General features: G+C 39.6%; 1 protein-coding gene across 1 annotated transcript; it reads left to right on the top strand.

The window, feature by feature from the left end:
• The first annotated feature begins 38,067 nt into the window (after positions 1-38,067).
• Positions 38,068-38,676, top strand: LOC110893529. Its single transcript, XM_022140635.1, has one exon. The coding sequence runs from the start codon at positions 38,068-38,070 to the stop codon at positions 38,674-38,676; it is 609 nt and encodes a 202-aa protein (XP_021996327.1).
• The last annotated feature ends 33,413 nt before the right edge of the window (positions 38,677-72,089 follow it).

Below are 72,089 nucleotides of genomic sequence, written 5' to 3'. Positions count from 1 at the left end.
TAGGAAAATGACCAAAATGCCCTTTTCATGCATGATTTGAATTTAAGCATATGTAACTTAAATTTTGCCACTTAAACTGATTATACAACATATTTAAACATGTTAGGGCATATAATACTTGTTATAGGACTAGTTAGGCGTCTCGAATGCGCATTCACGCGAACGACGCGTTAAAGTAGCGTAAGCTACCTTAATGGGTCATAAGCACTTAGGATAGCTTTCGATTTAGAATGTAGGCTTTGTTAAACCATATCACATGAGTTCCAATACTCATTTGGTTTACAAGACCTCATTCTACCCGATCTTCCGATTTAGGTGTCGATTTATTAACTAGCGATCCGATTACTAGGTACCACTTGATTTCCTTGATTTTGCCCGAGCTTTGTTAGTTCATTAGATCAAGGATACTTTGCAATTCAATGTGAGTACATAGTTCCCCTATTTTACTGTTTTCAATTGTTTTGGGGTGATTCATATGTGTTAAACGATTTCGATGCTTTTAACGATGATTTCTAAAACGAATACTTTGGTTTATATTAAACAAAACGATTTCGAAAATGTGAACAAACTTATTGGACGTATTTACATAACGAATGACATTCATTAGCTTTGGCTGAGCCGACCAGTATTAGGTTATGGTACCATAGGATCTGATAAATCCCGTTATCGGACTGCCACCATGGTTATGTGTGGGGGTTATGTGGATAACGACTGAACCTGTTAATTGTTAACTTACCCTTGGTGGTTTGTTAATACGAGTTGAACGACGGACAAGTAACGAAGGTTTGAATGTATTCCGCGAGACGACCAAAAGTACTTTTTCACAATTAAAACGAGAACGATTTGAACGATTTTGAACGACTGAACGATTTTGAACGATGGAACGATTAAACGATTGAAAACGATTGAACGATTTGAACGACTAGAACGATTTGAACAAGTTAAACGAATTGAACAAATGATTGGTTTTTGGTTTGTGATTAGATAACGGGACGGGTTTAATATGATAAAAGCATGGTAGATACGCCGCTGGTACTTCTTATATATAAGTGCTTTTATCAGATTACATTCTGTAGCGTTATTTAGTTCACTTGGACGAACGATTTTCAAACAATACACGCAACGATGTTTACTAAATGATATAAACCATACGAGTTTTATTACGAGAACGATTTACAATTTGGTTTACTTAAACAAATGTTTTGGGGTTAGGATTCATGGCATCGAGGTTTCATAAACTATAACCAACGTGTTTGATTTGGTTAATCATATTACAATACAAACACTTTTCAAAACAAGGTTTCCTAATATCGATTAACGAAGTTGTACGAGTTATTTTAACATGTAAACGAGCCATGAATTTGACACTCACACAAAACCTATGTGCTCGCCGACATTTTTATGCTGACTTTATTTTCACGTATGTTTCAGGTGGTGTTGAATGATGCTGATTGCGACTAGTGTAACATTTGTGCTTGTAATCATTGTGAATAGTTCAGTTATCAATAAAACAATGTTATTTTATCCCAATGTTTGTTTGGTTGTGTTTTACATTTATCATGTTTTGACTTTTGATCAATTTCAAACTCTACATCGCTTTCTGGAGAGTTATACGCTAACTGGTACTTAAACGTACTCAGTTTAATGCGACAAATACTCTGGAACATCAACATATACTCAACATACCTTAAATAACCTTTACATAACTTAGAAATAAGTTTTGAAGGCTTTGGTATAGCAAAAACAAGTTAATTCGCTTACAGGGACTAAAATTGACAAACTGCGAAAGTATGCCAATTCGAACTGTAACGAACATTCCGGAACATGTCCATAAGTTAAACATACCATAAATATCCTTTACATAGCTTAGAAATAGGCTTTGAGGGGTTTGGTATGCTAAAACAAACTTTTTGGATCATTCAGGGGCTAAAAGTGTCAAAAAGTGCACAAGTTTGCACTTTCGCGCATAACCTACGTTCTGAATACATCCGGACATCCAAAAATTTATGTAAGCATTATAATATTATGCCTTAGTGTTTGGCATGAGAAAAATCCATTCGTCGCGTCATTTGGATCGTCTTTCGCGCTTATGCGCATTCCGTCGTAATTAAGCGAACATCGCGATCATACGGCCAAACGAACCGACATCCGGAATATTTTTGAGCATATTTCAAGTACCCTACACTTTAACTTCATCTTAGAGCCTTGAAATGAGGTTAACGGGGCTTAAACGTGCCAAAAATGGGCCAAATTACGCGTTTCTGAAGTGCAGGGACCAAAAATTGAAAATTCTGATCTTGGAACTTCAGGCGGGGCGCGTAAGGATTTACCAAATCCTTACGCGGGGCGCATGAGGGCGTCTGACAGAAAATATTCTGCATTTAATGCAGTTTGGCCTTTCGTTCGATCAAGGGGCGATGCCCTTTCACCCTATTAAGAGCCAAGAGCCAATATCTGACTTACCACAAGAATTTGACAAGTGTACGCTCGAGATCGCGGCACGATATTCGATAAACGATCCTAACGGTTCCACTTTTCCTATAAATACCCCCCCCTTTTGTGTGAAAACCCACAAGAATCAGATCTAAAGCTCTAAGTTGGAACCATTGTTTCATACCTGAGCTATTTGATCTAGATTAGCACTCGGGGACCCTCCGTAAGTCTTCTTTCGCTCTTTTATTCGCTTTTCGAGTCCGAAAGTCAACGTTTTGTTGACTTTCTGCATTGACCAGCTTATGGTCGATGCGAAGTTCATGGAACTTCATAACGTGAGCGTGATCACGATGGTTATGGTCCATAGTGACCATACCTACTGATTACCCCGTTATCTAGGCTCAGTGACGAGTCGTAGTTTCGGCCAAAATGCGCATTCTTGCGTATTTTGTAACCAAACTACTCGTGAGCATCAAAGCCGTTTGTTTTGATGCCAAACCTGTTTTCTAAACTTAGTTAAGCATGTTCTAACATACTTAGCTCGTCACGTTTAGTATAGTGCTTATATAGGGTCGTAAGGTAAGCGATCTAAACCATCGCTTATACTTTCGAACCCGACCCATTTGGTCGATCTTTAGGATCCGACCAAACACATTAGGTGACCATAGCTATAACCTTCCGAGGTTATACCTTGTGGTCACGATGTAGGCGTTCCGAACGCGTTCTACGCGAACGACGCGTTAGGGTGGCATAAGCTACCTCAACGGGTCGTGATGGACCGTAAGCACTTAGGTTAAGTTTCATTTTAGTATGTCGGCTTTGTTAAACCATATTACACGAGTCTCCATACTCGTTTGGTTTTCGAACCCGCGTACCATCCGATCCTTCCGATTTGGTCCGGTATATTAACATAAGCTACCTATTAGGTGCCGTTGATATTCCGTGATCTTTAGCATTATCTGGTTATTATACAAGGAACTCAAAGCAATCTCAGGTGGGTACATTGAACCCCTCTTTTACTGTTTTCCAAACTGTTTTGGGGGTGAAACACATGTGCCTATCTGTTACATTCATGCTTTCCATGTTTTCACATCATATGCCTGCTATGTTGTTAGTACATTATAGTACCCGATTTCATTACATTTTATGCCATGTATGCCCATTGTGTGCGTACTTAGTACATTGATTTACATTACATTTCTGTTGCATATGTTTACTCAGCATATGGACACATTGATTTACATGAACATTTCTGCTGCATATGTTTACTCAGCATATGGGCACATTGATTTACATGAACATTTCTGCTGCATATGTTTACTCAGCATATGGGCACATTGATTTACATGAACATTTCTGCTGCATATGTTTACTCAGCATATGGGCACATTGATTTACATGAACATTTCTGCTTCGTATGTTTACTTAGCATACTTAGTACAATTGCTTACATCACATGCCTTCATTTTGTTATGACATTTGGTTTGTTTAACATGGGACAATACATTCATTAACATTGATCACGCCGTTCGTTAGTAGGTAGTGGTACCATAGGAATTGACAACTCCCATTCCTGAAGTCCTGGGTTTGATAGGACTGGAAGGAGTGACCGAATTCGATATACATAACTTAGATAAACCTTTAATTTGTTTAAGGGTTTATCGCCGCAGTCTCAAGGCTTGGATGTATGCATAGTTTACAATACCGCATAAATGTTAAATATCAAAGAGCATGCATTTTCCGCAGAACATAACGTTGATTTAAACCACGTTTTACTTCAACGACTTGTTTTGTGCATATGGTTTAAGTTGATACATTTCGCTTACCATACATGATACATTTTGGGATTACACATTACATGATTTACATTGAACATAAACACGTTGACATTGACATACACATTTGGTGGTTTACATTGAACATAAACATAAACATTTGACATGGTTTACACAATAACACTTGACATTTGGTTTATACATGAACAATTTACATGATGGATTGGTTTGGGTAAATGGTTCGGGTAACGTGGAGTATATAATATGATGCAAACATGGTGGATACGCCGCTGGTACTTCCTATATATAAATGTTTGTATAATATTACATATCTTAGCGTTATCTAAATCATTTCAGTTTAGACATATAACATTTTACACGAATAACACACTTTTCATAAAACATTGTCTTACAAAACAACTTATTATATTCAACTCATTTTAATTGGTTACTCGTTTAACCTTGCACTTATCTATACATATCATTTGATGTTATCGTTTTTCAAATGGTTTACAAAGCAAGACAAATTACAAGGTTCATGACTGACTGTTATTAAACATTCTTTAAAACTCAAGTCATGAATCCCATTTTCACAAAACCTATGTATCTCACAGGCATTTTTATGCTGACGTACCTACTTTCACATGTGTTTTCAGGAGCTATTCCATAGGACGATGATCATGATTCTAGGGCGGACCTGTGCCTTAGAGCCTAAAAATGAAGTTAGAACTAGCATGATTATGTTTTGATTTCCGTACTCTCTTTCTAAGACAATGTAACACCCTTGTTTATAAATAAAATGTAACTTTAATTTCCATGGTTGTATAACAATTAATTCTGTCCACAACACTCCCCGACGTTTTCCGCCGCGGTTGCATGTTATACGCGGTCGGGGTGTGACAGAAGAGTTGGTATCAGAGCCATTGGTTATAGGGAATTAGGTTATTAGTAATGCTTTGACCTAGACTATAACTTTTTAGGACCCTAACACAAGTTATCTTGTGTTTAGAGTTTAAAACATGCACATCACCTATCCTTAGGTGATAACCACAACGGGAACTTCGGTTCCGAATCCGCTTTGAAAATTAATCATCTGTTCTAGGATGATTGATTACTAGGTTTTGAACCCTCTGTTATAAGGTTTTGAACCCTCTGTTATATGGTTTTGAACCTCTTTGGATTTCAAAAATCCCGTCAAAGTTTTGGGTTAATAGTGTGAACACGTGCGAACTGGAAGAGTGAATGCCTGTACCCTGGGTTTTCTGTCTAAGGCTAGAGTGTTCGTACAAATCCACATAATCGGACCAGTCACTCTTACCTGGGAACTCTTGGGGTGAGTGTTCACTTATAGGCGAGCATGTCTTCGCGATACACTAATCCTGACCCATTTACTTTGACTAGACATTTCATGTCGCTTATTTGCTTTGCGATGCATAACCGCCATCTTTGCTTTTGATTGATTTTGCTTCATCTCATTCTCTTCATCCAATCATCTCACTCGTTTCATTTCATGTTTTTCTCTTCTAGAATGCCTCCTCGACGCGACAACCAGATAGCTACTGCCGAGCTGGCGGAGATTATTGCGCAGCAGATGGCTGCTCAATTTCCGAATCTCTTTGCTCAATGGAACCAGGCCAATAACAACAACAATGGTACATGCAAATACAAGGATTTTAGCTCGGCTAAGCCACTCAAGTTTAGTGGTTCTGAGGGAGCAACTGGGCTTCTTCAGTGGTTCGAAAGCATCGAGAACACTTTTCGTCATGTGCAATGTCCGGATAATCGCAAGGTCGAGTTTTCTTCGAGCGTGTTTCAGAAGAGGGCTCTTACATGGTGGAATGGGGTTATGAGAGATCAAGGTGCAGAAGTTGCTCTAGCTCAAACATGGGCTGAACTGAGAGCTCTTATGATGAGGGAGTTTTGTCCTCGTCATGAGCAACGAGCGTTGGAGAAAGAGTTTGATGTTTTGAAGCAAGATAGTGGCGAGCACAGGGCTTATACGGATAGGTTTGAGGAGTTGAGTCTTCTTTGCCCAACTATGGTTACCCCACTCGATAAGGCCATCGAAAGGTACATCGACGGCCTACCTGACTCAGTACAAGACATTCTCACTGGTAGCAACCCTACCACACTCCGTCAGGCAATCGAGTTATCAGCGACACTGACTGAGTCGCAGATTCGGAAGAATAAGCTACACAGGAAGGGTGACAAGGGCAAGAAACAGTCGGCTGACAAGGAAGATAGCAAGAAAGGTCAAAACAAGAAGGGGAAGGATTCTGGTTCCTCAAAGGGGTCAAGGAAGCGTAAGGCTTCCCAAAATTTTGCTGTGACTGCCCAAGCTAACCAGGCAGCTCCCAACCAAGCCGCACAACCTCTAGCCAAGAAACCCTATTCAGGAAGTGCACCTTTGTGCAATCGATGCAACAGTCACCACCAGCCACAATATCAGTGCCGTTTCTGTACTAACTGTGGGAAGTCGGGTCATCTTGCCGATGTTTGTCGGTTTGCTCAGAATCACGCAGTCCAGAACCCTGCTCAACAGGTTGCTCAGCAACAGGGTCAGGCTGCACGACCAAACTACCCACCAGGTGCATGTTATAATTGTGGGGATCTGACCCACTACAGAAATCGGTGTCCAAGACTAGTCAACCAGAACCAGAATGCAAACCAGAATCCGGCACCGGCTCGAGGTCGAGTCTTCAACATGAATGCACAAGAAGCACAAGCAGACAACGAGGTGGTGAACGGTACGTTCTTTATTAATAATCAGCCAGCATCTGTTCTTTTTGATTCGGGTGCCGACAAGAGCTTTGTGTCATTGTCTTTTGAGACAATGCTTCACGTGTCTAGAACAAAACTAGGTAAACCTTTGACGGTAGAGGTTGCCAGTGGTGAACCCATTGTTCTTAATTCTGTTCTACGCAACTGCCAGTTGAACCTTAACGACCATATTTTTCCTATTGACCTCACACCAATGCAACTTGGAAGCTTCGACGTTATTGTGGGAATGGATTGGTTATCCAAGCATCGCGCAGAGATAGTTTGTTCTGAGAAGATTGTTCGTGTACCGCTATCGACAGGTGAGATCCTACAGGTCCATGGTGAGAAGCCTGCCGGTGGTCTCAAACTCATGTCCTGTTTTAAAGCACGGAAGTATCTGCGAAAGCACTATGTAGCCTTTTTAGCACATGTTACAGCAGAACAGGGCAAGGGTAAGTCTATTTCAGATATTCCTGTCGTTCGGGATTATTCCGAAGTATTCCCTGAAGACTTACCTGGTCTACCTCCAGCACGCCAAGTCGAGTTCCGTATTGATCTCGTACCTGGTGCAAATCCCGTTGCCAGAGCTCCATACCGTCTTGCACCGTCAGAGATGCAGGAATTATCTAAACAGCTTCAGGAGCTCTCCGACAAAGGTTTTATCCGTCCTAGCTTTTCACCTTGGGGTGCTCCCGTTCTTTTTGTAAAGAAGAAAGATGGATCTTTTAGGATGTGTATCGATTATCGTGAGCTTAACAAGCTCACCATCAAGAATCGATATCCCCTACCTCGCATTGATGATCTCTTTGATCAATTACAAGGCGCTTCTTATTTTTCAAAGATTGATCTACGATCTGGATATCATCAGCTTCGTGTACATGAAGAAGACATTCCCAAGACAGCGTTCCGTACTCGTTATGGACATTACGAGTTCACAGTCATGCCATTCGGTTTGACTAATGCTCCTGCTGTTTTCATGGACTTAATGAATAGGGTCTGCAAGCCTTATTTAGATAAGTTCATCATCGTTTTCATTGACGACATTTTGATATATTCTAAGACGCGAGCTGATCATGAGCAACATCTCCGTCTTACTTTGGAACTCCTAAAGAAAGAACAACTTTTCGCCAAATTCTCCAAGTGTGAATTCTGGCTTAAAGAGGTTCAATTCTTAGGACATATTGTCAACGAACAAGGTATTCATGTAGATCCCTCCAAGATCAGTGCGATTAGGGATTGGGATACACCTACTACTCCTACTGAAGTTCGTTCTTTTCTTGGTCTAGCGGGTTATTACCGCCGCTTCATAGAAAATTTCTCAAAGATTGCAGTTCCTCTAACTGCTCTAACTCAGAAGAACAAGCCCTTTGATTGGGGAGTCAAGCAAGAGGAAGCGTTTCTGACTTTGAAACAAAAGCTTTGCGACACGCCTGTCCTAACATTGCCTGAGGGCAATGATGATTTCGTCGTTTATTACGACGCATCTAAATTAGGTCTTGGCTGCGTCCTCATGCAAAGAAACAAAGTCATAGCATACGCATCAAGACAGTTGAAGATTCATGAGAAGAACTACACCACTCATGATCTTGAGTTGGGTGCAGTTGTCTTCGCTCTTAAGATTTGGAGACACTACTTGTATGGTACAAAATGTGTGGTTTTCACTGACCACAAGAGTCTTCAACACATCTTCAATCAGAAAGAACTCAACATGAGGCAAAGACGTTGGGTTGAACTTCTAAACGACTACGACTGCGAGATCCGCTACCATCCTGGTAAGGCGAATGTCGTAGCCGATGCATTGAGTCGCAAGGGACGTACTAAGCTTCATTGTGTACATGTCCAATCTGTTATTCAAACTGATATCCAAGCCCGTATTTCTCAGGCTCAACAAGCTTGTGTTTCACAAGGTTTGATGGATAAGGAATTTCCTTATCACATAACTCCTGCCCTAGAACTGAAGGACAATGGATCATATTACTTCATGGACCGTTTGTGGGTCCCGAGCCAAGATAATCTTCGTACCTTACTTATGGATGAAGCCCATAAGTCTCGTTATTCTATTCATCCTGGCTCAGATAAGATGTATAAGGATCTTCGTATTCAGTATTGGTGGCCTGGTATGAAGAAAGACATTGCCTTATACGTATCCAAATGCCTTACTTGTCTTAAGGTTAAGGCTGAACATCAGCGTCCTTCCGGGTTATTGGAACAACCAGAGATCCCAGTTTGGAAATGGGAAAACATTACCATGGATCTCATTACTAAACTTCCGCGCACAAAGAAGGGTCACGATGCCATCTGGGTAGTCGTGGATCGTCTTACCAAGTCAGCGCATTTCTTGCCAATCCGTGAGGATTTTTCGGCTGACAAACTTGCTCAAATATATGTAGATGAAATTGTAGCTCGACATGGTGTTCCTTTGAACATCATTTCTGACAGAGATGCACGTTTCACTTCTCATTTTTGGAGAACCATGCAATCTGCTATGGGATCTCAACTTAATCTGAGCGCAGCTTATCATCCACAAACGGATGGTCAATCTGAAAGAACAATCCAGACACTGGAGGATATGCTTAGAGCTTGTGTGATCGATTTTGGTGGTAGTTGGGATTCACATCTTCCATTGATTGAATTCTCCTACAACAACAGTTATCACTCCAGCATCAACATGGCTCCTTTCGAGGCTCTCTATGGTCGAAAATGTCGTTCACCAGTCTGCTGGAATGAGATTGGCGAGGCTCAGCTTACTGGACCTGCCCTCATTTTAGAGACAACAGAAAAGGTAAAGAAAGTTCGTGATAACCTTCAGACAGCTAGAAACCGACAAAAGAGTTACACGGACCTAAAACGCAAACCCTTGGATTTTCAAGTCGGTGATCGTGTATTACTTAAGGTCTCACCTTGGAAAGGTGTGATCAGATTTGGAAAGAAAGGAAAACTTGAACCTAGATACGTTGGACCATTCAGGATCGTCGAAAGAATCGGTAAGGTAGCCTACAGACTTGAGTTACCTCCTGAACTTGGAAATGTTCATCCAACTTTTCACGTGTCCAATCTCAAGAGGTGTTTAGCTAATGAGAACCTCCACATACCGCTTGACGAAATTCGTGTTGATAAAACACTGAAATTTGTCGAGAAACCGGTAGAAATCATGGAACGTGAAGTCAAGTGGCTCAAACGCAAGCGTATTCCTTTGGTCAAGGTTCGTTGCGAATCTAAGCGTGGACCCGAGTTTACTTGGGAACGTGAAGATCAAATGAAGGCAAAATATCCGCATCTGTTTCCACGAGTTTCCTCTAAATAAATTCGGGACGAAATTTCCACAAGTAGGGGAGACTGTAACATTTGTGCTTGTAATCATTGTGAATAGTTCAGTTATCAATAAAACAATGTTATTTTATCCCAATGTTTGTTTGGTTGTGTTTTACATTTATCATGTTTTGACTTTTGATCAATTTCAAACTCTACATCGCTTTCTGGAGAGTTATACGCTAACTGGTACTTAAACGTACTCAGTTTAATGCGAAAAATACTCTGGAACATCAACATACACTCAACATACCTTAAATAACCTTTACATAACTTAGAAATAAGTTTTGAAGGCTTTGGTATAGCAAAAACAAGTTAATTCGCTTACAGGGACTAAAATTGACAAACTGCGAAAGTATGCCAATTCGAACTGTAACGAACATTCCGGAACGTGTCCATAAGTTAAACATACCATAAATATCCTTTACATAGCTTAGAAATAGGCTTTGAGGGGTTTGGTATGCTAAAAAAACTTTTTGGATCATTCAGGGGCTAAAAGTGTCAAAAAGTGCACAAGTTTGCACTTTCGCGCATAACCTACGTTCTGAATACATCCGGACATCCAAAAATTTATGTAAGCATTATAATATTATGCCTTAGTGTTTGGCATGAGAAAAATCCATTCGTCGTGTCATTTGGATCGTCTTTCGCGCTTATGCGCATTCCGTCGTAATTAAGCGAACATCGCGATCGTACGGCCAAACGAACCGACATCCGGATTATTTTTGAGCATATTTCAAGTCCCCTACACTTTAACTTCATCTTAGAGCCTTGAAATGAGGTTAACGGGGCTTAAACGTGCCAAAAATGGGCCAAATTACGCGTTTCTGAAGTGCAGGGACCAAAAATTGAAAATTCTGATCTGGGAACTTCAGGCGGGGCGCGTAGGGATTTACCAAATCCTTACGCGGGGCGCGTGAGGGTGTCTGACAGAAAATATTCTGCATTTAATGCAGTTTGGCCTTTCGTTCGATCAAGGGGCGATGCCCTTTCACCCTATTAAGAGCCAAGAGCCAATATCTGACTTACCACAAGAATTTGACAAGTGTACGCTCGAGATCGCGACACGATATTCGATAAACGATCCTAACGGTTCCACTTTTCCTATAAATACCCCCCCCCCTTTTGTGTAAAAACCCACAAGAATCAGATCTAAAGCTCTAAGTTGGAACCATTGTTTCATACCTGAGCTATTTGATCTAGATTAGCACTCGGGGACCCTCCGTAAGTCTTCTTTCGCTCTTTTATTCGCTTTTCGAGTCCGAAAGTCAACGTTTTGTTGACTTTCTGCATTGACCAGCTTATGGTCGATGCGAAGTTCATGGAACTTCATAACGTGAGCGTGATCACGATGGTTATGGTCCATAGTGACCATACCTACTGATTACCCCGTTATCTAGGCTCAGTGACGAGTCGTAGTTTCGGCCAAAATGCGCATTCTTGCGTATTTTGTAACCAAACTACTCGTGAGCATCAAAGCCGTTTGTTTTGATGCCAAACCTGTTTTCTAAACTTAGTTAAGCATGTTCTAACATACTTAGCTCGTCACGTTTAGTATAGTGCTTATATAGGGTCGTAAGGTAAGCGATCTAAACCATCGCTTATACTTTCGAACCCGACCCATTTGGTCGATCTTTAGGATCCGACCAAACACATTAGGTGACCATAGCTATAACCTTCCGAGGTTATACCTTGTGGTCACGATGTAGGCGTTCCGAACACGTTCTACGCGAACGACGCGTTAGGGTGGCATAAGCTACCTCAACGGGTCGTGATGGACCGTAAGCACTTAGGTTAAGTTTCATTTTAGTATGTCGGCTTTGTTAAACCATATTACACGAGTCTCCATACTCGTTTGGTTTTCGAACCCGCGTACTGTCCGATCCTTCCGATTTGGTCCGGTATATTAACATAAGCTACCTATTAGGTGCCATTGATATTCCGTGATCTTTAGCATTATCTGGTTATTATACAAGGAACTCAAAGCAATCTCAGGTGAGTACATTGAACCCCTCTTTTACTGTTTTCCAAACTGTTTTGGGGTGAAACACATGTGCCTATCTGTTACATTCATGCTTTCCATGTTTTCACATCATATGCCTGCTATGTTGTTAGTACATTATAGTACCCGATTTCATTACATTTTATGCCATGTATGCCCATTGTGTGCGTACTTAGTACATTGATTTACATTACATTTCTGTTGCATATGTTTACTCGGCATATGGACACATTGATTTACATGAACATTTCTGCTGCATATGTTTACTCAGCATATGGGCACATTGATTTACATGAACATCTCTGCTGCATATGTTTACTCAGCATATGGGCACATTGATTTACATGAACATTTCTGCTGCATATGTTTACTCAGCATATGGGCACATTGATTTACATGAACATTTCTGCTTCGTATGTTTACTTAGCATACTTAGTACAATTGCTTACATCACATGCCTTCATTTTGTTATGACATTTGGTTTGTTTAACATGGGACAATACATTCATTATCATTGATCACGCCGTTCGTTAGTAGGTAGTGGTACCATAGGAATTGACAACTCCCATTCCTGAAGTCCTGGGTTTGATAGGACTGGAAGGAGTGACCGAATTCGATATACATAACTTAGATAAACCTTTAATTTGTTTAAGGGTTTATCGCCGCAGTCTCAAGGCTTGGATGTATGCATAGTTTACAATACCGCATAAATGTTAAATATCAACAGAGCATGCATTTTCCGCAGAACATAACGTTGATTTAAACCACGTTTTACTTCAACGACTTGTTTTGTGCATATGGTTTAAGTTGATACATTTCGCTTATCATACATGATACATTTTGGGATTACACATTACATGATTTACATTGAACATAAACACGTTGACATTGACATACACATTTGGTGGTTTACATTGAACATAAACATTTGACATGGTTTACACAATAACACTTGACATTTGGTTTATACATGAACAATTTACATGATGGATTGGTTTGGGTAAATGGTTCGGGTAACGTGGAGTATATAATATGATGCAAACATGGTGGATATGCCGCTGGTACTTCCTATATATAAATGTTTGTATAATATTACATATCTTAGCGTTATCTAAATCATTTCAGTTTAGACATATAACATTTTACACGAATAACACACTTTTCATAAAACATTGTCTTACAAAACAACTTATTATATTCAACTCATTTTAATTGGTTACTCGTTTAACCTTGCACTTATCTATACATATCATTTGATGTTATCGTTTTTCAAATGGTTTACAAAGCAAGACAAATTACAAGGTTCATGACTGACTGTTATTAAACATTCTCAAGTCATGAATCCCATTTTCACAAAACCTATGTATCTCACAGGCATTTTTATGCTGACGTACCTACTTTAACATGTGTTTTCAGGAGCTATTCCATAGGACGATGATCATGATTCTAGGGCGGACCTGTGCCTTAGAGCCTAAAAATGAAGTTAGAACTAGCATGATTATGTTTTGATTTCCGTACTCTCTTTCTATGACAATGTAACACCCTTGTTTATAAATAAAATGTAACTTTAATTTCCATGGTTGTATAACAATTAATTCTGTCCACAACACTCCCCGACGTTTTCCGCCACGGTTGCATGTTATACGCGGTCGGGGAGTGACAACTAGGATGCATGCTCACTTAGGACTGGACGAGGCCTTGGTGACTAAATAACAAATGTTAGACGATGTGGTTGTGTTTTAACTTAATGTCAAGACAATGTTCAATGTTAATATTTTAATAAAACGAAACTTTTGAATCCATGGTTGTGAAACCATAATTATGTCGCTCCACTCCCCGACGTTTCCGCCGCGGTTTCGTTGTTTTACGCGGTCGGGGTGTGACACGACTATTGTGTTTTATGAGATCTCGACTCCTTAATGAGGTCTCGAGTCGCAACCACGGTCTCGAGTTGTGAAGGTTTAATTAAGCCCTTAGTCGAAACCTCAGTGGTCTCGAGTCGAAACCTTATGGTCTCGAGTCGAGATCTTGGTCTCGACTCGTTAAGGATGATGTCGAACCTTCTGTAAAGTGTAACACCCGTCTAATTTTCTAAATTTTTATAATAGATTATGCCAATTTTAATAAAATACTTCATAAGTAACACAACTTTCATTAAAGAAGGTCATAAGTAGTACCAACCTTAGTCAACTACGACTAAGTTAAAATGTTTCAAAAGCTGTTTAGAAATTGTTTACAACCCATACACAAAGTCTATTAGAGTTTTAAAACATTGCGGAAGCTTCAAAATGTAGTGTTCGGTTCTTCATCATTCGCTCGACCGCCATCCGTAAGATCCACTTCGTCACCTATGGTCAAAACCGTTAAAACATTAGTTTTGACATTATTATATAGTATATAAACACGAGATCCAACATCTGATTATGAATAATAAATTACAAGTTTTTCTGGTTCCACCGTAACTTACGGTGTCACCGTAACTTACAGTGTCACCGTAAGTTACGGTAGGTCCTGGAAACTTTTGGTCTACCGTAAGACAGGGGCAAACCACCATAAACATCTGACCTCTACCGTAAGTTACGGTACTACCGTAACTTACGGTAGTCCCTGGAAATCCATATCTCGTTTAATTTGTTCGTTACACTCAACCCCAAATCCTGGATTTCGCTTTTCTAGCATACTATTATTTTAAATTCTCGTATTTCTAATATGTTATCAATCAACCAATATCAAAGATAAATCCATCATATTCCGAAGCATCAACCATGCCTTATTTTGATTATTCGACCCGTTTGGCTCGTCTAAGGAATCCTCCTTTTGTGACGACTACCAACGAGTTCTAACCAACTATGACCTATTATTCAATGTAGCGACATCTCCGCTTTAATTCAAACAACTCTTATTCTAAAAATTCAATTACGCATTATATGATTATCAAAATCTACTTAATGTAACGGGTCAAGTTACATACCTTAGTGCACGCCCTTCAACCGCAAATCACCACCGGCTTGTCCACTTGACGTTCCGGTATCCTTCCCTATAGAGTTCATTTATGACATGTTTACAACTCTCTTTTAAATCATAATTCGCATAATACACCGAATTACTCTAATTATGCGTTTAAACTTGGAATTTCAGTTTTAAGCCTTCTTAGAGGCATTTCAACAAACACTTCAAGGGCAGATTTTTACATGATTGAACATCAAATCCCTAGTTTATCACTTAGCCCAAATTACACATTAATCAACCATTTTACATGATTGTTAGCTTCTAAATTTCTGAAATCACTTCAAAATTGTCAAATTACACTAGAACAACACCCAATATCCTAGTGTTCATCAATTTACACATAACCCGTTAATCCCCTACAATGGTGTTCATAATCTTCACTAAAATTTAACATAATTTCAACTTGTATTTGTCTGGAGCTTGTCCCTAGACACTATAGTTGTTCCTAGATCATCATAAGACACACATGCAACTAACAATTCAGATTTTCCAAATTACATGAGAAATTCAAGTTGAGGGTTTTCATGAAATTTTACATACCTTGTAATCCTCTTGTGATGAGGATCAGTAATCTATGCTTTAATTTCGATTTCAACTTGGATTAAGCCTTCAATTTGCAAGTTTAATGAAGTTTGAGGGTTTTGGAAGAGTGGGGATCGCCCCTGGTGTGCTTGTTCGACCAGACACCTTCTTTTGGGGGTGTTTGGTTTGTTTTATTTACTTAATTAAAATTAAATCTCAATTTTTTACAACTTATGCCCCTCCACTATCAGTTATTTCTAAACTTGTAACTAACTAGATTAAAATTTCTAGTTAGTAAATTCTTGTTTATTTATACTTTATAACTCTAATATAAAGTTTTATATTTTCGGGGTGTTACAAGTCCACCCCCCCTTAAAAGGGTTTCGTCCCCAAAACCGAAGTACGTACCAAATAATGTTGGGTGGAGACGTCGCATCTCCTCTTCGGACTCCCACGTAGTGTCCGAACCTTTCCTGTGCTCCCATTTGACCTTGACTTGATTAATCACCTTGTTCCTCAAACTTTTCTCTTTACGATCTAAAATCGCAATTGGTTTTACTGCATAGTTGAGGCTGTTATCCACCTCGATATCATCGTAGTGGATATGAGCAGTTTCGTCGGCCAAACATTTTCGGAGATGTGACACGTGGAATGTGCTATGAATCCCACTCAACTCCTCAGGTAATTCGAGACGATAAGCTACTTTGCCAACCCGTTCAGTGATCCTGAATGGCCCAATAAATCTCGGGCTTAGTTTCCCCCTTTTTCTGAATCTAATAATGCCCTTCCATGGGGAAACTTTTAGCATAACCATGTCGCCAACTCGAAATTCAATTGGCCTATTCCTTTTATCCGCATATGCCTTTTGCCTGTCTTGAGCCGCTTTCAAGTGTGCCCGAACCATGTCGATTTTCTCATTCGTAGTTCGGATTATATCGGTAGGTGCTAGCCCTCGTGGACCTATTTCTCCCCAACATACCGGAGTTCGACATTTTCTGCCATATAACAGTTCATACGGGGCCATCTTAATGCTCGCGTGATAGCTATTGTTATATGCAAATTCGACCAAGGGTAGATGGACATCCCAACTACCTCCGAAGTCAATAATGCAAGCCCGCAGCATATCTCCCAACGTTTGTATTATTCTTTCACTATGCCCATCCGTTTGTGGATGGTAAGCAGTGCTAATGAACAATTTAGTCCCCATTTGTTCTTGGAATTCCCGCCAAAATTTCGAAATAAACCGAGTATCTCTGTCTGACACAATGGATATCGGTACCCCATGCCGTGCTATGATTTCATTGGTGTACACTTCCGACATCTTCTCGGATGTATAGGTCTCACGAAATGGAATGAAGTGAGCGCTTTTCGTCAATCTATCTACAACTACCCATATAGCATCAAACCCGCGGTTAGTTTTGGGCAATTTGGTCAACAAATCCATGGTGATTTGTTCCCATTTCCAAACCGGAATTTCCAACGGTTGAAGTTTACCGTATGGTTTTTGGTGCTCCGCCTTGACTTGTAAACATGTCAAGCATTTCTCTACGTTCTTCACCACATCTCTTTTCATCCCGGGCCACCAATAGTTTTGCTTTAAATCATTGTACATTTTGGTCGCTCCCGGATGAATTGAATATCGGGATTTATGAGCTTCCTCAAGTAAAAGCGTCTTCACCCCACAAGTATTTGGAACCCATATTCTCCCGAATCGAGTCTTCAACCCGTTATTCCCATCCGTCAAATCTTTCAACTGCCCGATTATTCTTTCCTTATTCCAATTCTCCTCTTTTACTGCTTCTAATTGTGCCTCTCGAATACGTTCAAGTATACCCGAGGTCACCACGAGTTGTATCGACCTTACCCGTATTGGGACGTAATCCGCTTTTTTGCTCAGAGCATCCGCTACCACATTTGCCTTTCCGGGGTGGTAGTGTATTTCACAGTCAAAATCCTTCACCGTTTCTAGCCATCGTCTTTGTCGCATATTTAACTCCTTTTGATCGAAGAAGTATTTCAAGCTCTTGTGGTCGGTGAATATGGTGCACTTTACCCCATATAGGTAGTGCCTCCATATTTTTAAGGCAAATACCACCGCAGCCAACTCAAGACCGTGCGTGGGATATTTCTTCTCATGTATTTTCAATTGCCTCGAGGCATAAGCTATAACTTTGCCTCGTTGCATCAAAATGCATCCGAGCCCCGATAGTGAAGCATCCGAATAAACCACCATATCTTCGACTCCGTCCGGCAATGTCAGTACCGGAGCTTGAGTTAACTTTTCTTTTAGCGTTTGAAACGCTTTTTCTTGATCGACACCCCAAATAAACTTTTCTTTCTTTTGGGTTAGCTTTGTTAGCGGTGACGCAATCTTGGAGAAATCTTGAATGAATCTCCTATAGTATCCCGCAAGCCCCAAAAAGCTTCTAATTTCCGAAGGGTTCTTCGGGGAACTCCATTTGGACACGGCCTCGATCTTTGACGGATCCACCAATACTCCGTCGGCAATTATGACGTGGCCAAGGAATTGTACCTCTCGTAACCAAAAGGCACACTTAGAGAATTTCGCATACAGCTTTTCTCGTCTAAGTGTCTCTAACACTTCTTGTAAGTGGTGTGCGTGTTCAGCTTCACTTTTCGAATACACCAAAATATCATCGATAAACACAATGACCGACTTATCCAACATTGGCTTGCAAACCCGGTTCATGAGGTCCATGAAAGCCGCGGGTGCATTTGTTAGCCCAAATGATATCACGAGGAATTCGTAATGTCCGTATCTCGTGCGGAAAGCCGTCTTCGGCACATCTTCTTCCTTGACCCTTAGTTGGTGATACTCCGATCTAAGGTCAATTTTTGAAAACCAATTCGCACCTTGTAATTGGTCAAATAAATCATCTATCCTCGGAAGCGGGTATCGGTTCTTTACCATGAGTTTGTTTAACTTCCGGTAATCGATACACATACGCATGCTTCCGTCTTTCTTTCTTACGAACAACACCGGTGCGCCCCAAGGAGACACACTCGGCCTAATGAATCCCTTATCAAGCAGGTCTTGAATTTGGGATATCAGCTCTTGTAATTCCGATGGTGCGAGTCGGTACGGAGCTTTAGCTACGGGTTTTGCGCCCGGAATCAATTCGATCCCGAACTCTACTTCCTGTTCAGGCGGTATCCCCGGTAAATCCTCCGGAAACACATCTCCATAATCTCGTACTACCGGTACATCTTCAATCCTCCGTGATTCTTTCTCGGGTTCATTTGCGTATATCATGAATGCCTTGCATCCTCGCTTCATAAGCTTGTGAGCTTTCAACATTGAGCACACTATGGGGTTACCTCCTTTTTTACCATAAATGGTGACGTGTTTCCCGCTCGGAGATGTTAGTTTTATCTCTTTACGAAAACACACGACTTTTGCATGGTGCTGGGCTAGCCAATCCATCCCAACGACTACTTGAAATTCCCCCATTGACATCGGGATTAGGTCTATCAAGTATTCCTCATCGTCGACGTTTAATTTGCAGTCTCGACAAACATCACAAACTATAAAACTTCTGTTATCCCCTATTTCAACTTCTAAGGGCACAGGTAATTTCGTGAATACAAATGAAGGATGTCGAATAAATCCATGCGAAATGAAGGATTTATTCGCACCCGTATCAAACAATACACGTGCTGGAATTGAGTTAATTGTGAATATACCTGAAACCACATCAGGTTCTGTCTTCGCTTCAGCCGCGGTAAGTTGGAAGGACCTAGCCTTCGCTTTGGGAGCTTCTGTTGGAGATTCTTTAACATCTCTTTTTCCAACTAAGTCCGGACATTCGGACTTTTTGTGGGGTTGATAACAGTTGTAGCAAACAGAGACTTTTCCCGGGCACAGCGAGGTCGTGTGCCCCGTCTTATTACATATGGGGCATGGCTTGTCCTTGAAACGACATTCCCCTTTGTGTCCCTTCCCGCAAACTTTACAACTTGGCGACCCACCTTTAGCATCCACCTTCTTTCCCGATTCTCCCGTTCGGGCTTTCTTTGTAGGGCTTGGATTCACATCATGTGCCCTTCGCTCACCTCTTTCCACTTGTTTCTTTAACTCGATTTCCCGTTCTCGGGCGGTGTTGATAATCTCCGTGAGGGTTTCGTATTTTGACAGAGTCATAAATTCCCGGTACTTAGCACTCAGCATGTTGTAATAGTAATATATCTTTTGTTCTTCAGTGGTGACTAACTCGTCACAAAATCTGAGCTTATCCATGAAGATGCCTGTGATCTTATCGATTGTTTCACCCTTTTGTCTCAGCTGGATGAATTCTTCTTTGATTCTGTTAATAACCGCTTTGGGACTGTGGTGTTTAAGGAATGGTACCTTAAACTCGTCCCAAGTCATAACCCTCACCGCTTCGGCTCCCATTTCCTTCTTTTTGTTATCCCACCAATCCTTGGCTTGATTTCTCAATTGACCCGTTCCGTTAGCAACAAAGTCACCTACGTCACAATGGCTTCGTTCAAACACTCCTTCAACATCACTTATCCATCTTTGGCAAATTATCGGGTCAACCTCCCCGTTATAGATTGGTGGTTTACACGCCATGAATTCTTTATATGAGCACCCTTTACGTTCTCCAGTTTTGTCTTTCATAAGGTTGACAGTATCCTCCAACCTTTTAACTCGTTCTTCTACGAGCGACAACACCGTGCTTTGAATCTTGTCTATAAACCCGGATAGACTGCCTTCAATTGCCTTTCCTACTTCCTCGGCAATTATTTCTTTCATTTGTTCGGTGCTTCTCGGCACCGGATCATTATTATTCCCTTTCGACATCTTGAAACTGAAATGTTTACATCAAACATTAAACATTTCATTCATGACATTGCTTTGTTTGTTTCGGTTTAGCCAAGTTCCTAACTTGCTTTAACCGTTCACATTTAATGCACTTTCCGGGTTTGAGTGTGTTAACTCGCTCTTCCCATGCATAACAATTCATTTCTCATTCCTTACATAAGACATAATCTACTAACATAATAACTTAATTCTTACCGGACGATCGATCAAGCTTGAACCGAACACTTTGTTGACAACCTTAAGCTCTGATTACCAACTTGTAACACCAGTCTAATTTTCTAAATTTTAATAATAGATTATGCCAATTTTAATAAAATACTTCATAAGTAACACAACTTTCATTAAAGAAGGTCATAAGTAGTACCAACCTTAGTCAACTACGACTAAGTTGAAATGTTTCAAAAGCTGTTTAGAAATTGTTTACAACCCATACACAAAGTCTATTAGAGTTTTAAAACATTGCGGAAGCTTCAAAATGTAGTGTTCGGTTCTTCATCATTCGCTCGACCGCCATCCGTAAGATCCACTTCGTCACCTATGGTCAAAACCGTTAAAACATTAGTTTTGACATTATTATATAGTATATAAACACGAGATCCAACATCTGATTATGAATAATAAATTACAAGTTTTTCTGGTTCCACCGTAACTTACGGTGTCACCGTAAGTTACGGTAGGTCCTGGAAACTTTTGGTCTGCCGTAAGACAGGGGCAAACCACCGTAAGCATCTGACCTCTACCGTAAGTTACGGTACTACCGTAACTTACGGTAGTCCCTGGAAATCCATATCTCGTTTAATTTGTTCGTTACACTCAACCCCAAATCCCGGATTTCGCTTTTCTAGCATACTATTATTTTAAATTCTCGTATTTCTAATAGGTTATCAATCAACCAATATCAAAGATCAATCCATCATATTCCGAAGCATCAACCATGCCTTATTTTGATTATTCGACCCGTTTGGCTCGTCTAAGGAATCCTCCTTTTGTGACGACTACCAACGAGTTCTAACCAACTATGACCTATTATTCAATGTAGCGACATCTCCGCTTTAATTCAAACAACTCTTATTCTAAAAATTCAATTATGCATTATATGATTATCAAAATCTACTTAATGTAACGGGTCAAGTTACATACCTTAGTGCACGCCCTTCAACCGCAAATCACCACCGGCTTGTCAACTTGACGTTCCGGTATCCTTCCCTATAGAGTTCATTTATGATATGTTTAGAACTCTCTTTTAAATCATAATTCGCATAATACACCGAATTACTCTAATTATGCGTTTAAACTTGGAATTTCAGTTTTAAGCCTTCTTAGAGGCATTTCAACAAACACTTCAAGGGCATATTTTTACATGATTGAACATCAAATCCCTAGTTTATCACTTAGCCCAAATTACACATTAATCAACCATTTTACATGATTGTTAGCTTCTAAATGTCTGAAATCACTTCAAAATTGTCAAATTACACTACAACAACACCCAATATCCTAGTGTTCATCAATTTACACATAACCCGTTAATCACCTACAATGGTGTTCATAATCTTCACTAAAATTTAACATAATTTCAACTTGTATTTTCCTGGAGCTTGTCCCTAGACACTATAGTTGTTCCTAGATCATCATAAGACACACATGCAACTAACAATTCAGATTTTCCAAATTACATGAGAAATTCAAGTTGAGGGTTTTCATGAAATTTTACATACCTTGTAATCCTCTTGTGATGAGGATCAGTAATCTATGCTTTAATTTCGATTTCAACTTGGATTAAGCCTTCAATTTACAAGTTTAATGAAGTTTGAGGGTTTTGGAAGAGTGGGGATCGCCCCTGGTGTGCTTGTTCGACCTGACACCTCTTTTTGGGGGTGTTTGGTTTGTTTTATTTACTTAATCAAAATTAAGTCTCAATTTTTACAACTTAAGCCCTTCCACTTTAATCAATATTAAATTTAGTTGCATTTAACCCTACTATCAGTTATTTCTAAACTTGTAACTAACTAGATTAAAATTTCTAGTTAGTAAATTCTTGTTTATTTATACTTTATAACTCTAATATAAAGTTTTATATTTTCGGGGTGTTACATAAACAGCTGTTATCGTGAAAACATAACTCAAAATTCGAATTCTTAGGGATTTTGAGATGTAATTTCCTATTTTAGTGCTGATCTAATTTTATCAAAAATTTTGAAAATTATAATCTGATTATCAATAAACAGTTTTCGAAAAAACTTACAAGATAAAATTGGATCAAAACAGGAAAAAAACAAACACCCAATAATCCTAATTACATTCCAAAACATAAAGGAATTTTGAATTTTCCTAAGAACACATGATGAACCCTAAAAAATTAAAAACATGATTCTGGAACCCGAAACCTGAAATTAAGGCTTCTAAAACAGATTTTGGAACATTAAGGTTTCTATTTCAAAGTGGACGTGAATTATTCTGGACGAAAATTATGAGTATCTTTGCATGGATATTAGGTGGGCCATGAAAGTGCAGTAAGTTCTCATGAAATTTGGATTGTGGGCTCTTTAAATCGAATATTATATACAAATTAAACCTAGGAATTAAATATGGGAGGCATACACATCAGACGAAAAAAAGAATCAACATATAATATTCCATTTGTTCACCCATTCATTCACCCACTCTGGTTTCTAGATGAACATTAGACGAAAAGAAAAGGAATACATATATATATATATATATATATATATATATATATATATATATATATTCCATTCATTTACCTTTTCTTTGAATTTTTTATTAAGTTATTAAAATTCTGTTTTCCATATTTCAATCCCAGAATAATGTATACGAAAACAGAACTGATTAATCAACATATGCTCTGATACCACATGTTGATCAGTTCTGTTTTAGACATAATGGAAAACATGAATAACATACCTGATTGCAGCAGTACAGGCCAACAGAGAATCCAGATGGAGACGCAGCAATAGTGTTTGACATGATTGTCAGCTTGGTCTGGTTCCTACTTAGGGTGCAATCTAATGATGGTGATGATGAAAACCGATAAAGGGTAATCAGTTGAGGAGAGGAGGTCGATTGATGTTATGAGAGTAATTAGGTTATGTGTCTAACCTTAGAACCTCTACATAAGTATCCTTATATATGCACCCAAGAGGAAACCCTAATTAGTTAATAAGGGTAATTAGGCCCATAAACAATTACCAACTAATGATTTAATAGGTTATTATATATTTTGATCTATATAATGTAAATGATTATAATGGCTACTAGATTAAATATAACATAAAAATATATTTAATCTTACATCTTATACTGCCCTGAATTTGTCGCACACCTCTTAATGGGGTCCAACTGGTAGTGATCGCACAATCATTCTCAGGTGATGATTTGAATAGAGTTATCCATATGTGCGACTAAAGGAGGGTTATGGCAGAGTGTTAGATGGGCCGAGCCCAGGAAAGGTGGAGCCCAGTTACAACGATCAGATGGGGTGAGCCAATCCTACAAACTGGAGTGTATAAGTGGGTTACCATTTTATTAAAACCTTATTCAAAATTAGTTAAATAATCTTTTATATATTTATATACCTATGCACTAAAGCAACGCATAAAATATTTATAAATTCACTTAATCGCATGGTACAATAAAGTAGTGCGAGAGAACCCGAGGTGTCACATTATCCCCATGTTTCAAGAACTTTCATCCCGAAAGTTAGAGCGCAGTCACTGACAAGCTAGTGTCACAATGTTTTCACAGGGTGTCACATCATCCCACCGTTATTTTGGAATTTCGTCCTGAAATTCAGCTGTAGGCTCAGTGTCGTAGGTGTTGTTTGCGAACAACTGGGGATACTTGCGCATCATCTGGTCTTCCCATTCCCAGGTAAACTCTGGGCCACAGCGGGAGTTCCAACGAACACGTACGATAGGTATTTTGCTGCATTTAAGGGTTTTGACGTCTCGGTCCACTATCTCAACTGGTTCCTCGATGAAGTGTAACAGGTCATCGATTGTGAGTTCCTTAAAAGGAACGATATACGTTTCATCTGAGAGACACTTCTTCAGATTCGATACATGAAAAACGTTGTGCACCGCACTCAGCTCTTCAGGCAGATTCAATCTGTAAGCTACCTTACTGATTCTCTCGCTAATTTCGAAAGGTCCAATGTATCACGGATTAAGCTTGCCCCTTTTGCCAAAACGTACCACACCTTTCCAAGGTGAGACTTTAAGTAGAACCCGGTCCCCGACCTAAAATTCTTAAGGTTTCCTACGCTTATCAGCATAGCTTTTCTGACGATCACGCGCCTCCGCCACCATTCGCTGTCTAATCTGGGCAATCTTTTCCATTGTGTTGACTACGAGTTCCGGGCCGGTAATTTGGCTTTCGCCAACTTCCGCCCAACAAAAAGGAGAACGACATTTTCGACCGTATAATGCCTCGAACTACTGTTAGAGCTCTAAATATGAAGGGATACCGGGAGGTCAATTATGTTGTGGCTGATAATCGTACTGGTGTACAATACGACATGCCATTCATCAGTTATACAACCATTAAGCACATGCGGACACTAAAAGTAGCACATTCGACAGTTTACAAACTCATAAGCATGCATAACTCAATTCACTGAAAATAGGTTGTTTTGGGATGTCTGTTTACCGTACTTATGAGATTTCAAAAATCACGATCCTTTTACGTGACGTGCCCCTCTGAGGGTTTGGACTTGTTTTAAAATTTTAGAGTCTAACTCTTTACCCAAAAAAATAAAAATTCATTTACTAAGCAACAATCAGAATTGTCACTTTTTAACTGCAGCTTACGGAAAAATTCATTTAAAATTCCTCGATTGTTCGATTGACATAATTCTAGTTTGAGGTTCGCACAAACACCTAAGGCTATCTACGATATAAATTTCATGATCTAACTCCAATAATTCACCCAATTATGACTTAAAACATAACGCGTAAAATCTACAGAAACGCAACTTTAATTGCTGAAACGAAATAATTTGTTTAAAATAGCAAACGACTTTCAAAATTCATGATTCTAGGACATTAAAAGCGTATTTCGAAATAGCACGTTATATACTAAGGAAAATCCAGTTTTCATTAAGTTATGACCCGGTTACAGCGGATTAAAGTCTGCTGTAACTGTCACACCCCTTTCAAAGGCGAAAGCATGAGGTGTGATCTGAGTGGTTCTCAGTGCATATGATAAGTAAACATGCTACATGAATTAAAACAAACTCCATCTTGCCATTCAAAGTTAAATTATCCCAAAATACTGAATTTAGTTTAAAGTTTACATCATAAATAAAAGATAACTGTTTCAAAACAACATTTCAAAACAAAGATCAAGGTTTTATTCCTATATCACCATAGAAGGTGGGATATAGTAAACAAATCCACAAAATATGGCAACGGAGGTTAGACACTAAATATCTTGAAAACATGACACTACATCTTGACAAGGAGCCCGCGAGCATTTTCCACTAATTCCCTGAAATACATCGTGTGATTACACGTAGGAGTAAATTAAAGTAATCTTATACTTTATTAATCCATGCAGATTTGGCAGAGACATTGCTCAAGGAATCACCTGATATTGCTAAGGAAAACAAAGAGATGTTGAAGGCAATAGCTACCACCTTCCCAACTGATCTTGGCTTCAGGGAATCTTTAATCTATCTAGATATTTATCCACAACTGTTTTTCTGAAAAATCTATGTTAACCTTGTAGATACATTAATTTATTTCATTGATACTACCATGTCTACGTTGCAGTTTTCCACCATGTCTTTCAAAAAACAGTCGTGAGAGGCTCTTTACTATTTCACCCGGATAAATGTGTCGATAACATCTTACGGGTAGTGAAAATCTCTAATAACATGTGCTGCAACTTGTTGGGGAAAAATTCCATGATATTACTTGGTGAGTGATCAACTATATATATACTTGACCTGATTCAACTTATCTAATATTTTTTGTTATTTATTGTGCAGTCCCCATAGCCACATTTTATCCAATATATCAGTTGATTTGTCTCCTCATTCTGATGCTTCATTTATCCTTGTCTATGTTGTATTTAGTTCTATGGAAGGTTTTAGCAGTTACCGGTAAGCAATTACACAATCTCCGTCTAAAGATGGAAACTTGAATTAATTTCCAATAATTTTTTTAAACAGTAGTGCGTCCAATCAAGAATATAGAGAAGAAGGGAAAAGAGTACCAAAAAGAAAAGAATATATTGAGCTTGATATGTAAATAGATGGGCCCAACAAATAAGGGTTACAATGACTCAATTTTTGAAGTTGTACACCAAGATACAGACGAAGTTGTTGACGAGAATTTATTTAAGTCACCGGCTACAATCAATTGTTAGGATAAAGATGGGTATAATATTATTTAGTTATCCATAATGAACCGTGCAGAAAAAGTAGACAACCTTATATATCACATAACTGAGCACACAAAGTCTCATATGGAAATGATCGATTCTTCTTCAAATAATCTTTGACACTTGGCTGGAAGATTGGCACCTTCATTTGTACTCAGTCATACCACGGGTGCAGCATTGCAACTACAACGTGAGCTTTTAAGGTTTGAGGTATGTGTATGTCACAAATAAGATATATGTCATCATGTTGTGAACTTTGCTCTTTAGTTGTATAAAGTATAATTTGGTTGAATTCTACAGAAAGTGGAAAGGCTCATGTTACCATTACAATGAAGATCAAGAGTTTGTTAAGAACATCCGAAGTGAAGCCGGTTTCGAACCGGTAGTTGTTATTTCGTTTGTTTATAGTTATTGGGTCAAACAATTTAATTGCGTACTACTATGTTGAATTTGGGCCTGAGGCCATGTAGTTAATGGGTCGAACAAGTGTCTATAGTCCAGTAGGGTTGTTTGTATTTTGGGATTGTTTGTTGAAACGATGTGAGTGTATAGGGATATAACTATTTTGCAGTTATGAAGAAATCGACACAACTGTTCTATGATCGACGTATCCTTCAAGTCGCACCCCTTCAACACTTATAAATAGGGTTTCAACAATCAACTTTCTGTACTGGAAGTTTCTGTTAATTCAAGTTCTGTTTAATCAAGATTGTGCATCATTGTTTCGGTTAGTTTATTCGATTTATGTTCTACGATTCAATCATGTATTGGTGCGAAATATGTAGTGAATACGTAGTCGCTCATTATCATGCATCTACTCCGAAATCTTGGACGTGGGAAGCCTATGGTAATGATACCAACTCTTCTGTCACACCCCGACCGCGTTAAAACAACAAACCGCAGCGGAAACGTCGGGGAGTGTCGTAACAGAATCATTGTTTAACAACCATGGAATCAAAAAGTTTCGTTTTATTGATTAATTAGATAATTTACATTTTCTTGAAATTTATAAAACAAATTAAACATAGTCTATCCTCGTTATTAAGTCACTAAGGCCTCGTCCAGTCCTAAGTGAGCATGCATCCTAGCAATCAACATCATTCAACAACACCTGAAACATATGTAAAAACAAAGTCAGCAAAGAAATGCTGGCGAGCACATAGGTTTTATAAGACTGTCGGCTTCATGGCTCGTTTACATGTATTAATACCTCATTAGACTACAAGAGTCAAAAAGTTGAAAACCTTGTTTTGAAAAGTATAGTATTGCATCATAATTAACCAACTCAAATCAAGTTGATTATAATTTATAAAATCTCGTAGCCATGATTCTTAACCCAAAACATTTATTTAAGAAAACCAAATTGTAAATCATCTCGTTAATAAAACTCTTATGGTTTATATCATTTAGAAAACATCGTTATGTGACATCGTTTTAAAATCGTTTTCCCAAGTGAACTAAATAATGCCACGGAATGTAATATGATAAAAACACTTATATATAAGAAGTACCAGTGGCGTATCTACCATGCTATTATCATATCACACCCGTCCCATTATCTAATCACAACCCAAAAACCAATCGTTTATCCAATTCGTTTAACACGTTAAAATCGTTTCAATCGTTTGAAAAATCAGTCTCGTTTTAATTGTGAAAACTACTTTTGGTCGTCTTGCTAATAACATCCAAACCTTCGCTACTCGACTATCGCTAATCTCGCATTAACAAACCACCAAAGGGTAAGTTAACAATCACATATTCAGTCGTTACCCACATAACCCCCACACATAACCATGGGTGCAGTCTGATAACGGGATTTGTCAGATCCTGTGGTACCATAACCTAATACTGGTCGATTCAGCCAAAACTAATGAATATTATTCGTTATGTAACTACAACCAACAAGTTTATTTACATTATCGAAATCGTTATTAGTTTTATATAAACCATAATAATCATTTTTGAAACCATCGTTAAAAACATCGAAAACATTTAACACATATGAATCACCCCAAAACAATCGAAAACAGTAAAATAGGGGAACTATGTACTCACTTGAAGTGCAAAGCTATCCTTGACTAATGAACTAGCAAAGCTCGAGTAAACCAAGGAATTCAAGTGGTACCTAGAGATCGGATCACTAAAATAAATAAAACAACACCTAAATCGGAAGATCGGATAGAATGAGGTACTGTAAACCAAATGAGTATTGGAACTCACATGATATGGTTTAACAAAGCCTACATCCTAAATTGGAACCTATCCTAAGTGCTTTCGACCCGTTACGACCCATTAAGGTAGCTTACACTACTTTAACATGTCGTTCGCGCAAATGCGCGTTCGAGACGTCTAACTAGTCCTATGACAGGTATTTATGCCTAAACATGTTTAAATATGTTGCATAATCAGTTTAAGTGACAAAAGTTATGTTACATATGCTTAAAATTCAATTACACATGAAAAGGGCATTTTGGTCATTTTCCTAAGGCATATAATTTACCTATCATACAACTACTTAACTAAGTGACCATAAGGTATAACCTCGGAAGGTTATTCCCTATACAACTATAGTCACAAACATGCTTGGTCGGATCCTAATGATCGACCAAACGGGTCGAGTTCGAAAGTCGAAGCGGTGGTTTAGACCGCTTGACTTACGACTCTACACAAGCACTAGACTAAAAGTGACGAGCTAAACATGTTAAAACATGTCTAACTAAATTAGAAAACAGGTTTGATATCAAAACAAGGTGTTTTGATACCCGAAAATAGTTTCGATGCAAAATACGCACAAACATGTATTTTGACCGAAACTTTGACTCCTCACTTCGACTAATCAACGTGGTAATCAGTAGGTATAGTCACAAGGGACTATAACCATCGTGATTACGCTCACGTTGCAAAGTTCAAACGAACTTTGTGTTGACCAATTCGTGGTCAAAACAGAAGTCAAACTCGGTTTGACTTTCATGCTTGAAAAGCATAAAAAGCATGAAAGGAACTTACAAAGGGTCCAAGCAATGAAGATCTTGATCCAAAATACCGAGGTATGAAGCAAAGGCTTAAACTTAGAGCATAAATCAGATCAAGTGTGAGCAGCAATGAAAGAAAGGTTAGGTTTATATAGATTTTGAAGAACCGTTAGGATCGTTCCTCGATAATTGAGCTTCAATTTAGGCCTTACACTTGGGCACATGGTTTAGAATACTAGGGGTACTCAAATACCAATCCATATAGTGCAAAACATGGGATTAAAAACCATCGAAACTATTTAAAGAGACCAGATTCAATGTTTCTGCAAACTGCTGAGCTAGTGATAGCTTACGGACCGTAAGGTCCTAAGCATACGGTCCGTAAGGACCCTGCAGACCAGCAACTTTCGCAGTTTGGCAGTTTTAGTCCCTGAGCTTGATTCGTCGCGTTTTGGCACTTCTAACACCCGTCAAACCCATTTTCAAGCTCCAAAAGGATGATAAAGCATAGGGAACATGAAATGTGCTTGAAAATATCTCGGATGTCGGCTCGTTTAGCTATACGGTTGTGTTGTTCGGTTAATTACGACGGAAGTCGTAACGAACGCGTGTACACGAATGAAGTTTTTGCATTCCAATTACTAAAATAAGATATTTTAATGATTACAAAAATTTTTGGATGTCCGGGTATATTCAGAACATAAGATATGCGCGAAAATGCAAACTTATGCACTTTTTGACGCTTTTAGTCCCTGATTGATCAAAAAGTTTATTTCCGCATACTAAACCCCTCAAAGCCTATTTCTAAGCTATGTAAAGGATATTTAGGGTATGTTTAACATATGATCAAGTTCCGAATGTTCGTTATCAAACGAATCAACAGACTTTCGCAGTTTGACGCAAATGGTCCCTGCGATCGAGTAAACTTGATTTCGACACACCAAACCTTCCAAAACTTATTTCTAAGTTATGTAAAGGTTATTTAAGGTATGTTAAGCCTATGTATCTATTTCGGAGCGTTTGTTGTGTTAAACTGATTACGTTTACGCATCAGTTTGCGTATAACTTTCCAGAAAGCAATTTAGAGCTAGAAATCGAACGAGGATTGATATATGCAAATGATACACACATTTATACAAATCCCAAGTATGAAACACAATATTTCATTGATTTGGTATTTGTTTGATGATCGAAGAGGAACAGATGTCACAGTCTCCCCTACTTCAGGAAATTTCGTCCCGAAATTTATTTAGAGGAAACTTGTGAGAGCTCGAAACATGAAGTCGAAAAGATAAAACAACATTGGTTAGGGTTATGAACTTCTAGTAACTTTAAATTACATCATGTTTGCAATGTAAGAGGGACACTTATATACCAGTATATGAAGCGCCATTGGTGCGTCCACCATACCTCCATTACATTGTTCACGTTTTGTTATTGTTGCCACTATCGGTTCTTACACAAGATAAATCTTCTGTGTTTTCGTGCACTGAATTTCATAATTATGTATGCATCCATAATTTCGTAATTCCTTGCATAGTTCACACAGTGCATTTTATAATGTGTAGGGGAAGAAAAACAATGAACGAACCTGTGATGATTGTGACTAGACCACCCTAAGGTCCTTTTAATTAAATCAATAAATGATCTCTTTAAATAGACCACCAAAGAGTCTTTTCAGCTATATCATCACATGCCATTCTTAACCAGATTCTAAATCAATCTTTTTAACTAGACCACCCAAGGGGTCTCTTTTGAATTAAGGAATTGTACTATATAACCCAAGGGTCTTAACTATTACGTAGAAGCCCATTAAGGATTTAAGGTAGTACCTTTGGATATCCTACCACGAATCCCTCATATGAAGATATGGAAGATTCTACGAGGATTTAGACGACGAACAATCAGATTACACAAAAATACAACACATAAAACATAATCACATAATTATTTATCTTGGTTTTCAATTTGTTATCATTTTGTTAATTTGTACACGAGTATTTAAAGCACACCAGGAATCCAATTTTCATTTGGCACTTTAAACATTTTCAAGAATCTAACTTCGAAGATAGGAAGATCTTAATAAGAATTCGGCTTTGTCCTTATTGAATCGTAATGTACGTATTAAGGCATACAAAGAATTCAATTAAGGACTCCGATTTGAGCGATAATCATCCACAAGGATCTAATTGTGAAGATAAGAAGATCCTATATGGATTTTTCGAATTTGAATAGTGGAAGACGTTTTGAAACCTTGCACTAGACGTGCTTGAGTAAAAACATGAGGTAGAATGCTCATGAAGTTAAGGTGCTAGATATGCCAAGGAGACATATGAAGCAGAGTTTGGAGGTTGGGTACTACGTATGTTAAGTCAATCATACGAGCAGAATGTTTTTCGAAAATTATGCATGGGGTTCTTCAAAAAATGTGTTTAATCATTTTGAAACCTTACATAATACTTTTGAAATCATACGGTAGATGTATTAGGTAAATATGTTTATAAATTTTTTTAAAATCATGTGAGATGAATTTTGAAATTATGTATAAGGTTTTTGAAAACATGGACGATGCTTTTGAAATCATGCGCTTGATATATTAAGTAAATATACTGTGTAATTTTTTTTTCAAACTATATGAAATATTTTGAAATCATGAAGGTTGTTTTTGAAAAACATATACTATGTATGTTGCTATAAAAACTAGAATGTAATGATATGGGTACGAGATCCAAGAATACCCTTAGTTATCTAACCAAGGATTTAAATTTACATTTTGAGTAATCGTCTAAAATTGTCACTTATATTCTATACTTCGTTTCTTAGAATGAAACGAGTACTTAGAATCTTCGAGGAAATCATGAGCGATCACATGAATGAGAGAACTACAAATATTGTTCTTTGGTGTAGGTATCGTAGGGGTATGCCATACACACATGCAACTACATTTGTACATCAGAATTGTGAACAACGATTTATTTATAAACTAAACACATTGTTTTAGGGTTCAAGAAAAACAAAAGAAGCAAAAGCATAAGATTTATTCAAAGCAGCAGCATCTTCTAATCAGCCAAATGCTCATCCGTGGGTCAGATTTGCATTGACAATCTTTGGGCATTTGTTCATGAGATAACCCGTCTCGCCATAGATGTAGCAAGTACCAGGAGGAAAACGAGCTTGTGCTGGATCTGCTTGAAATTGAACAGGGTTCTGAATAGCTTGGTTTAGCATAGTGACTGAATGACAGACTCGTGTCGTATGACCAATAAGTCCACAGTTGAAACATTTTCGGCATTTGACACTGGCATGGTGATGGAGGTTACACTGATTGCACAAAGGAGCAGTTCCCTTGTGCGGCTTCTTGACTAGTGGTGTTGCCACCTGGCTAGGTCCTGCTTGATTTGGTGCACCGGCTGGAGGATTCTTTGAAGCTTTACGCTTATTTGATTATCGTGAAGGCTTGGCTTTTCTTTCCTTTGGTGATTCTTGGGTGGTTTCATCCTTGAGACGAGACATGGTGACAGCCAATTCAGCAGTCTTCTGGATTACTACGCCTATTCGTTGGGCAACTTTGGTAGCCTGCTCGTACATTTGAGTGTCGCTGCGATGAAGAGACATCTTGAAGGAAATGGAAGACATAGGAGGAAACAAGTGAAATGTTATCGGATAATCAAAACAGAATGACAACGCATAAAAATTATGATCATTTGTTTGTTACCGAAGGCAAACAAATGAGAATGCGACTAATCAAAGTAAGTGGGTCATTTTAATGTATCGCGAAGACATGCTTTAGCCTATAAGTGGACACTCACCCCAAGAGTTCCCAGGTAAGAGTGACTGGTCCGATTATGTGGATTTGTACGAACACTCTAGCCTTAGACAGAAAACTCAGAGTACCGGCATCCACCCTTCCAGATTGCATGTGTTCACATTATAAGACCCAACTTTGACGAGATTTTGAAAACTTAGAGGGTTCAAAACCTTATAATAAATCATCCTAGAACAAATGATTGGTTTTCAAAGCGGATTTGAAATTTATGTTCTTGTTGTGGTTGTCGCCTAAGGATAGGTGACAGTATTGTTTTAAGATCTAAACACAAGAATCTTGTGTTAGGGTCCTAGAAAGGTTATAGACTAGGTCAAAGCATTACTAATAACCTAATTCCCTATAACCATGAGCTCTGATACCAACTCTTCTGTCACACCCCGACTACGTTAAAACAACAAACCGCGGCGGAAACGTCGGGGAGTGTCGTAACAGAATCATTGTTTCATAACCATGGAATCAAAAAGTTTCATTTTATTGATTCATTGGATAATTTACATTGTCTTGAAATTTAACAAACAAGTTAAACATAGTCTATCATCGTTATTATGTCACTAAGGCCTCGTCCAGTCCTAAGTGAGCATGCATCCTAGCAATCAACATTATTCAACAACACCTGAAACATATGTAAAAACAAAGTCAGCAAAGAAATACTGGCGAGCACATAGGTTTTATAAGAGTGTCGGATTCATGGCTCGTTTACATGTATCAATACCTCATAGACTACAAGAGTCAAAAAGTTGAAAACCTTGTTTTGAAAAGTATAGTATTGCATCATAATTAACCAACTCAAATCAAGTTGATTATAATTTATAAAATCTCGTAGCCATGATTCTTAACCCAAAACATTTATTTAAGAAAACCAAATTGTAAATCATCTCGTTAATAAAACTCTTATGGTTTATATCATTTAGAAAACATCGTTATGTGACATCGTTTTAAAATCGTCTTCCCAAGTGAACTTATAATGCCACGGAATGTAATATGATAAAAACACTTATATATAAGAAGTACAAGCGGCGTATCTACCATGCTTTTATCATATCACACCCGTCCCATTATCTAATCACAACCCAAAAACCAATCGTTTATCCAATTCATTTAACTTGTTAAAATCGTTTCAATCGTTTAAAAAATCATTCTCGTTTTAATTGTGAAAACTACTTTTGGTCATCTTGCTAATAACATCCAAACCTTCGCAACTCGACTATCGCTAATCTCGCATTAACAAACCACCAAAGGGTAAGTTAACAATCACAGATTCAGTCGTTACCCACATAACCCCCACACATAACCATCGGTGTAGTCTGATAACTGGATTTGTCAGATCCTATGGTACCATAACCTAATACTGGTCGGTTCGGCCAAAACTAACGAATGTTATTCGTTATGTAACTACAACCAACAAGTTTATTCACATTATCGAAATCGTTATTAGTTTTATATAAACCATACTAATCATTTTTGAAACCATCGTTAAAAAGATCGAAAACATTTAACACATATGAATCACCCCAAAACAATCAAAAACAGTAAAATAGGGAACTATGTACTCACTTGACGTGCAAAGCTATCCTTGACTAATGAACTAGCGAAGCTCGAGTAAACCAAGGAATTAAAGTAGTACCTAGAGATCGGATCACTAAAATAAATAAAACAACACCTAAATCGGAAGATCGGATAGAACGAGGTCCTGTAAACCAAATGAGTATTGGAGCTCACTTGATATGGTTTAACAAAGCTTACATCCTAAATCGGAACCTATCCTAAGTGCTTTCGACCCGTTACGACCCATTAAGGTAGCTTACACTACTTTAACGTGCCGTTCACCCAAATGCGTGTTCAAGACATCTAACTAGTCCTATGACAGGTATTATATGCCTAAACATGTTTAAATATGTTGCATAATCAGCTTAAGTTACAAAAGTTAGGTTACATATGCTTAAAATTCAATTACGCATCAAAAGGGCATTTTAGTCATTTTCCTAAGGCATATAATTTACCTATCATACAACTACTTAAACTAAGTGACCATAAGGTATAACCTCGGAAGGTTATTCCCTATACAACTATGGTCACAAACATGCTTGGTCGGATCCTAATGATCAACCAAACGGGTCGAGTTCGAAAGTCTAAGCGGTGGTTTAGACCGCTTGACTTACAACTCTACACAAGCACTAAACTAAAAGTGACGAGCTAAACATAAACATGTTAAAACATGTTTAACTAAGTTAGAAAACAGGTTTGATATCAAAACAAGGTGTTTTGATACCCGAAAAATAGTTTCGATGCAAAATACGCATAAACACGTATTTTGACTGAAACTTTGACTCGTCACTTCAACTAATCAACGTGGTAATCAGTAGGTATAGTCACAAGGGACTATAACCATCGTGATTACGCCCACTTTGCAAAGTTCAAACGAACTTTGTGTTGACCAATTCGTGGTCAAAGCAGAAAGTCAAACTCGGTTTGACTTTCATGCTTGAAAAGCATAAAAAGCATGAAATGAACTTACAAAGGGTCCAAGCAATGAAGATCTTGATCCAAAATACTCGGGTATGAAGCAAAGGCTTCAACTTAGAGCATAAATCAGATCAAGTGTGAGCCGAAATGAAAGAAAGCTTGGGTTTATATAGATTTCGAAGAACCGTTAGGATCGTTCCTCGATAATTGAGCTTCAATCTAGGCCTTACACTTGGGCACATGGTTTAGAATACTAGGGGTACTCAAATACCAGTCCATAGAGTGCAAAACCTGGGATTAAGAACCATCAAAACCAGTTCAAGAGACCAGATTTAATGTTTCTACAAACTGCTGAGCTTGTGATAGCTTACGGACCGTAAGGTCCTAAGCATACGGTCCGTAAGGACCCTGCAGACCAGCAACTTTCGCAGTTTGGTAGTTTTAGTCCCTGAGCTTGATTCGTCGCGTTTTGGCACTTCTAACACCCGTCAAACCCATTTTCAAGCTCCACAAGGATGCTAAAGCATAGGGAACATGAAATGTGCTTGAAAATATCTCGGATGTCGGCTCGTTTGGCTGTACAGTTGCATTGTTTGGTTAATTACGACGGAAGTCGTAACGAACGCGTGTACGCCCCAATTTGCGAAACGAATGAAGTTTTTACACTCCAATCACTAAAGTAGGATATTTAATGATTACAAAAATTTTTGGATGTCCGGATATATTCAGACCGTAAGATATGCGCGAAAATGTAAACTTATGCACTTTTTGACGCTTTTAGTCCCTGACTGATCAAAAAGTTTATTTTCGCATACCAAACCCCTCAAAGCCGATTTCTAAGCTATGTAAAGGATATTTAGGGTATGTTTAACTTATAATCAAGTTTTGGAATTTTCGTTATCAAATGAATCGGCAGACTTTCGCAGTTTGACGCAAATGGTCCATGCGATCGAGTAAACTTGATTTCGACACATCAAACCTTCCAAAACTTATTTCTAAGTTATGTAAAGGTTATTTAAGGTATGTTAAGCCTATGTCACTGTTCCAGAGTGTTTGTTGTGTTAAACTGATTACGTTTACGCATCAGTTCGCGTATAACTTTCCAGAATGCGATTTACAGCTCGAAATCGAACGAGGATTGATATGTGCAAATGATACACATATTTATACAAATCCCAAGTATGAAACACAATATTTCATTGATTTGGTATTTGTTTGATGATCGAAGAGGCACAGATGTCACAACATTGGTATCAGAGCATCAGGCTCTAGGCATCGTAGGGAGTTCGCGATCAGGTTTTGTTATTCTAATTTTTCAAATCGCAAGTTTTAGTTTTTTGGTTCAAGCCTATCTAACCAGGGGTTAGAAATCTAGGGTTTTGATTTTGGTGTTTAGTGCGAATTTGATAAGTTACGATTTTTTGGTTATTACGCGTTGTGATTATTCGCGGGTTAAGGATTTAAGAGCTTATTGAATTCAAAGGAATTTAGTTTTACGAGTACAGTGGTTTGTATTGGTGGTAAGGAAATTATAAGAAATAAGATAAGTTGTTTATTTGCAAATTTTGTGAAAGTCAAAATCGTTCGGAAATATGTTTGATACATCGAGCGGTTCGGGCTAAATTGTAATTCACAAGGATGTGGGATCTCTGACTCACTACCAATGTCCAATCTTAAAACCTACAAATTATACCATATGGGCAATACGCATCAAAACCATACTAGAAGCAAATGGACTTTAGGAGATGATAGAACCCACAAACGCTATGCAACAAGATGTGAAAAAAGACAAAGCAGTGATTGCATATTTGTTCCAGGCAATACCGAAAGATATGGTTTTGCAAGTGGCAAATTGCAAAACAGCAAAAGAGATATGGAACACATTGAAGACGAGACATGTTGGTATAGACCGAGTGCAAAAGGCGCGTTTACATACACTCATGTCAGAATTTGAGTTATTACAAATGAAGGAAGATGACACCATAGACGAGTTCACTGCAAAGATCAATAGTATTGTTACACAGGCAAGCGAGTACGGAAGTACATTGAATCAATCCACTCTGGTACGAAAACTTCTAAACGCCGTGCCAAATAGATTTATTCAAATAGTTGCATCGATCGAGCAATACTCCGATCTAGACACAATGACACTAGACGAAGCTATTGGTAGATTAAAAACGTATGAGGAAAGGTTAAAGTTAAAGAAAAAGGAAAGCCCTGTGAACAATCTAGAAGAACTCTTGTATGCGGGTCACGGACAACATGTTGGAAATCGTGGACGAGGGAGATTCAGTTCGTCACGAGGCCGGGGGAGAAGCAATTATCAACATAGGGGTTGTAGGATCGTGTTTTGACCCGAACGAGTCTATCAGAGGAGTTTGATTAGATACAGGTGCGGAAAACAAGTACCTGACGTAGAAACAACTAGATATTCTCTTAATTCTCTTTGTTGATTAATTTGACAGGGTTTACAATCGATTCTCACACCGACAGCACCTCGGTATGGAATTTTATTGGTGGTGCACTTGTGTCTGTACTTTGTCTGTATTTTGTCATGATATAAAACGATGTCTTTTGTTAGTCTTGTTTACGTCTTATGTGTGTTAATATGTGTGTTTGATGTAAGTTTGACCAAGTCAACCATCCTCCTGGTTTGACTTGGCCAAACAGTTAGAACATGGTTGTAATAGGTTTGTGTCGAAGGATGAGTCATCGAAGGATTGTTTAGATCCTTCGATGAGCTCGAAAGATAAGCCTTCGATGGATGTAGATGGACCTCGAAGGATATCATCCTTCGAGGTATATGTAGTCCTTCGATAGGTTTCAGTTCGACAGATGATCTTTCGATCAGTCTATTTGATCCTTCGACCAGACGATCTGTGATGAGTATATATAGTCATGTAATGTGTTCACTTTAGTATGTGAGTGAACTTAGTCTTGTAGAGAGCGTATTTTCAGTTTGGTCAAGGGCTGTAACCGTGTCCACTGAAATACAAGAGAAAACTTTGATATCTCGTGTGTCTACCTTTCTCTTTGTAGCTTGTGTTCTCATATAAACTACCGGTTTGCATTCTAGCTTGGATTCCGCACTTGCTAGTGTGTTAAACATAACAAGGATAAGGTTTAACCTCAACCTCCGGGGGACCTACAAGTGGTATCAGAGCCGTGGCTCTTTTCCTTGTTAAAAACCGAGTTTATACAAGACTTTGGAGTGTTTGGACAAAACTCACATGGTTTAGCACCCGTTTTTAGTGTTTTTCTCGCATTTCTAGACGTAAAAACGTGTTCTAAACTAACCGGGTGTGTTAAAGGACGGGTTGGGTAACTTAAAAAAACTTGTTTTTAAGAAGTTTGGTAATTTCCGGCCAAATTCCGGCTTACTCCGGTGACCGGTTTTTCTGGATAAGAACCTTCTTTTTAAGGTAATATTTTATTGGTCAAATCTGGTTTGGTAGAAAGTATGGTCTGAACATACCTTCTATCGAAAGTTCTCTACCAACCAATCACCTTTTCACCAACCTGTCACTTTTTGTCAACTGTGTCAGTACAGATCGAAGGATATCCTTCGAAGTCGAAAGATCATCTTTCGATCAAAGGAAGTTCGATAGATAATCATCCTTCGAACATCCTTCGAAGTCTGTGACTTATCCTTTGATCCAAGGAATCTTTTCGAAGGATACATCTTTCAATCTACAGTTCTTATTCGAAAGATAAGGATCTTTCGATTGGAGAATCTTTCGAAATCATTGTTCGAAATTCAACAGTGATCTTTCGAACACTGTTGATCCTTCGAACAAGTATTGATCCTTCGATCCTAGCCTGTTTAAATTTAACAAGTTTGTGTTTTTCAGGTCTTTCGATCAGGGATCCTTCGGCTGGTTGTTATCATTCGAGATATTAACATAGTTTGTGAAAATTAAATTTTTAAAAAGGGAAAACTTGTTTTTTTCAAATTATTAATCAATTTTCACTTAATATATTAATTTTTATAAAATGGGAACAAACGGTCAGTGGGATCCAACCGCGTGGACTCAAACTACTTTGACTCCACAATCATCAGCTACGCAATCATCAGTTACGCAATCTGCGTCAGATTTCGACAAAACTGCATGGATGCGGGCTATTGCCCCACCTCAAGCTGCAATCATAACTGCAAATCAATGGGCATTGGTCACAAATCAAAGCAGCAGCATTCAAGCAATGATGCAGAACGACAGTGAAACTGGTACAAGCACAAAACCGCCACAACTAAATCACATCAATGATTGGGGATGGTGGAAAGAAAGGCTGAGAACTTATGTTCAGGGGCAAGGTCAAGATCTATGGATGTGCTTCTTCACCGCATTTGACAATGATTTGGAAGTTGCAGGATCTAATCCAACAACTTACAGCACTATGTCTGATGATGATAAGAAGAAATTTGAGTTAGAAAAGAAAGCATTCATGATTCTCACACAAGCTCTTCACAGAGACATTTACCACCAGTTTGTTTACTGCACGACTACTAAAAGCTTGTGGGATATGCTCACGTTACGATGTGAAGGAAATGCTCAATCTAGAAAGATCAAGCAAGAATTACTGAAGAAAGAGTTTGAAGGATTCACGTGTATGGAGAATGAGACTTTGGCAGAGTTATCTACAAGGTTCCATCACTTGTTGAGTGAAATGTTTGCTTTTAGAGTCACTGCCACTCCACAAGAAATGGTGCAGAGATTCACTGATAGCTTACCAGCAAAGTGGAGCAGTTTTCTTGAAATTCTCAAACAAAATGGTGTTCTTGTGACAACCCTCACTAAACCAGGTATCCGTACGACTTAATTAACTATTAATTGCTGCTTAATTACTGTGCTTAAACTGAGATTACTGATGAACTGCTACTTGACTGTTGATACTTGTACATATCTACATCATACTTTGATTTCCGTCACTACATTATTTACTTACTGAACTTTAGTGACAAACGTGATGCACAAAAGCACAGTAGCATTTGAACGGATAACCTATTGAACATGCTGATAAAGCCAGCATCAGGCAGACACTGCCTCTAAAGGCCTGTATGAGCCAGAAATATTTTACTACACCCAGAGTGTGTGTAGGGATACAAGGGTTGTATAACTGCGTCTCTAGGAATAAGATGTAATGATTGGATGTGCCTAAAACGTACTCTAAGCACGAAACACAACACTTTTATCAACATACTAGCTTCTAGCTAACTAATAAAGTGCCAAACCATGGGGAAATATTCCTGACACTTTGCAGAATAAATTGTGTCGCTAAAAATATTACTTACGACGCTTAAAAGATTACTTAAGCACTTTAACGGATTACTATCCAACCGAACAACCGGACTATACCCGGAACATAAAAATATTGCCAGAAATATTATTGGTCTTTTTCTGAGCCAGTTAGGGTCCCTGATTACCCTAACACCCGCTTTATAACACATCATGCAACTAACGGGGTTAATCTCTAGAGTTAACCTACTTAACTAAACTAAACACTAACTGAACCATTGAAAACCAACCGGATACCCCCCCCCTAAAGAGATCGGCCAAACCAAGGGAACAAGGAAGTACACATGTTGATTATTTAATTGGTGTATGTTTAATATCTAGGGGACACAAGATCCGTTGGACGATAATCCTAAAATTGTCTATAAATACAAGAGCTTAGCACAAGAGATCTCACACTTCCCAATCACCAACACACACACTCTCTTGCCCTCTCCCCATTCTCGGCCGAACCCACATAGGGTCACCACCACCACCTTCGATTCTTGTTCATCCATTTCAAGCATATACAAGGCTTACGGGTCACGCATTAGGAAGCTTGAAGCAAGCGGAAGTGGAAGGACCTCGTTTCTTAGCTTTTATCCACCACATTTTCGACTAGATTCTTCCCTAGCCCCGAGCTAGAGGTATAATGTTTAAAACTCACTCTCGAACGTATTTAAAGTGGTTAATATGATTTTTAACGGTTAAAAGTCGGAATCATGCGTTTTGAATCTTTAAAGTCTACTAAAACTTGATTTTTGTTGGTTAAAAGCTCATAACATGTGTAAAAGTTGTAGTATTTGAATATGTTGATTGTTGAGACCCGATCTACGATGTGGTGGCTCTTATCATCGTTTAACCCGACTTTGTTAAGATCATAGATCTTGACATAAGCTTGTTTCTATCGGTACGAGGGTTAAAAGGTGAAACTCCACCACACGAGAAACATGAACTTGTGTAAAAGTATTTTGACTTGTGAAATAGTATTTAAAACTAGCGGATCTACGTATGTACAAGTGGTATATTCGTAGAACCAAGTGTCGAGAAAATCATGTTTTATATAAGTTGGATGACAAACTAACAAATGTGATTTTACAAACCACAAGTGTATAAACACTTGTGAAATAAGAAGTATTCGACAAAATATCAATCTTTGAGAAAGATGATGGGAAGTTGTAAAGAATGATTTGTTCTAAAAACGGGGTTTTTACAAGACTAAACTATTTTATACATAGATCCACTAAATATAAGGAGATCTACACAATAGTTTTCAGAAAAACTACAAGTTCATGTAATAATGCGATTTTACATACTTGTCGACTAGTTTGATGTGTTGAAAATTAGTTTGATGTGTTGGAAATTGATTGATTGATTTAAAGAAGTGTTGAAGTGATTTTGTAAAAGAAAATGATACGCTTGAAAGCGTGGCCACCTCCAGTTACAGGGGAAACTCTGGCGAAATTTTTCTAAAATCTAACACTTCGAATTATTTACAAGTGTTAGACTACTTTTGACATATTTTCAAAATATATTTCGCCATGACTTTATTTATTAAATAATCGGAGGTGGGATTTTCACAAAACTAAACGTGATAAATATATATTCGGTAAATATATTTTTCACCACACTGTTTATGATTATTTTGTGAAAATATATAAATATTATTTTTAGAGTAAAAATAATATTTACAAACGTTGACGAACCCAAAATAATACAAACGCTTACACGACGAACGTATAAGTTACACCGGTAATTACTATTACCGCTTAATCGTTAAAACGTAACCTACACTTTATACGGAAATATTCATAAACGCGTATTTTGTCAACGTATTATTTTGGAAAATATTATGTGAAGAGAAAATATAATATTTTTGAGAAAAATATTTATATTTTGGAATGAGAAGTAAAAATATATTAAGTGGGACTTAATGAGTTGATACGAATGCACATGTATTAAATCCCCCATCCTTGGGAAGGAAATTAAATTACCAAGTATATACAAGGAACGGTTGTCTAACTGTATCCCCAGAAATGTAAACTATAAAGCTAAGGCACGGCCATCCGTCTAATAGAATTAGCACATGTAGGTCGTTGCACAGCTATCGGATATTTGGAGTACTTGGTATAGCGACGCACTGACTGTGAGTTCATGTCCCCCTTTTCTCTTAACTGTTTTCAGTTTTCTAAACTGCGGGGGTGAAATACATGTTACTATGATTATGAATATTTCTTACATGGTATGGTCAGCTAAGGAAGGAACTGTTAGGTTATGTGATTTGGGTAGGTGAAACCTTAAGAACATTAGTCCTCGTAGTACGATCGAGGGATACAAGTGATAGGCCTATTTGAGCATAACAAACCCCACCCATGCGCCCTAAGGTTGGACCATGTGGTGACCTTGTCTTAACACCACCCATGCGCCCGCAGGTTGGACCATGTGGTGACCTTATCGTAACACCACCCATGCGCCCGCAGGTTGGACCATGTGGTGACCTTGTCGTAACCCCACCCATGCGCCCGCAGGTTGGACCATGTGGTGACCTTGTCCTATCCCCTCCCATGCGCCCGCAGGTTGGAACATGTGGTTACACATTAACTGATATGTTTCCTTATTTGCTTTCATACCAGAGTTTACAAAATATTCACACTTACAATGGTTATAAAGGTTTATTCGCGCGCACATACTAAACACATGAACTCGCTCAACATTATTGTTGATTTTTCAACTTACATGTATTTCAGGGAATTAAAGGATCTGGCACGGTATGGCACGTTTTCCCGCTGCACTAGTTTCCGAGGTCATCCGGGGTTTAGGGAATGTGACTCTTTCCTGGACAAGTCACAGTCCTTAAACTGTGTTTATGTTTTGTTTGTTTGTTGAACATGACTATGGTTGTTAGGGTGTATTCCCGTTAATACAATGGTGTTGTATTTGGTTTTCAAAACTTAATGGATGATCTTGCATGTTTTTAATTCATATAGCTTTGTTATGATTAAGCTAAGGTATTAAGAAGTCACACCAAATTAACCACGCTTCCGCAAAGCCAGGGTATGACAGCTTGGTATCAGAGCTCTGATCATAGCGAACTAGGATTCCTTCTCGAGTCTAGACTATGATCACTAGGGCTCTCACGAAAACATTTTTACTGCATACCACTTAAGTCCAGATCCAAAACGTTTTTACAAACAAATGTTGAGCACATTTTATTTATTAATTATAGGCTCAGTTTTGGAGGCTGAGGCTCGGTCTTGGAGGCCGAGGCTCGATCTGGGAGATCGAGGTGGTTGGCTAGTGGGACTAGGAGAATTGGCTAGTGGGACTAGGAAGAGCAGTCTGAGAGGCTGGAAGGCTAGTGGGACTAGGAAGAGCAGTCTGAGAGGCTGGAAGGCTAGTGGGACTAGGAGAATTATTTGATTTCTTACTTGGTGACTAATATGTTTATATGATTATATGATTGATTGTTATACGTATGTGTCACACACGCCATACCTTCATCATGTACTAGAAAGATGGACACTACGAATCCCATGGCCATAGTATCAGACAACATAGTTTCATCGGAGCACGAGGTGTACATTTCCGATACTACCGGCACAGACGATGACGACTTTCAGCCCTTTTGCGCTGCCTGATGTCGTAACAGAGCCTACTGATGGCCATCTCGTTGGGAATTTGCCACTCACGGTGATCCCTGCTCCTGTGCCCCTTGCCGCATATCCCATTGTTGATATGCCCCCCCCCCCCCGACGTGGCCTCTGACGACGATAACGATCTACTAGAGGAGGACCCATTCGAGGGCGAGGCCCTATTGCTGCTGGTATTAGCCTACTGCTTGCGGACGCTCCTGCAGGGGAAACTCATGCCCATTCCCCTGTCCCAGACTCATTTGAGATCCTGACATCCGCATTTTCGCATATACAGGGAGTGCAGCACCATTCACACGACGCCGACCCTGGTACGGCATCATCAGCTGCACCGGTTCCCGCACATAGCTTTGAGTTTGATCACAGTATTGAGGGTGATCTTGTTCTTCCATCTGGTTTTGATCCAGACCAAGACCCTGAGTTCATACACTCAGACCAGCCCTGTGAGGATCCTGCAACCCTCTGTGATGGTTGATCCAGCTGATTTTGAGATAGAGTTTGTTGATCCGGGGCCAGCCGTGGCCCCTAAGCCAGGCGTTGCTCCTAACACCGCATTGGAGCATGACCCTGTTCATGCCGATGCACCTGCTGTTGCTCCTTGATTGATCATCTGCTTGGACGGGAGAAAATTTGGGTAGCTGTGCAAGACAATTTATTATTACGGGGGCCCACGTAATAACAACTTGTAGTGCACAGAAATCCTGGTGGACTCTGCGGGTCAAGCTAATGAAAACCAATGTAGCAGGAAATAACTCGAACACGAATGACCAAGGCAATGAAGCCTCGAGTTCATCCTATTTCAAGCAACAAGCCAAAATTGGCAAGCCTATGTGAAGGCTCAGTAATTTATTTCCCCACCCATACATTGAGTATATTTACGTGTAAAATTAGGTGAGTACATGATAGCTTATGGTGCTATGTATCTCATAGACAATTGGGAAGTTGTCTAACCCACTTCATGCCATTTCGGCAGAAGAGAATGTCACCCAGGCGTGACACAAACACCAGTATGTTGCCAAGGATAGAAGCCGAGCTACAAAAACGCATCTCACAGGCAATTACATGACATGAAGCTCTCCGCTTTTAGCACAGCAATGGCACTACTGGAAATAACCCCCCCCCCCCCCCAGCTGACTGCACCTATAAGCAGCACCTAAACTACAAGCCTTTGAACTTCGACGTAACAGGAGGCGCCGTTACATTTGTTCGTTGGTCCGAAAATACTGACTTCATACCAAGAATGACTAATTGTTCATCCCAACCGAGTGTTACCTTTACCTCGGGGTCATTTCTAGATGGCACACTCCCATGGTGGGACCATCAGGGTCAGGCCATGGAACAGAATGCTGCCTATGCACTGAGCTGGGACGAGCCCAAGGAAATGATTAAGGAGAAATATGGTTCTAAGACTGGAATAACAGAAGCTTGAGATGGAGTCCTGGAATTTGAAAATGGACGAATCAGAGATTCCTGAGCATGACCAGCGATCACCCGACTTGCCTAGGGTCGTCACCTACTAAGTCATTGATGTTGTATGATACAGTTGGGTACCTGTAAACCTTACATTCTGGTCTCGATTTGTGGCAATACAATCGAAGTGATCTATTGTTTATGTCTATAACATGAGATGTTATGCGATTGATTTATTTATAACATGAGATGTTATGTGTTGATATTGCTGTATACTTACGCACATTTCACTTACTATGACCTGACCCGTACGATCATCATAGGAAGATGCCTCCAAGACGGGATATACGCATACCCACCAATGAGGCGGAACTTCAGGGAATCATTGCTGCAGTCATCGCACAATACGAGGCCCATCGCTCCGAACGCAACGGAGGTACCTCAGGAAATAACCCACCCAACGGCTGCACCTACAAGCAGTTCTTAGGCTGCCAGCCCCTACATTTCGACGGCAATGGGGGTGCCGTAGCCTTCGTACGCTGGATTGAGAAGACGGACACTGTTTTGCGTGCGAGCAAATGCGCCCCAAGAGATCAGGTCACGTACATTTCCGGGCTGTTCCGAGATGGGGCTCTGTCATGGTGGAAACTTCAGGTTCAGACAATGGGCGAGGCTGCTGCATATGCTCTATCGTGGGACGAGCTGAAACAGCTAATGCATAAAAAGTACTGTTCGAGAACAGAAAGCCAGAAGGTAGAAACTGAGTTCTGGAACTTGAAGATGGAAGGTCCAAAAATAGCTGAGTATGTGGAGAAGTTCCAAGTTCTATCACGTATCGTTCCTTACATGGTAGATCCAGAATTTAAAAGGATTGAGCGTTTCATTTGGGGATTGGCGCCCCAAATCATGAGCATGGTAACGGCATCAAAGCCTGCAACAATCACCGAGGCCATCAATCTAAGTGTAGCCCTGACGGAAGAGGCAATCAGGATGAACAAATTTTCAACCTCTGAGGAGAAGAAGGAGACTCATGTAGAGTCATCTGGGGACAACAAGAGGAAGTTGGCGAATTTCAAACAGGGTACCCAGTCGAGTAGCGACGACAAGGCCAAAAAGAGAAAAGAGTACACGGGTATCCTACCAAAGTGCGACAACTGTCGACGTCACCATAAGGGGCGGTGTAGATATGGAAAATGTGGTAACTGTGGGAAGGTGGGACATGTCAAGGAAACGTGTCAGCAAGGTATTAGACATGGAAATAGTGGTCAAGATGGTAACGGAAATCGCGGAGGAAATAACGACGACGACAACTATCAAGGCAGGGATGATGACGATCAAGGCTGTGGCCAAGCATGTTTTAATTGCGGTGATGTGGGGCATTTCCGGAAGTATTGCCCTAAGAACACTCAGGCACGTGGATGAAAGCTCAATAGCGGGGATAGAATCCAAGCGTGGATATCGGTACGTCTCATAATAGTCAATGTTACGCTCTATTTGACAGTATTGTCAAATTTTAGCTTCAGAAAATATAGTTGTTTTAGTAGTAATTAACCTAGATACCCAGTTCTCGATAGAACAAGCCTAACGGAAGCTTCGACGTGATAATTGGGATGGACTGGTTGTCGAACAACCCGGCGGAGATTGTCATCCGCACCCCGACGATGAACGGAGAAATGATTGTGATTCATGGAGCAGGATACGCTCCTACGGATTATCAGGCAGAGAAGACAGAAAAATTTTCGCACAAAGGATGTGTTGCATTCTTGGCTCATGTCGTGGAAAAAGAAGCCGAAGAACCAAAACCCGAAGACATCCCTGTGGTTGGAAAATACCCCGAAGTCTTCCTCGAAGACTTGCCGGAATCGTCTCCTCCACAATAAATTCCAGGCACTGCACCCGTAGTCAATGCATCGTAGCAACTTACATTTTCGGAGATGCAAGGAATGACAGAGAAGTTTTAGCAATGGGTAGAGAAGGAAGATAACAGACCAAAATTCCCTTTTGGGGTAACCCCATTACCACTCGTCAAAAAGAGGGATGATGGTTTTCAGATAAACATCATCTACCGGGAGCTGAACAAGCCGGCGATCAAGAATAGATACCCTCTGCCAAGAATTGATGATCTGTTTGATCAACTGCAAGGTTCAAGCTTCTACTCAAAGATAGACTTGCGATCTGGATACCATCAGTTAAGGATACAAGAGGAAAGTATCCCGAAGACAGCCTTCAGAACTCGTTATGGACACTACGAGTTCCTTGTTACGCCGTTTGGTTTGACAACGCACCTGCAGTGTTTATGGACTTAATAAATAGAGTTTGCAAGTCGTACTTGGACAAATTCGCGATTGTGTTATCAACGACATCTTGACTTATTCAAGAACAAAGGCTGAGCACGAACAGCATCTAAAAGCTATTTTGGAACTGCTAAAGAAAGAGCAGCTGTACGCCAAATCCTCTAAGTGCGAGTTTTGGCTACACAAACTCCAATTCCTTGAGCACGTGGTAAATGGAGATGGAATCCACGTGGATCCAACCAAGATCAAGGCGATCAAGGATTGGGAAACGCCAAAGACGCCAACCGAGATTCGGCAATTCTTGGGTTTGGTTGGCTATTATCGAAGGTTCATCGAGAACTTTTCAAAGATCGCTCAACCATTGACGCTCCTCACGCAGAAGGATAAGAAGTTTGATTGGGGAATCAAACAGGAGGAAGCATTTCAGATATTGAAAGGTAAGCTTTGTAACGCGCCAATCCTAGCTCTACCGGAAGGTACCGATGATTTTGTGGTATACTGCGACGCATCGCGTCAAGGATTGGGTGGTGTGTTGATGCAACGCCAAAAGGTTATTGCCTATGCGTCACATCAGCTGAAAGTGCACGAAAAGAACTATACCACGCATGATTTGGAGCTAGGCGCAGTGGTTTTGCTTTGAAGATCTGGAGACACTACCCTTATGGTACGAAGTGTACGATCTTTACAGATCACAAGAGCCTCCAGCATATATTCAACCAGAAGGAGTTGAATATGAGGCAAAGACGATGGGTTGAGTTGTTGAACGACTACGACTGCAAGATAAAGTATCATCCAGGGGAGGCGAATGTGGTCGCCAATGCCCTAAGTCGTAAAGAAAGAATCAAGCCCATAAGGGTTAGAGCTTTGGAAATGATTATTCAAACCGATCTTTCCTCGCGCATTCGTGCAGCGCAGCAAGAAGCTCCCAAGGAAAGAAACCTTGCAGAAGAGTATCTCCGTGGGATGGAGAAGTTGTTGGTACCAAACAAGGAAGGAACGTTGTGTTTTGAGAAAAGGATTTGGGTTCCTTTGTTTGGTGGTTTAAGGAAGGTTATTTTCGATGAAGCTCACAAGTTACGATGCTCTATCCACCCTGGAGCGGATAAGATGTACCAGGATCTTAAATATTATTATTGGTGGCCTAGGATGAAAGGCGATGTTGCTGTTTATGTGAGCAAATGTTTAACATGTGCCAAGGTTAAGGCAGAATACCAGAAGCCTTCAGGACTTCTGCAACGACCAGAGATTCCCAAGTGAAAGTGGGAACAAACCTCTATGGATTTTATTACGAAATTGCCAAGAACGCCAAGAGGCCATGACACTATCTGGGTGATAGTGGATCGATTAACGAAGTCTGCACACTTTTTACCTATCCGCGAGAAGGATAATACAAGCAAATTGGCCGAAATCTACATGAGAGAGATTGTTACACGCCATGGAGTACCTCTCTCGATTATCTCCGATAGAGACGGAAGGTTCGTATCAAGGATATGGCAATCCTTCCAGGAAGCTTTTGGCTCAAAGTTGAATCTGAGCACTGCTTTTCACCCGCAGACCGACGGTCAAAGCAAGCGGACGATTCAGACATTGGAAGACATGCTGAGAGCATGTGTGATGGATTTGGGCGGTAGCTGGGATAAGCATTTACCCCTGGTTGAGTTTTCATACAACAATAGCTACCACACCAGTATTGGTGCCGCGCCATTCGAAGCTTTATATGGGCGCAAGTGCAGATCACCGCTCTATTGGTCTGACGCTGGTGATAGACAGTTGGTTGGTCCTGAAGTAGTCCAGGAAACCACCAACAAGATCGCACAAATCCGAGATCGCATTAGTGCGGCTCGCGACGGGCAAAAGGCCTACGCAGATCGAAGCAGGAAACCTCAAGAGTTCGAGGTAGGAGATATGGTTTTGTTGAAGGTATCACCCTGGAAGGGGGTGGCACGCTTTGGGAAGCGTGGGAAGTTGAATCCGCGCTACATTGGTCCTTTCAGAATTTTGGAAAGAATTGGGACCGTAGCATACAAGTTGGATCTACCTGCCGAACTGAATAATGTTCATGATACATTTCATGTATCCAATCTGAAGAGAAGCCCAACTCAAGATACCATGGCCATTCCTACCGACGAAATTCATGTTGATGACACGCTCCACTTCGTTGAAGAACCTGTTGAGGTCACGGATTGGAAAGTAAACAAGACCCGCCGGAGCAGTGTCAAGCTCGTCAAAGTTCGTTGGAATGCTAGACATGGTCCTGAATTCACCTGGGAGCGTAAGGACCAGAAATACCCCCACTTATTTCCTAAGAACCCTGCTTCTACAAGCAGAACCTAAAATTTCGGGACGAAATTCTTCTAACGGGGGGAGAATGTGACAACCCTCACTAAACCAGGTATCCGTACGACTTAATTAACTCTTAATTGCTGCTTAATTACTGTGCTTAAACTGAGATTACTGATGAACTGCTACTTGACTGTTGATACTTGTACATATCTACATCATACTTTGATTTCCGTCACTACATTATTTACTTACTGAACTTTAGTGAAAAACGTGATGTACAAAAGCACAGTAGCATTTGAACGGATAACCAATTGAACATGCTGATAAAGCCAGCATCAGGCAGACACTGCCTCTAAAGGCCTGTATGAGCCAGAAATATTTTACTACACCCAGAGTGTGTTTAGGGATACAAGGGTTGTATAACTGCGTCTCTAGGAATAAGATGTAATGATTGGATGTGCCTAAAACGTACTCTAAGCACGAAACACAGCACTTTTATCAACATACTAGCTTCTAGCTAACTAATAAAGTGCCAAAACATGGGGAAATATTCCTGACACTTTGCAGAATAAATTGTGTCGCTAAAAATATTACTTACGACGCTTAAAAGATTACTTAAGCACTTTAACGGATTACTATCCAACCGAACAACCGGACTATACCCGGAACATAAAAATATTGCCAGAAATATTATTGGTCTTTTTCTGAGCCAGTTAGGGTCCCTGATTACCCTAACACCCGCTTTATAACACATCATGCAACTAACGGGGTTAATCTCTAGAGTTAACCTACTTAACTAAACTAAACACTAACTGAACCATTGAAAACCAACCGGATACCCCCCCCCTAAAGAGATCGGCCAAACCAAGGGAACAAGGAAGTACACATGTTGATTATTTAATTGGTGTATGTTTAATATCTAGGGGACACAAGATCCGTTGGACGATAATCCTAAAATTGTCTATAAATACAAGAGCTTAGCACAAGAGATCTCACACTTCCCAATCACCAACACACACACTCTCTTGCCCTCTCCCCATTCTCGGCCGAACCCACATAGGGTCACCACCACCACCTTCGATTCTTGTTCATCCATTTCAAGCATATACAAGGCTTACGGGTCACGCATTAGGAAGCTTGAAGCAAGCGGAAGTGGAAGGACCTCGTTTCTTAGCTTTTATCCACCACATTTTCGACTAGATTCTTCCCTAGCCCCGAGCTAGAGGTATAATGTTTAAAACTCACTCTCGAACGTATTTAAAGTGGTTAATATGATTTTTAACGGTTAAAAGTCGGAATCATGCGTTTCGAATCTTTAAAGTCTACTAAAACTTGATTTTTGTTGGTTAAAAGCTCATAACATGTGTAAAAGTTGTAGTATTTGAATATGTTGATTGTTGAGACCCGATCTACGATGTGGTGGCTCTTATCATCGTTTAACCCGACTTTGTTAAGATCATAGATCTTGACATAAGCTTGTTTCTATCGGTACGAGGGTTAAAAGGTGAAACTCCACCACACGAGAAACATGAACTTGTGTAAAAGTATTTTGACTTGTGAAATAGTATTTAAACTAGCGGATCTACGTATGTACAAGTGGTATATTCGTAGAACCAAGTGTCGAGAAAATCATGTTTTATATAAGTTGGATGACAAACTAACAAATGTGATTTTACAAACCACAAGTGTATAAACACTTGTGAAATAAGAAGTATTCGACAAAATATCAATCTTTGAGAAAGATGACGGGAAGTTGTAAAGGATGATTTGTTCTAAAAACGGGGTTTTTACAAGACTAAACTATTTTATACATAGATCCACTAAATATAAGGAGATCTACACAATAGTTTTCAGAAAAACTACAAGTTCATGTAATAATGCGATTTTACATACTTGTCGACTAGTTTGATGTGTTGAAAATTAGTTTGATGTGTTGGAAATTGATTGATTGATTTAAAGAAGTGTTGAAGTGATTTTGTAAAAGAAAATGATACGCTTGAAAGCGTGGCCACCTCCAGTTACAGGGGAAACTCTGGCGAAATTTTTCTAAAATCTAACACTTAGAATTATTTACAAGTGTTAGACTGCTTTTGACATATTTTTAAAATATATTTCGCCATTACTTTATTTATTAAATAATCGGAGGTGGGATTTTCACAAAACTAAACGTGATAAATATATATTCGGTAAATATATTTTTCACCACACTGTTTATGATTATTTTGTGAAAATATATAAATATTATTTTTAGAGTAAAAATAATATTTACAAACGTTGACGAACCCAAAATAATACAAACGCTTACACGACGAACGTATAAGTTACACCGGTAATTACTATTACCGCTTAATCGTTAAAACGTAACCTACACTTTATACGGAAATATTCATAAACGCGTATTTTGTCAACGTATTATTTTGGAAAATATTATGTGAAGAGAAAATATAATATTTTTGAGAAAAATATTTATATTTTGGAATGAGAAGTAAAAATATATTAAGTGGGACTTAATGAGTTGATACGAATGCACATGTATTAAATCCCCCATCCTTGGGAAGGAAATTAAATTACCAAGTATATACAAGGAACGGTTGTCTAACTGTATCCCCAGAAATGTAAACTATAAAGCTAAGGCACGGCCATCCGTCTAATAGAATTAGCACATGTAGGTCGTTGCACAGCTATCGGATATTTGGAGTACTTGGTATAGCGACGCACTGACTGTGAGTTCATGTCCCCCTTTTCTCTTAACTGTTTTCAGTTTTCTAAACTGCGGGGGTGAAATACATGTTACTATGATTATGAATATTTCTTACATGGTATGGTCAGCTAAGGAAGGAACTGTTAGGTTATGTGATTTGGGTAGGTGAAACCTTAAGAACATTAGTCCTCGTAGTACGATCGAGGGATACAAGTGATAGGCCTATTTGAGCATAACAAACCCCACCCATGCGCCCTAAGGTTGGACCATGTGGTGACCTTATCGTAACACCACCCATGCGCCCGCAGGTTGGACCATGTGGTGACCTTGTCGTAACCCCACCCATGCGCCCGCAGGTTGGACCATGTGGTGACCTTGTCCTATCCCCTCCCATGCGCCCGCAGGTTGGACCATGTGGTTACACATTAACTGATATGTTTCCTTATTTGCTTTCATACCAGAGTTTACAAAATATTCACACTTACAATGGTTATAAAGGTTTATTCGCGCGCACATACTAAACACATGAACTCGCTCAACATTATTGTTGATTTTTCAACTTACATGTATTTCAGGGAATTAAAGGATCTGGCACGGTATGGCACGTTTTCCCGCTGCACTAGTTTCCGAGGTCATCCGGGGTTTAGGGAATGTGACTCTTTCCTGGACAAGTCACAGTCCTTAAACTGTGTTTATGTTCTGTTTGTTTGTTGAACATGACTATGGTTGTTAGGGTGTATTCCCGTTAATACAATGGTGTTGTATTTGGTTTTCAAAACTTAATGGATGATCTTGAATGTTTTTAATTCATATAGCTTTGTTATGATTAAGCTAAGGTATTAAGAAGTCACACCAAATTAACCACGCTTCCGCAAAGCCAGGGTGTGACAGTTCTAGACACAATCACCGTTTATGAGTTAATTCAAAAATTGGAGAACAAGGATGTAGAAGAAAAGCTTAAGGCAAAAAGAACACTAACTCCTCAAAATCCAGAGATGTACTATGGGATTGCAGGAGGTATCAGTGGAGAAAAACCAGCCTCTCAACACGCGAAGCTTCAAACAGCTTTCATCTCAAACACCGGACCTTCCACAACAAATCAGTTTGATCCTTCAGCATACACGATGATGTATTCAAGACCAGATTCTTCTTCTCAACAACAGTATGTGCAACCGACAGCTCAACAATTCACACCACCGCCTTTCTTAGACCCAAGCAGAGCTCAGCAGCAACAACCGCAACAACAAGGGTTTTATGGAAGCTCTTCAAACTTTCAAGCCACTTCCAATCCGAACACAGTCAGATTAGACACTTCCAACTTTTCCAAAGTCACTGTCGAAATAGCCAAGGAGCATATGGAGATGTTGAATACCTTGGTTAGTGCTTATTGTGGATTAGTCGCAGGTCAGATTGGGAATATCAATCTAACCAATGAAGATTATCAGCAAGTGGACAGAGAAGAGTTTGAAATGATGGATATCAAATGGGCGCTTGCTAGTGCAATTCGAAGAGCAAAGGAGTTTATGGAAAGGACGGGGAGAACCAACTTGGATAGCAACAACAACACCAAGTATGGTTTTGATAAGAATGCTGTCACTTGCTTCAATTGTGGTGAAAAGGGTCACTTCAAGCGGGAGTGTCAGAAGCCACCTAAGCAAGGAAATCAGAATCCCTTCAGGAATCAAGGACAGCCACAACAACAACTGAACAACAATTCTGTCAGATCAATAGTTCCTGTTGGAGGAAATGCATCTGGATCCACAAACACTAATCCCCACAGAGGATTGGTTGTTCAAGCTGATGAAATCTGCAACTGGAACCTTCAGCTTGGAGAAGGAGGAAATGGTGGAACAGCATGTTATGCTAAAGTGATTGAGAAAGTAGTAGAACCCGTGTCTGCTGGTGAATCTTCAGAAGATGAAGATAGTTCGGGTTATAGTGGGAGCATGGATGGGGAATCACTTGATGCTGGTGATTTATCAAGTGATGCTTTAGATTTGGAGGTTGATGAGCTTTTGGCTGAAGCTGAAGCATTATGCAAGAGGAGATCTATTCTCTGCCAGAAATCTACTGGAACTTCCGAGAAGCTTGCTCAGTTCTTCTCTGAAGATGGATCTTTTTCTTTTCATACAGCCTTTATGGCTCACGTAGAAGGTCAGACTTCTCAGGTATGTGATACTAATTCTGACTCTATTTCTGTTCCTATTGAATGTGCAAAGTGTTTAAAATATGCTGAAAAGGAAAGTCAGTTTGAAATCACACACAAACACAATCAAGAATTGATTGTAGATCTTTCTAAAGCAACCGAAGCTAACTTGTTTTTAACCAGAAATGAAAAGGAATTTAAAGCAACAATTGCGTCATTAAGACATGATGTTTCAGAATTACAAAAGGCTGTTTTGCGAAAACAACATGCTAACAATAATCTTATTGACACAATTGAAAAGCAAATGGTTGAGTTAGCAACAGCTCGATGTGAATGTGAGACAATTAAGCAGAAACTGGAAAGCTATTCCAATTCCCGCTATGTATTGGATCACATCATTGACGTTCAAAAGAAAAAGGGGGATGCAAAATGTATTGGATTCAAATCATGTCCTCCCCCAATGAATCACAATTACTCCAAATTGCCTGATGACGAGGATATGCCCCGTTTTGAACCTACTGTGCCACTCGGTCTAGATGACTTTGCAGCAGGCCTCGGGTTCACAACTGGTACATCATCCTCGGGTCAATCAGAATCTGAGAATGTGACAGATTCATCGTGTGTTAAGGAACAGAGTCCTCCCATTGTTGAGGATGCTGACTCTTCGGACGATGAACCTGAAGAAATTGTGAAACAACAGTCTAACTCAGTTACAACAGATATTCCAATCGAGAATCACATCCTGTGTGATCCACCAGTGAAACTGAGTAAGACTGAAATGTCAAAAGCAATGGAGTCCCTTGTATTTAGCCTTGAAGGGAATAATTTGTTGTACACGCTCAAAGGAGATAGCAAAATCTACTCTAACAAAGATTTTCCAATTAAAAATGTAAATCAAGACTTAATTGAGCAAATTTTTGAAGGATGCACTGATAAGTTTTTGGGGAACAAAAGTGGCAAAGTTACCGTCACTCAATGTGATCCAATTCCGTGTGAACAAATTAGAAAACAATACGGAAACCAAAAACTACCAATTGAGCGAAAACAACAAGTCAACTCCGGAAAGGGTAAGGTACAGGGAAAGAAGGCTCAGAACAAGAATGTTCAAGCACCTAAAGTTCAACAGCCTAAGACTGAACAACCAAAGGTTCAACAACCTAAAGTTGAACAGTCTAAGGCTACTCAACCTAAGGCTGCACAACCTAAAATTCAACAATCAAAGGTTGAGCAACCTAAAGTTCAACAACAAAAGGTGCAAAACAAAAGAGCTCCTGTTAAGAAACGAGAACCGAAAATGAACTTTGTTGGATCCACGGGTTCAGACAAACTTGAAACATTTCAGGATAAATCTAACGTTGATTTTGTAAAACAAGTTAGAATTTTAAAACGAAATGATCAGAATAATTACACCCAACACACCAACGGATGTGATTTAGGTCCAAGCACGTCTAGATCACAAAGTTCATCGTCTGGTTCTCCGTCTGGTCATCAACATGTTTCTCCGAAGTTTGTAGAGCGGAGAACATGTTTTGAATGTGGCACGGTTGGGCATATTGTAAGATATTGCCCACACGTGCAAAATCTGAAGTAAAAAACGAGTGCTCCCCAAGAAATCGATTACCAAAAACGATCAGTTTCCCCGAAACAAGACCCACGTGTCTTGAAAGAAAGGGAAAAGAAGTTAAAGCAAAAGAAGCAAAAGGTAATTGAAAAGGCCTTAAAATCAGAGGTCAAAGAAGAAAAACCTGTACAAGCAAAACCTGAAACTGTAAAACCAGTAAATGCTAAAACAATAAATTCAAATACTGGTAAAAGACAAACAGCTTGGAAGCAAAAGCAGGTAATTCAATCAGGGGGAGCACCACAGGTTCTTTTTCCTAATCATCAAGTGATTGAAATCACTTTCCTTGATGATCAAGGACGACCCAAGTCCACCAAGGCTTGGGTCCCCCTCTCAAACTGATAAGTTAGTTGCATGTGCAGGCGGCTCTAGGAGGAACTATTAATAGTCATTGGATTGTTGATAGTGGGGCTTCCAGGCACATGACGGGCGACTATCGTCTTCTTTTCGATGTGCGAAGTATAAGAGGAGGATATGTCGCATTTGCTGGAGACAAAGGAGGGTATATCACCGGCGAGGGAATGATCTCAAATGGAGTTGTGAGTTTCGACAAAATCAATTATGTGCAACAGTTGGATCACAATCTCCTGAGTGTTTCTCAGATCTGCGACAAGAAATTCACCATGCATTTTGATGATGCCGGTTGTTATGTGTTGAAGCTAGGATTCAAGATTCCCGAAGAATGGATTCTCTTATCAGCACCAAGAGTTAATGATTTGTATGTCCTCGATATGAGCCAAGCAATAACTAAGTCCAAACAAGTTACTTGCTTTATTTCAAAAGCCACAGAAAAGGAGACGATCTCTTGGCAGAGACGGATGGGTCATATTCACCTCATAAAAATGAATCACCTTGTCAAAAACAATCTGGTGAGAGGTGTCAATGTGAAGAATTTTCAACTTCAAGATGTCTGTGTGCCGTGTCAGAAAGGGAAGCAGATCAAGAAATCTCATCCATTGAAGAAGGTTAACACTGTAAACATGCCACTTGAACGTCTGCATATGGACCTTTTCGGCCCAGTCAAACACAAGAGTGTGCACGGGGAAGTTTTCTGCTTGGTAGTCACTGATGACTATTCAAGATTTTCATGGGTTGCTTTCATGGTCCACAAGAGCGAGACTCCAGGAATTCTAAAGAATTTGATCACCTTGTTGGAAAATCTTTATAATCTAAAGGTGAGGCGAATTCGAAGTGACAACGGAACCGAGTTCAAAAACAGGGTTATGGATGAATTTTGCACTGCAAAAGGAATCCTTCATGAATACAGCTCTCGGTACACGCCACAACAAAACGGAGTCGCTGAAAGAAAGAACAGAACCTTAATTGAGACTGCAAGAACCATGTTGGTTGAGTCTCAGCTTCCAGTTCGATTCTGGACTGAAGCTGTTGCCTCGGCTTGCTACACGTTAAACAGGGTTCTCACAGTGAAAAGACATGGCAAAACGTGCTTCGAACTCCTACACAAGAAGACTCCTGACTTGGAATATCTAGAACCTTTTGGTGCACCATGTACCATGATTGAGCCTGACGGGAAGTTTAGTGCCAAAGCTATCGAAGGTTACTTCCTTGGGTATGCTACTCCTAATCTGCGAGTATGGAACCTGACTACCAAGAAGATTGAAGAGTGGGGTGAAGTAAAAGTTCAAAGATATTCTAATCCACCGAAGCCTTCTAGAGATCCATGGATGTTCGATTATGATGGTCTTTTCGACTCATTCAATCTGCCGACATTTGATGATGACAATGCAATTGCTCAAATGTTGTCTGAAAGTGAGAATGCGACTGGCTCTCAGTTAGTTCGCCCAATCATTGTTGACTCACAAGCATCTTCTTCTGTCAACAATCTCGTTTCAAATGAGGTGTTTAATGATGCTGTCGACTACAATTTGTCATCGGAAGATGAGGAGTATGTTGATGCAAATGACGGTGAAGCACGGGGTCCGGTTCAAGGTACTTCAGAAGCAACGGATCCAGTGTCTGCGCCAATTGTCCAAGAAGAAAATGCATCATCTTCTACAACTCAACAGCTTCAGAATGATATCGGGAATTTAAATATCAATAACTTGAGGACCAATGTTGAAATTCCTCTAGTTCCTGAAACCCGAATTCATAACATTCATCCTCAGCAGAATATTATAGGTGATGTTCTCAGTGGTGTAAGGACAAGGAATCAAATCAGAAATAACGAAAATGCTGGCTTGTATGCTGAGATACGAGAATCGGGACAACAAAATGATTGGTCTTTCGCCTGCTATGTTAGCCAAGAAGAGCCTAGATCTTGGAAGGAGGCATTGAAAGATGATTCCTGGGTGGAAGCCATGCAAGAAGAACTTCAGCAGTTCGAGAAGTTGGGCGTATGGAAATTGGTTGATAGGCCCGACCACTACAAGAAGATCGGAACTCGTTGGGTGTTTAAGTGCAAGAAGGACGACCGTGGGATTGTTGTCCGAAACAAAGCAAGGTTAGTTGTTCAAGGCTTCAGTCAGATAGAAGGTATTGACTACAATGAAGTGTATGCACCTATTGCACGTCTGGAGGCTATTAGAATCTTTCTAGCCTACGCATCCTTCAAGAAATTCAAGGTGTACCAGATGGATGTTAAAAGTGCTTTTCTTCACGGAGTAGTCGAAGAGGAAGTATATGTCGAGCAACCACCGGGGTTTGAAGATCCATTACATGCTGACAGAGTTTTACTACTTAACAAGGCGTTATATGGTCTTCATCAAGCACCCCGAGCCTGGTATGAGACACTGTCTACCTACCTGCTGAACAACGGGTTTAGACGGGGTTTGATCGATTGTACCCTCTTCATCAAGGAAAAAGGTGAAGATCTTCTGTTGGTACAGGTATACGTCGATGACATTATCTTTGGTTCTACCGATGATAAGTTATGCAAGGAATTTGAGAAGGTGATGCAAGATCGATTCGAGATGAGTGCGATGGGTGAAATGATGTTCTTCTTGGGTTTGCAAGTTAATCAGTCCGAATCTGGAATTTTTATCCATCAAACCAAGTACGTCGGAGACATTTTGAGCCGGTTCCAGATGTCCGATTCGAAGCCAATTTCTACTCCTCTTCCGCAGAATCACGGGATTACTCCGGATGAAAAAGGGGAAGCTGTGGACTCTTCACTTTATCGTGCTATGATTGGATCTTTAATGTATCTCACCGCATCAAGACCCGACATTATGTATCCAACGTGCCTTCTCGCCAGATACCAAGCAAATCCGAAGGTCTCTCACTATGCTGCTGTCAAAAGGATTTTTCGTTATCTGAAGGGTTGCCCTGACACCGGGTTATGGTACCCTAAGGATGATAACTTCGATCTCAAGGCTTACAGTGATTCTGATTTCGGCGGCTGCAAGAAAGATGGCAAGTCAACAACAGCAGGATGTCAGTTCTTAGGCAATCGCCTAGTCACTTGGCAGTGCAAGAAGCAGACATGTGTGGCTACGTCTACATGTGAAGCGGAATACATTGCTGCGTCTAGTTGCTGCTCCCAGGTTCTATGGATCCAACAACAGATGCGGGACTACGGTTTTGAATTCCTAACTACTCCTATTTATGTTGATAATGAAGCTGCTTTACAGATCACTAGAAATCCTGTACAGCACTCAAAAACGAAGCACATCGATATTAAATATCACTTCATACGTGATTGCTTTGAAAAGAGACTTATCGATGTGGTTCACATTCATACCGATCACCAACGTGCCGACCTTTTTACCAAAGCATTTGATAAATCAAGATTCGATTATTTACTTTTGGTAAACGGCATAAAGGTGAAGCAAGAGTAACCGACATCGGGAAATCGTTTTTGTAAATATTTTTCTAAAACCAAAAATCCAAAAATATGTTTCTACTTTATTTTATTTTTGAATTTTAGGGGGAGAAAGTTTCAAGAAAAATACAAAAACATTGAAAAACCGCAAAAATACAAAAATATGTCTTTATTTTATTTACTTTCTGCATTTAAGGGGGAGAAAATTCAGAAAAACACTCCAACCGTTAGAAATCCCGGTTTGGAAATGGGAACATATTACGATGGACCTGTTAACCAAACTACCAAAGACGAATCGCGGTTTCGATGCTATATCGGTAGTGGTGGATAGATTGACGAAAAGTGCTCACTTCATTCCGATCCGTGAGACTTATACGTCAGAAAAGATGTCAGAAGTTTACACTAATGAGATAATCGCACGCCATGGAGTACCGGTATCCATCGTGTCTGAAAGGGTTACCCGGTTCACTTCATACTTCTGGCAAATTCAAAAAAAATAATCTTTACCCAAAAAGAAAATTCAGAAAAACACAAAAACAATAGAAAAACAAAAATGAGTTTCTTGGCAATATAAGAGAAAATGATATTACATCAGAGGTCGGTCGAAACATGTTTCTAGAAATTAAAAGAAAAGAAAATGATAAGTAGCTCTACTAATGATGTACCGGTAGACTCACGATCATTTTAAAGTATGCAGGAGATATAAACATAACGAACTGAAAACCGCGTTGGAACCGCTCATTGGCATATGGTCTTGGTACCGAAATTTCGTTTGATAGATTGCCGAGGTTCTGAGATATTCGGGGTTTATGCTGTTTATCATCTGGGTATCATGGTTGTTTCTATAAAAGACAAAGTCTAGTTCTTCCATGATACCATACATACGTGTACATATTGCATTCGACCTCAATAAGTGATAAACAATCACATGTCCAAACAAAATAAGTGATAATATATCACATCTTTCCGGGAGTCAAGTTCGTCTCTCTGCTGTACGAAAGTACTGACCTGTTCACGGACTTGCTCTTGTGCCCTCATGCATCGAAAATCAAGTTCCTCATCAATAAGTGATTTCATCACACAGGGCTTGGTTTTCAAACTCAAATAAGTGACTTGTTCACATTTTATATACGTTATAAACGGATGATAAATAGTATACTCGCCAGTAAGATGAACTCTCGTGCATACCTTGATACGGGAATGTGTCGTGAGTGGATGAACACCGGTCGGTAAGTATAAATCATACCTTAAATGTATCTCAATGTATTATGATTACACTTGATCGCTGAGTTTAAGTGGATAACAATATCGGTAATTGTGGTAGAATACTTATCCACATCTGTAAAAAAAAAAATATTAAAAGGAAATGTGTTTTGACAAAAGACCGCAAACTGATATGATTCTCTTCGCCAGAAACTCGCAAAAATATTGTTGTGTATGTATATTTACTGCTTAACTTTTATTGTCTTATTTTAAACAGTTTTGTCGTTTGGTGCATATCAGCACGACATTAGCGGTGATGTCGTTTGATAACATTCAAAGGATATTAAAATTGTTGTCTTTTATTTTATCAAAATCCAAAAAGATTTTCAATTTAATATTATTTTTGATTAACCGATGTTGGTGCTCGATCCGATACCTGGCAAGTCGAGATACTTCATAAAACTGACCTTTGCAGAACTTCATAACGGGCAATTTTTCAAAACGGTCGTTTCTGAGAACTTTTAAGAATTTGAAGGGTTTGAATTGCAAATTCCCAAAATCCAAAGTGTTGGTGAAAATCTGATCCTTCGAGGAAGCAATGGCCCTCGAAAGATCAGATGGTCAATGAAAGTCAATCTTGATGGTCGAAAGATGAATTGGTCAACGAAGGATTTGACCAATTGGATCCTTCGAGCTGATCAGACTTTTCAAAAGATGGATCAGGTCGAAAGATATCCTTCGAGGATTGTCTTTCGAAGTTGTTGAGGGTTCCCACAAATATCTGGTATCTTTCGATCCAGATCTGGATCCTTCGACCCAAAATCTCATCTTTCGAAGCACCTTTTCATCTTTCGAAAGGTTATTGATCCTTCGAGGCGGTTCGCGTTTCGAGGACAGAGTATAAAAAGGGACCTTCTTGTTCATTTCAACATAACAGTCAAATTTCATCACACAAAAATCCTCTGATCCTACCAAAACTCTGCCAAAATCGAAACAAAATTTAGGCTATCAGGTTTACAACGACAATCACGGTAGGATGATCCTAATACACTTAGCACCTCATCTGATCATGAGATTTTACTTTTCTTGTTCTCATACTTATGAAAATGATGGGATGAAATGTGAATGTGTTGTAAATATGTTAATGGTAGTTCCTGATGTCAAGGGTTTGGGTTTGGGTTAACCATAGTTCTGTTTTGGGGATTTTGTTTTAAATCGGACATCAGATGTAATGTGTTTGACAATAGGATGTTGTTGTTTGTTAAATGGTTTGATGTTGATGTTTTAAATGGTTTGAAACACACTTAAAACAATCACCGGAAAAACATGCCGATGAACAGTGCCACCGGAAAACATCCTTCGATCACGAAAGATGATCTTTCTTAACCTCGATAGATGGACTACAAAATATCCTTCGAACTGAGGCTCGAAGGATACTAAGCTTTTCGAAGGATCCATGATCAACCAAACATCATCCTTCGATTGATCAGATCTTTCGATTGACCAAGATCTTTCGTAAGTTGATCCTTCGATATGGCCTCTCATCTTTCGAGGAAAATAACATCTTTCGATCAAATTGTCATCCTTTGAGTCAAGTGTCAATCCTTCGATGTCTAAATGGAATCCTTCGAGGAAACAACACTTAGAAATTTTTCAAGAAACTGAAATCTTTCTAAGTGTGAAATCCTTGTTGACTGTTTGACTGTTTTCTCATTACGTGTCCTTGTTTTCATGAACAGAAATGGCACCGAAAGAGAAGAAGGGGATAATGGAGTATCTTCATCGGGCACGAATCAACTATGCCATTACTACACAACACACCGCTTACCAGTCCCAGATCAAGGAATTCTGGAATTCTGCTGTGGTTGAAACAGTGAATAACCAAGAAGTGATTAGAGGATTCGTTACTGAGAAACCCGTGGTGATCACTGAGAACACCATCAGAGCGCGTTTGCAATTAGGAGATCAACCAGAAGATTCGACTTCTATTGATTTACAGTGTCAGCGTGGTTTATTGATGAGGCTACGTTACAACGATAATGTGCTAGCAAATCAGATAAACAAAGGGTTCATGCCGTTACGATACAAGTTTTTATTGCATATCCTTATTCACTGTCTGAGCAATAAACGGTCTGGATACGATTTGTCGCCTATTGAATTGACGAGATTGTTTACGGCTTTAATTCTGAACAAGCCGTTCAACATATCACGTTACATCTTTGACAATCTGAAAGAGAATGCTCGCAGGCCACTTCCGTCAGCAAATCAACGGACGTCAACCAAGTTTTGGTTATATCCAAGATTCTTGCAAATGATGATGGATGATCAGATTCCGAATCTTCCCAAGGTTTTAATACAGATGTTCTACCAGTTAATCCGATGAACGAGCGTACATTGCTGATCTTCAAGTCTATGTCTAAGTATAAGGAATCCGATCCAGTCAGAAAGCTTATTGGCCACCTCGATGATGTGGCCTACGAGGCACCACAGAACCACAAGTGGCGTCGAGATGCAAGTAATTCTGATGACGAAGAGCCCAGGTTAATTGCGTTGGCTAACACACAACTCGAGGCTAAGCATGGAATTAAAGCATCGAGCAAGAAGTCTGCTGGCAGTTCCAGTGCTGCAACACATGCTGAAATTGATGTGAATGTTGTTGCAGAAGAAGTTCAAGGAGTGTTCGTCGAATCTGACAAAGGTAAAGGTAAGGCGGACGAGCCGAGGAGGTTGGTGGATGAAAGCAGTTCGTCTTCTGATGATGAAGGAGGTTCTGGTAATGATGATTCGTCTTCTGAGGATGATAATCCTCCTCCACCAGGGATGCGAAAGGTTTATGATCAGCACGGGAATTTTCGTGGTCTTGAACGTATAGAGAAACCGGTTAGTGCCGCAGAATCTGACAAAGATGATGATTATATTCCTGCTGCCCCTGGTTTGGTTAGAAAGAAGAGGAAAGCAGGAAAACAGGGTACTCGTACTTCAAAGAAATCAAAGGAAGGATCAGGGTCAATGGGTGAAACTGCTGGTGATGTCCCTATACCTGATTCGATCCAACATTCAACGCCTCCAGAGCATCAGCTACCACCTGTCAGTTATCAATTAACTACATCAGAGATGCTGGCGCTGGTCTCTTCTCCGCAGACGTCTTCTGGGACACGCACGACGACTGTTGATCAACAGCCGCCTGCAACTCCTGTCTCAGGTACACACACACGTCCTCCTCTTGTTATTACTGGTCCAACAGGTACTTCCGGTCCATCTGGTCAGTCTGGCTCCTCAGGACCTGAGCCTTCACGACCGTCTCTAGCAGAAACATTGTCTGGTTTGTCTGAAGCTGAGAGAATTCACTTCCTGATCGAACAAGTCAGTGAATTGGGTAACTTAGTCGGTCGGCATACTAGAAAGATTGAAGAGTATCGTGAACAGCGAACACGGGATGTGGAGGCACACAACAAGCTAGTCTCAATTGTTAGTGCTCAGAATCTTAAGATAAAAGAACAAGCTCTAGAGATTGAAAGACTGAAAGAAGCAAACAGGGCTCGTGATAGGGAAGTTGAGATAATGAAAGGGCATAGCACTGTGTTAGAGCATGAGGCAAAAGTGTTAAAGCAGAAGCATGAAGAGCTGTCGGATCGCTATAAAAATCGTGATGATCGATTAATAGAAGCCTTCAAGCCTGTCCAAGCAAACTTCAAGAAAATTGATCACAAAGTAGTTACGCTTTGGAATGAAAGGTGAAAAGCATTAGGCATCGTTCCTTCAAAGCGTGGCGATGACAAAGACGATGATGCAGCAAATCCTGATTAACCAGCTGCCTCAGGTTCCGGTGCAACTGCATCCGGTGCTGCAGGTGGGTCTGGTACGTCTCAAGATGCTCCTACTGCTCCTCCAACAGCTACTACTGGTCCGTCTGAGCAGCTGAAACGTTGGAAGCTTCGGCAGGGTTTGAACATGTTAGTCTTGAACCGAAAGCGTTTACCGATCTCCCTGAATCCTCAATTGTTCAACAGTATCATCCAGTCACGGGTGAACTATTAGAAGAGGGAGAACACGTTACAAAGATGTCTGATGAACGTATATTAGCTCTAAAGGAATTGGCTGAAGTTGATTTGAAGACGATCGATGATACTCCGTTAGTTCCGGACGAAACCGATTTCTCTACGATTGAAGAAATCTTCATCGGTTCGGATCCGGAACGTCCTGTTTATGTTGGTCAAGATAATGTGGAGTTTAATGCGCTTGATGATGAGTTTGTGGCGGCAAAGACAGCATAATTTACTAATCTTTCTTCAGATTCTCCTACAGCTCAAGAAAACCGTGAGAAGACCGTGAACGAATGGCGAGCGGATTTCCTAGCTAGGAATCCTCCTCCGCTCCCTCCGTTGGATCAGGCCAACTACATGAATCTGGAAAAGAATCAGGCTCGGGGTCGTATTATCAGCTGGATGTTCATCAAGGAGCTTCACTGCATGGTTGTGAAGCGAGAATGCGGCCTTCAGTACTTCAGGTCTCTTCTCAGCATTCTTTCACTTCCTTATTATGATGTTGCGGTTTTGGCTCAGCTGAGGGTTATTAATCGAGTCGAAGACAAGATGGTGAATCTGTTCGCCAAGAAGATCAGGTTGGAACGAAGAATTGGTTGGAAGGATCCGCTATACAGGCCGCAGTTCCCTCGATACGAGCAGATCAGGTTCACGCTTGATCCAGATACAAATACTGCTCATTATCGATTGGTTTATGATCCTCCGAAGTTGATGAAGAAAATACCGTTGTTGAAGATGAGGACAGATTTTCTGGGTAACTTTCGTTGCTGGGTTTATGATGCAGATACTGGAGAAGCGGTGATCTTATTCCAAGATAGTCCAGAGAACTTTCGAATGATAGATCTAATGTGGATTACTAACATGTCCAGGTCGGATATTATTATTCTTAAGGATCATGAGATCAACTACTTGGTTAGGGATCGTGCACAAGCAATGAAGTTTCAGAAGATGGCTCTGTATTGCTTCAACCTACTTGTGAATGCGGGAAGTGCATGGTCAACGCATCACTTAACGGTTGAAAGGACGTCAGAGACTTGAAGACACGAAGATCGAGACAAAGCTACAGCCAAGGGGGAGTTTGTTGGTGCACTTGTGTCTGTACTTTGTCTGTATTTTGTCATGATATAAAACGATGTCTTTTGTTAGTCTTGTTTACATCTTATGTGTGTTAATATGTGTGTTTGATGTAAGTTTGACCAAGTCAACCATCCTCCTGGTTTGACTTGGCCAAACAGTTAGAACATGGTTGTAATAGGTTTGTGTCGAAGGATGAGTCATCGAAGGATTGTTTAGATCCTTCGATGAGCTCGAAAGATAAGCCTTCGATGGATGTAGATGGACCTCGAAGGATATCATCCTTCGAGGTATATGTAGTCCTTCGATAGGTTTCAGTTCGACAGATGATCTTTCGATCAGTCTATTTGATCCTTCGACCAGACGATCTGTGATGAGTATATATAGTCATGTAATGTGTTCACTTTAGTATGTGAGTGAACTTAGTCTTGTAGAGAGCGTATTTTCAGTTTGGTCAAGGGCTGTAACCGTGTCCACTGAAATACAAGAGAAAACTTTGATATCTCGTGTGTCTACCTTTCTCTTTGTAGCTTGTGTTCTCATATAAACTACCGGTTTGCATTCTAGCTTGGATTCCGCACTTGCTAGTGTGTTAAACATAACAAGGATAAGGTTTAACCTCAACCTCCGGGGGACCTACAAATTTCAGATGTTACAAATGAGATCCACTTATGTGGTATTTATAGTCCAAGGAGGTCCCCTCATACGGACACGTCCGTATAAGTGGACCTGACGAATAACGAACCTACCATGTCCGTATAAGCGGACCTGACACATAAGCGGACCTACTATGTCCGTATAAGCGGACCTGACACATAAGCGGACCTACTATGTCCGTATAAGCGGACCTGACACATAAGCGGACCTACTATGTCCGTATAAGCGGACCTGACACATAAGCGGACCTACTATGTCCGTATAAGCGGACCTACCCTCTAAAACACATATACTCTCCAGTTTTCTCGTAAAACGCGCCCTAATCTATACAATACAATGAATAACATGATCCAAGACGAAATCAACAGATGTAGTGCACCAACAGACTCTCCCTCAGATGTTGATGGAGTCGTTCATTGAGTCACGACTATGCTGTGTCTTCATATCTTCAGTCTTGATCAGTTTCTGGGCTTTTCTCTCTCAATCTTTTCTTGCAGGTCTTCAGACACCCCCTTGCAATATGCTGGCATTTCTTTAGTTCATCAGCATCATCAGCTTTAGGATTGTTGTCTGCTTTTCGTCTAACAGCTTTTCATCTTATCCTGCAAAAACTCTACCTCAAAGTAAATTTTACAATTTAGAATAAAGGTGTATGCACTAAAACAAACTCTTCCTCAAACCAAACTGAAACTTTACCAGTGACAATATTGATGAACCACCTGAAAGGTTAAATTATGAAAACATTAAATTCCAAACAAACACTCCCCCTCAAATATTGCTCATCATGTTTAGCACTCGGAATTTTGAAAATCAGCTTTCCAATATCAGTTGTCGAAAATCGTTTTGTTTTTTTTTTCAAAAGTTTATGCTAAAACACACTGAAAATCTTTTTGGATTTTGAAATAAAGAAAATGTAATGCAGTAAAGAAATATTTACAAACAATATTTTTGTGAGTTCGTGTAAGAGGATCATATCAGCTTATGAGACAAGTCACCAACACCGTTAAGCTTCATTTCATTTTAAGTTCTAAACAATTCACCTAGATTGTCAGTATATCTGTCCACTTAAATTTTCACACAAACTTCAACTGATCCGAGATACGATATTAATGTCTTAAGAACTTAAACTTATCCGTGTGTCCCACTACTTGAATATACTCCCGTATCCAGATCCCAATATTCAGTCTTACAGGTGAGTATACCACAGATGATATCTGTTCAGGGGTTAAATGCGAGGGCCGTGAGAGCTCAGGTCGATACTTCCGTATACGCAGAGAGATGACGGCTTCGACTTTTCGGTGTGTCCCCTTTAGAGGATCTTTTGATTTCAACAGCAGCGACTATCAATTTTATTGTTTCATCAGCTTGCTGAGGGCGACGCTTATGTTTCAAAGCGTTTGCGGAAAGCATTATCCGGGGACTAGGTCAGTACTTCCATACAGCAGAAGTCCCGGGATAATACCCCAGATATCACTGAGCATAAAGACCTAGTATCTCAGAATAAGGGACCTTTCAAACAAGATTTCAGGGGTTACCTATATATACAAGCAGTTTTGTTAACCCACAGAATAAGCAAGTTTGAATTTTAGGTTTATATCTCGTCACAATCTACTAAATGTGTAAAAACCTACTGGCACATCCTCAGTGAGATTGTTTATCACATATTATCTTTCCAATTCTTTAGCATGTTGTGACAGTCCACTGATGTACTATCATTTCCTCTATTCATAACGAAACTCATTTTTGAATTTTATCATGTTTTTGGCTTTTTCAAATTTTCTAATGTTTTTGGATTTTCTGAATTTCCCTACTCCCCCTAAAATGCAAACACATTAACGAAATTTGAAAATTATCTAAAACTCTTGACCCACTTGAAGAAAATTCAAAACAAACTGTACAGAAACATGACAACCAATATCAAATCGCCTCAATTCGCCATTCACTAGGCGTAAACAATCTGAACTCCCCCTTTCACAAACCATTTTCTCATTTAGATTTCAAAACACTTAAGTTTGTTTTAATCAAAATGATTTTTCCGGAAAATGAGTTTGTTTAGATAAAAACCACTTGTAGGTTTACCACTTGTTTAAGTACGGGGATATGGTTCATCATCTTGTTCTTTGTGTTATCATAAGTAGTAAATCAAGTACAAATCAATGTCCCTGATTTACCGTTTTGCAATCAAGCAACCTGTACCACTTGTAAAAATCATCAAACAATACCACTTGTAGGAGTGACACCTCTACACAAACCATTTTACCAATCAGAATGCCGATTCCTGCTTCGCACTTACCAACCTGGAAGCTCCGGCGTAGTCATTCAACCTGTAAAATTTTAACAATTTTAAGAATTTTTCATACAAATTCATAATTCATGAATGATGCCGATTCCTGATCCACGATTACAAACTTGGGATCTCCGGCAAGTCAGGTTTTTCAAACGAAGAAAATGTCCACCCAAGCCTGACCAGCCTTGGGTGATTTCAATTCAGATTTTGTTGGGGTGTAAGTTGCTTTCTTTGTAGCGTAGAAGTCTTTTACCCCTTTCACCTTCCCATCGACCATTTTTCCAAAAATCTTCTTTACTTTCCCATTAAATGCTTTCTCAACATCAAAATTATCCTTTTCAGAATAACCCTGATTTGAGATTTCAGTCTTTCCAACTTTTCTTTTAAAATTCTCAGTCCTCAATGGTGGAAAGTTCTCGTCACCCATTGAAGGAACTGAGTTTTCATCACTCTCATCAAACTGTGGCTCCTCTGATTTTGTGGAATCAGATTCATCGCCAGATTTTACCTCAGATTTCTTAACAACCCATTTTTGGTTGTCAAGTTTTACACTTCGCTTGTAAAATCTCTTCGAACATTCACCAACTTCAAATGTTGAATTTTTGAAAACTTTAAATTGTTCAGTTGGTGGTTCGGTTTTATCAACAACAACTTGCTTCAGTTTTCCAGAAACTCCCTGTTTTGTGTTTGTCGCTTTCGGACAGTTCCATGCAATGTGACCAGCTTCATTGCGTCAGAAACAGGTTCTGGTTTCTTTCTTCACGTAAGCTCCATTCTTTCTCTTCTCGGCTAGAAATTCTTGATTTGTTTGTTTCCAGAATGAGCTTTTTGCTTCCTCTTCCGAGCTTGTACCTGAAACAAATTTTGTATTTGTTTTAGAAAATTTTTCATTTTTATAGTTTTCTAGTGGAGTAAAACCAAGTCCTTTCTTTTTGTAGCTACGATTATGGTTTGGTTTCTTTTGAAAACCCGAACCAGAATTGTAACCTTTTTTCTTGTTTAGTCGTTGTTGAACTCTTGAGGTGTAAAATTTAGGTTTTACAATAAGATTTTCATCTTTTATTTCAGAAATATTAATTTCTGTTAGTTTGAAAACCTTTTTAATCATTTCTGGTTTAACACCTCTTATTGGAAACTCCTTATCAAAATATAATTTGTTAGAATCATTCAAAGTATATGCAACTTCAAACGTTTCGTCATTCAAATTAGATTTTGACAACAAAAACTCTTTACTGTAAACCCGTTTTCCCGATGATTTAGAACTCTTTTCAGACGAACTCGAACTCCTGACTGACTGACACAAACTTTCGGACTCAGACTTTGACTCTGACTCCTCATCCTTATCCA

The sequence above is a fragment of the Helianthus annuus genome, chromosome 6, assembly GCF_002127325.2.
Source record: "Helianthus annuus cultivar XRQ/B chromosome 6, HanXRQr2.0-SUNRISE, whole genome shotgun sequence".
Classification (NCBI taxonomy): domain Eukaryota; kingdom Viridiplantae; phylum Streptophyta; class Magnoliopsida; order Asterales; family Asteraceae; genus Helianthus; species Helianthus annuus.
This window is presented reverse-complemented; position numbering and strand designations above follow the sequence as displayed.

Bases quoted from the DNA above. Each gene is read 5' to 3' on its own strand.
- LOC110893529 (XM_022140635.1), top strand. From the start codon at position 38,068: ATGATAGAACCCACAAACGCTATGCAACAAGATGTGAAAAAAGACAAA.